This window comes from Caloenas nicobarica, chromosome 12 (assembly GCF_036013445.1).
Source record: "Caloenas nicobarica isolate bCalNic1 chromosome 12, bCalNic1.hap1, whole genome shotgun sequence".
Classification (NCBI taxonomy): Eukaryota; Metazoa; Chordata; class Aves; order Columbiformes; family Columbidae; genus Caloenas; species Caloenas nicobarica.
The window spans coordinates 20,942,468-21,013,043 of record NC_088256.1 but is presented as its reverse complement, the minus strand read 5'-3'; the positions used below and the strand labels follow the sequence as shown (position 1 = coordinate 21,013,043).

At 45.5% G+C, this 70,576-nt stretch overlaps 1 protein-coding gene across 3 annotated transcripts; it reads left to right on the top strand.

Annotated features, from left to right (window-relative positions):
* Positions 1–14,120: 14,120 nt before the first annotated feature.
* AMOT (angiomotin) lies at positions 14,121–65,637 on the top strand. 3 transcript variants are annotated; one of them, XM_065643339.1, is made up of 13 exons: positions 14,121–14,162; positions 29,185–29,346; positions 30,741–31,659; positions 38,046–38,499; positions 40,312–40,456; positions 41,848–41,940; positions 44,566–44,711; positions 54,940–55,089; positions 56,122–56,312; positions 58,543–58,665; positions 59,337–59,569; positions 60,398–60,622; positions 61,655–65,637. In XM_065643339.1, the coding sequence occupies exons 3-13, from the start codon at positions 30,788–30,790 to the stop codon at positions 61,753–61,755; spliced, it is 2,733 nt and encodes a 910-aa protein (XP_065499411.1). In that variant the 5' UTR covers positions 14,121–14,162; positions 29,185–29,346; positions 30,741–30,787; the 3' UTR covers positions 61,756–65,637. The 3 variants fall into 3 exon arrangements, with proteins under 3 accessions (XP_065499411.1, XP_065499409.1, XP_065499410.1); XM_065643337.1 differs by lacking the exon at positions 14,121–14,162 and having other exon boundaries at positions 29,172–29,346; XM_065643338.1 differs by lacking the exons at positions 14,121–14,162; positions 29,185–29,346 and adding an exon at positions 30,087–30,161.
* Positions 65,638–70,576: the final 4,939 nt, after the last annotated feature.

Genomic DNA, 70,576 nt, shown 5'->3' with positions numbered 1-70,576 from the left:
CAACACAGAGTATGCTTCTAAGTTAATTTGTATGTATGTGCATAAGATTACCAAAACAAAATGAAAGCATGTGTCATAAACAGACAGCCTATTTGCCAAATTTTACTTGGTCACGGTGGGATGCGAATTAAAACCCAGTAAAGTGTGTATAAAGCTGTGCATGGAATATATACTCATTACGTTTTTAAAGCTAAAAGTGACTATTGCAAAGAAAAGAAACAAGAAATAATGCAAATGACTGCAGTGCTGTGGTTTTCTCGTTCTCTTCCCCTCCTTTGTAAATCTCCCAAGCATTGTCTGATTACGCATGAATGATGGAGATTTTTGCTAGGATTGCTTTCTCATGTTTTCCAGGCAGGGGTGCAGACCTCCGACAGCTGCAGTAACGAGGCAAAGAAAGGAGTGAGCTTGTCGGCCACAAAGAGACTATGGATTTTGGAAATCCAGTGCTACAAAAACAAACATTCCACCGTGTTTTGTAAGAGGTTGTTCTTGTCTGGCTCTGGCACACATGGCATCGTGACAGCACAGCCCATTTTAGTGTCACTCTCGTGCTCCTGTGTTGCTGGATTCCCATGGAGCAGTAACAGACTTTCCCTCCGCAGCTCCTTGGTGCTCAGAGTGAGGTTGGTGTGTGGCCACCACCTCTGCTGGTTCTTTTTCCCCTTTCCATCAAAAGCAACAAAACAAAGCTATCTGTAATCAAATCTGGCAAGGGGGAGAAATGCCCTACAAACACAGATGTCTGCACTTAAAAGCATTTTTCCACCTCACTTTGGATGCTTGCTACTCACATCTCTGAAACGTCCTTTTGTTTCTGCATGGCCCGTTTTAACTAACGCGGTGTGCGGGTCTGTGTGCTCAACATCGCAAACCTTGCACAGCAAGGCCAGAGAGAGACTGTTTAATGGGTTGTACAGAAAAATGGATGAAACATCTCAACATGAGATGGCAGGAGCTGTATACTTGATGGCCAGCAGCTGATTATTTGAGTGTAAGAGTTTCCAGATATGTTTTCTAAGCTTTGCCTATTAATATTTTTAGCACCTGGCTATTGCAGTGATAAAATATTCTTAAGGCACCCAGAGGTTCCTTCTCTCGCTAGATTTTACGTCTCTGGGATCACACTGGTCTTCCTAGATTATTTTTGCGTGCGTTCTGACAACTTTTCCAGACATGAATCTTGGACAGTTCTGCTTTTATATTTGTATTGCTTTTGTGGAGAGTGTTTTTGGGGCAAGGAGATAGAAACATTGTGAAAGAAACATTAGAAGACAAAGCTGTTGCAGAAAGCTCGTGATGTGACGAAGATAATAGATTTAGCACGTAAGTGAGCTGATAATAAGAGGTAACATAAGTGAAGAGCTTAAATCCTCATGGCTGAGATTATTAAAAAAACCTGAAACTTTAAATTTGTTGTCAAGCAAAGAAAATGGAAATATGCGAGCTCTCATACTGGTGTCTCCTTCCATAATTTACAATCTACTGTTAATTACAGGAGGTGGAGAAAGCGTTTCTGTGTTGTAAAAAACTTGCGGAAGTTCCCCTAGTAAGGAAGGCAGTCCCGCTGTAGCACTGGTGACCTGGTGTTGCAGGAGGGGCTCAGGCCATCCTCAATATTCGCAGCTCTGGGCAGCCAGGAGGCCGAGCTGTGGCACATGTACCTCCGGAACCATTAAAACATTAAAACTTTTTGCTGTGGCTCTGCCTTTCCCAGGAGGGGCCTCCTGTGGGCAGCAGCCATTTTGTGAGCGAGGCATTGACATGGGGAAGGCAGCAGCCTCTCTCGGAGTGAAGGCCGAACATCTTTATCCCTTCTTTTTCTGTGCGTTCCCCTTGACGCCTGCCTTCTTGGTTGTGCCTCGCAGCCCAGACAGTTTTTCATGGAGAACTTTTGTGCCTTTAGCCGCCAGCTCCCTGTGTGTCCCGGGCCTGTTAGAGAGGAGCCGCGCCATGGAGAACACAGCTCGGCCAACTCCCCTCCATCGGCCGAGACGTGGAGCCCCGAAGGGGCCCCCGGAGGCAGCCCCGGCCCGCCCCGGGGCCGCGTTCCCGCCCGGCAGCGGGCGCTGGGGCCGGGCGGGCCGGCGGGACTACACTTCCCGGCCGCCTTTGCAGGCGCCGGCCCGGCGGGGGCTGCCGGGTGCCGTAGTTGCAGCCGCCTGGTGAAAGTTAATAACTGAATCTGGGGTAGGCGCTTCCCAGAGCTCCTCGGTGTGTCTCATTGCCATGCCGGCTTTGTCACCTCGCAGGGAAGAGGCGCAAGATGGATGAGCGGGCGGCCGCCGGGGCAGGCGCCCGCGGGGTAAGGAGCGGGTGTGGAGCGGGGGGAGGCTCCGGCCGGCGGGGCGAGGGGAGCGGGGCCGGCTGCTGTCCCGCCGGCTCCCCGCGACCAGGAGGCGGCCGCGGCCGGGATGCCGGGCTCGGGGGCAGGTGCAGCGGGGAGCGGCGCTGGGGTTCCCCCGCCGGAGGGGCTGCTGGGGCGGCGGCTCCCGCCTAACGGCCGCGGGGGGCCCGGCCCCCTCCTCTCGGCGCCCCCCGCTCCCAGGCGGAGGTGAACGCCGGCCTACCCCGCGCTGCCCCCTCCTCACACCCCGCGAGGGGGCGGCGGGGGTTCCCCGCACAGCCCGGGGAAGGGGCTCCCGTGTCTCTCCTCACCGAGACCGCCCCGGGCGAGGGGCGCGGGTGTGGGGCGGTTCTGGGGCTCCGCCCGCAGCCCCCGGGACGGTGTCCGGTGTTCGGGGGCCGCAGCTCCGGGGCTCTCGGGAAAGTCTCGTCGCGGGCAGGCGGTGGGGTGAGGAGAGGCTGTGAGGGCTTGTGATGGAGACTGTTCGGTGAGCGTGGCGGTGCGGACAGGGGTCGGGGCGGAGCAGAGAGCAGAGCTGCCCCGGCCCTTCCCAGGCCCGTTTCCAAGTGCAGGTGATCCAAGGGGGTGTTCTGCTCCCCGCAGGTCCAGAGCCTCTGCCACAGCTGCCAGAGACGGTGGCCTCCCCTTCCCTCCTGTCCCTGCCGGCACCAAACACCCACAGGAGCTGAGCCGCCTCCACACGAACTCTGAATTAAGCAGAAGTGTCTCCAAATCCTCCTGCTTTGATCTCCAAAAGAACAAAATGCCAGTCTGAGGGTGATAATCCCCAAAGGGTTAGAGGCTTTCCGTTTGCATCCTTGCCTGGCCGAGAGTGGAGATCTCGCCAGGCCCTTGAGGTTCTGGGTTTAGCCGTCCCCACTGCTATTTCACGGTCTGCCATCAGATCGAAAGATCGTGCCTTTCATTACCAGGCTGATTCAGGTAGGCCCATAAATATTCACTGTGAGATTTACCACATGGTCGAAGCACAAGCGCTGTCTGTCTCAGTTCCAGGATACTTTTTGAGGAAGGTGAGGGCTGGAAGGCCGGATCTTTAGCATGGAGGAGCTGTGGTGGATGCAGGAACCCGGGTGACCCTAAACACCTTTTGCTTGATGCTGTAAATAGCCAAGAACTGGCCGAATTGCCAGCATACGGTAGGATAGTCCAGCACTTCCATCGTGCAGGCTCCTGTGGCTGTTCTGACTTCTCACAACATTCATGCTCTGGCCCTTGGCATCCTTGCCTGGAATCTTGCATTGTGAGACGCGTAATGAAGATCCCCATACAGTTTTCAGTTAAAATTTGCAGTGTGTCACCTCTGATAAATGATCCTCAGTTCAGCCCTAGTGCAATATAAAATAGCAAATTCCATTTCAGTTCACTTTTCTTTTTTATTCCACTATTTAATGATAATTTTTCATTAAGCATCTAATCCTGTCCTAGCACTTCTCATTAGTAAGGCTCAAGGTGCTTTACAAAAGAGGTGAAAATGTTATTCCAATTATCCTTTTTAAGGCCTAGGTTTTCAGCAGCTTCTGCAGATAATATAGGTTATAAATAATTAAGAGTACAATCTAATTAGAACTGATTCCCAGTCGTAAACCAAAGTGCCACACTGAAGAAGCCGGTCTTCAAAGGCACGGCCTTGTAACCTCGGCTCCCTGATCGGAACAGTATCCTGTTAACCCACGAATCTTCCTTCTCCTGACGTGTCTGCCCCACAGGACCCAAGGCAGGGAGAGGGTCGGGAAGTTTCAGTGGTCAAAAGCAGCCTGGAGAGTGTTCTCCTATGAAAGTCCCTTATCTTTGTTGCTTGAACGAAGGTCTTGTGTTCAGAGGCTTACCAAAATGTACAGCCCAAACTGAGCAAGGTTGGGTGTAGAACTAATTTAGTTTTTTAGCAGAAATGGTTGTTGGAAATTCGAAGCATTGCTCAAACTGCAGTCTGGAAGGTAGAAAGAAGGTTGTGGCCTGGATCCAGTTCATACATGACCCTAAACAGAATTCCGACCCCAAAACTTGCTCTGAACACCTTGTCAAATTTCATCAAAGTTGGGCATGGACTTTCATGTTTGGGAGTTTAGGCTCTAGATTGTTAGTGCTGAGCAGGGTCTGTGTATCCTGACACCTGCACGTCCTCACTGGAAGCCGACTATCTCAGGACTGCTGTTTATCTGAGTAATTCAGCAGCAGGGCTACGTGGATGAAATCCTTGTTCTCATTCCAAATACCTGCTGTCACATATTACTTATTCTGTGGGAATGTTTTTGCTCCGATTTGTGGTTATGCAGTGTTCAGCAGTGACCTAATTGCAACGCTCTCATTAGGCAGAGAAATTTCTGAGTTTGGCTTTATAGTTTACCTTCTCAGTAAGTAAATCGTTGCTCTGTAACACCATCTACCATCAGTACTCTTGCTTTAGCCCAGTGTTTTATGAGGGATCATAAGGCCAATGAAGGCACTTTGAAGCGTGTCTATCTACAACAGCTTCTCACTTTACCATTGCAATGTCTAACTTAGAGCAGGTGTAGATCTTCTTGTCGATGGAAACCCCTGAATCTGATGAACTATAGCAGCTTTCTTACCGCTGAAGAAACTGCACCTGTGTTGGGTAATTTCCTTGAAGCTGGCGGTCTATGAGCAACTACAAATAAAGCTGAAAACTGTCTCGTGATGAGGCTTAATTTTGGCCAGGGAATGCTGGTGTAATTTTGAAATGTAACTCAAAGGGATGTTGATTCCAAGTTACACTAAAATGAGTCCCCTAGGGTCTTGGAGAGACCTATATCTTGGTCTATCTGTGCTGTAATTTCTTCATTTGTATTGTGTTAAACTGTAATTCAGTCTCATATGCTGGAGGCTTTGACTAGTAAGGCATGGCTGGAGCTCCGAGTAATGCTGGTGGTACTGGAAATGTGCTACAAATGACAGAAGGGAACCTGCAGAAATGAGGAAGGAGGGAGTGCAGACATTTTGAGCAGCAGAAAGAAGGAGGGTGAGAACAGAAGAAAGAGGAGAGGGACAAAGGAAAATATAAAGAAAAAGCAGAAAGAAAACGAACCCACCACCGTTATAGGTGACCATCGGTGTGGTGTGGATGAGGCTTTTGCAATTGAACTAAGTTTCCCTAAGAACATTATCTTGTGCTGCTTATGGGAGGGAGAAGAAGGGAAGAGGGTTCCTGGAGAAGTGCATATTCACACAATAAAGCGTTTGGTTTCGTCCCTTGCACATTTGTAGAATGCTCACGTCTTCCCCCTACCCCAGGAGACATTCTCATTTCCTTTCATTTCCCCGTGTTTGGAAAGCGGAAGGAGATGAGGCACTGTTTGGTTCCCTTATTAACTTAATCTGTGGGAAGCCCTACATAAATCATTGAATTTCCTTGTCTTGATAGAGCGAGATATTTGTACAGTGAAGTCAAGCACAATCCGGAGGTTCCTGCACAGGGAGGCTGTGACGCTGCTCCAGTCCTGTGCCTGTGACTCTTACGCCTGCCTTTCTTTGAAGTCTGAAGCTTAGGAGTCTGCATTAATGATCAAGGGACAGGGCTGAATACAGAATTCGTATGGTATGAAGGTAAAGGTGTGGGTATGAATGTGGGAAGAGAATATTTAAGAACAGTCTGGCATGTATAGTTAATAATTTTTTTTTTTTTAAAGTAATCATGTAATTTCCTCTAGTTACTCAAGTTCTCAAGGCTTTTAGCATCTTGTCAGTCCTTGTAGATCGGTAATCCCTTGTCCGAAATATTAACTTCCTTGAAAAGTGGAAAACTTCAGGTTTGAAACCTTTGGTCCTTTCGTACAATGGGAAACTTGCTCTGATTCCTTAGGCACGAATCTCTGTTCCCCATGCAGTGGTTTAGAGCCCCCTGCTTGACATCGGGCTGGCGCTCTGTCCCACGCAGCCGAGTGTTGGTGATCTCTGAATGCTGACAAAGTTCCTTGGGACTCTGCAGATGTGAAGCTCCTCTGAAGTTGTGGTTTCTCAGGAGCAGAACGCATTGGAACACTTATTTCTGACGTTGACTTACAACTATGTTAAAACTCACTTATTTTTACTGCTCTGTTTGTTCCTTTTAGGGCTCCCAACTGTTTCTCTAATTCAGGAGCTGTTCTTCCCATTTTTTACTTCATGAAGCAAAATAGTCAAAGTAAAATGCTATGAATCTCACCATGCTTAATATATAGATATCTGCTGACTGGAACAGTGAAATAGACCCTGTGTTTCAATTTACTTGCCCCGCATTTTAACTGCATTTTCCAGAACTCCACTCTAATTACTGCTTTTTCTCGATTGAGCAGCAAATCAGTTCCCCTCTAAGCCCCAGGATTTCCAAAGATCAGACTTTTCTGGAGAAGCGAAGGTTGGATTTTCAAGACATGGCTTATATGTAGGGATCTTATGAAGCAGATCCTAAGGTGGTGTTTTTGTCCTACCAGATATGGTGCTGCTTTCAAAATACTGGCTGTCGGCACCAGGAGGTTTGCGGTCTTGCTCTGGCTGTCTCTCATGTGATGAAGGGGTATAGAAATCTCATGTATCTCATATATATATTTTTTTAAAACATTGGATTTCTTTATGTATTTAATACCATAGTGTAAATGAATATTTATGAAGGTGTCCTAGGTCTTTGGATCAGATATGTCATATAAAGCTCTGATCCAAAGCCCTACTATAGCCCAGCAGAAAAACTCCATCTCTGACATTGTTCTTCCCTCTTACCCCCAGGGAATTAAAATGATAAATTATTTTAAACAGTTCAATGTGTACTGAGCTTTAGTTCATTAGCTAAGAAAGAGTAGAATGCTTTTCCAGGACTATGTTCAAAACTAAGGAACAAAAAGCTACCTTGAAAAATGGCCATCGGGAAGCAGACCGGCAAAAGCCAAGAAACTTGAGCCCTTTGCTAATGAATACTCTGTCCTTAACTCACATTGTCTCTTTTGTTTCCCACACTTTCATGAGCTGCACATGGATTCAATTTGCCAGTCTTTAACCCTTCTTACTGATTCCTGGTCTGTGCACAGTTTGGAAACTGGGACAGTTGTCACTTAGGTACTTGGCTTTGGGTTTATTTTTTGCCCCGATCCATTTCTCCCTGTGCAGTTTCTGGCTCCGATGCGGTAAAGTAAAACAGGAGGGGTGCGGACAAGACTTGGGTCCGTGCTGGGGACAGCGACTCAAAGAAGCTTTTCCAGCTTCTTGGCAAAGGGTGGAGCAGAGACAGGGCTGGAAGCAGATCGGCTTTGTTTAAAACATAGGAGCATTTCCACTGTAACTGCCGGAGGGAAAGATGTTGGTGCTATACAAGGACTTTTTTGGGAAGAGCGTTTTTCTTGGCATAGCTCTAAAATTCATGGAAAGTCAGGGTGGAGCCAAGGGATTTGGCACCATGGGCACTCACACCAGCTTGTCCTTGTGCTGCAGCCCAGCAGAAGTGCTTTCTGCAGAGCGCAGCATTTAACATCAAATGTCTATTTGGACAGGGAAATTTATTCCAGTGAATGATTGCCCATAATAAATACACTTCTTAGTAATGACTGTATTGTTTGCAAAAACATAACTGAGTCCTAGAGTTGCTGTTTGCTAAATTGGTAGGGATCTAATTAATCATCCATTTGAAACAAAAATGGCATTCCATATCAAAAACATAATGCGTTTTCATTCCTCATTTTTCCTCTGGATAACTGTTGAACACAGATCACCAGCAGAGAGTGCTGGTGCTCTTCAAGAATGTGACAGCACCTTCTGAAATTGATTGTAAAATCTAATCAGACTTTGTTCTGTAATTCTATTTTTAGTTTTTCATGTCTGTGAAAATGAACCAATTATTTGCAACTTGATATCTTGCTGTCTCTAATTATCAATCTTTGTGTAGCTTACTACAGGAGAAAGATTGTTTTTCGGAGCACAACCATGTGCTGAGAAAAATTATAATTGCCACTTTTTGAACCAATTATTTAGCAGGATTTAATATATTTTGTTCCAATGCATTTGACCTTTTCTGTACATAACATTATTTCTCTTCTTTAATTTCACGTTCATAATAATGTATTTACTATTCAGTACAGCTTCCGTGTAGCGGGGGTAGGTGGCCCTGCTCCTACAATTAGTAGAGCTCTAGCATCGATATGGCGCTCGTTGTTTCACTGAGACCATACTTGTAACCTTCCCAGGCAATGGAAGGTTGCTTCCAGCCAAAGGTTGCTTTTGGTTGGGCCTCTTTAATTTCTGACGTCAAAAAAAAAAGGAGTTGCAAAAGCTTTAAATCAAAAAGCCACCCCTCCCTCCATCCCCATGGTATTTATCAATACCGTTGCACCATTATAAGTCCTGGAGACTTTGAAGAGCTCAGGCTTTTTCATTTCGAATCAGCTATGGTTTTCTCCTCTTAATCTTTATGGTCATTGAAATAATCAGGATTATAAAATCTGGTTTTTGCTGCAGAACCTGCTGTACATCTTGCCATCTTGTGATTTCTTACATTCTTTAGTCACTGAGAGCAAACGAAGACTGTTGAAGTGCAGAGCTGCTGTGCCTCGTTCTTAGGATTTACTCTGATCCAAAGCCGTTGGAAGCTGAGGGAATTTTTTAATTCATTTCAGCAGATTTTGAAAGGACATCTTTTTTTATTTAAAGAGGCATGAGAGGCAAGAGTGCAGAGAAACAAGGGAGATGGTCAGCTTTTGTACATCAAGGTTGTTAACATACAACAGACATCAGTTAAAGGCTTACAGGTCCTTCTTTGGGAGAAGAACGGTGTCTTCTAAGAAAGTCCCTTTGTCCAGACTAACCCGGCTGTCTTTATTTTGCCAAAACTACATTTAAGTCTAAGGGACTGGGGAGTGAATGCGTTTAGAATAAAGGTGAAACATTTAATTTGTTTTTCCATAATTGGCAGTTGTTTGTCACTCTTATGGTTACGCAGCTTTCCTCTGAAATTCTGCATAAAAAGGGGCCACGGTTCAGCAGTTGGAATAATTCTCTTTACAGGTGGTACCTGATCAATCAGCTCACGGGTGACGTGTCACTGCTGACCTCTACATTGCATTTCAGTGTGGTAAGCTGTTGCTTTTCTCTCTTCTTCACCCAAGGAACCACACTGAACTTGAGTTACACTCCATTAGAGGTACCACCCAGACTGACATACTTTTAAAAATCTCCACATGCAATAGCATACAAAACCTTAGATGAGCAGGAGTCGTGTTACAGGGTAAATCACAGTATAGACAAGGCATTAAGTTGGCTGTGCAAAACTCTTTGTATCAATTACTTCCAGGAGTTACGTGGTCGTTAAAGTATGGAATTGGTAGAATAATAAACTTGTGCAGGAAGACACCACAATTACTTAGTGAAGGACAGAGGAATACATAGTGCGTAACTATTCCTGCTGTTGTGTTTTGAAAAGTAGAATTTTTCCAGCGATTCTGCATATGTCAAGTTTCATGGTAGTAATTTATGATGTTGTTGGTCTGTGAATACCTGTCATTCCCATCTGTTGGTGAATGATAACTGGTTTCACATATAATTCATGTCTCATTCTCATGTCTGTCAGATCGATTTTTATTTCTGGTCACCAGCCCTACCCAGTGGCAGGACCTGAGGGAGGTTCATTACAGCTCGGGGCTGGGTATATTACAGCAGGAACATGAAATCCTCTAAATACAACTCAAAAATGGCCGTAGCCACCCTGAAGGGCCTGGGTGCCATCCCACCCCAGTGGTAAAACGGCAGCAGAAGCTGTGGTGCTGTATGTCCAGGTTCATGGTAGCTGCAGGCAGCAAGGCAGGTCCTGTGACCGAGACTCCGCAAGTCTTGACTGAGCTCCCAGCATCACTTTGGACAAACCACTTAACTCTCCTGTACCTCAGTGCCTTCTCCACACAATTCTTGTGATTCTTACATGGGTTTGAGATCTTCTCATCTTGTTTTGATTTGTATCTCCTACTGTATTTGTTTGTTTACTTCCTTTTCTTCAATGAGTATATCTGTCAAACGATTTGGCTTCTCTGGCAAGAAACAGAAAGTAATCTCCCTTCTCAGAGTTACCTGTTCCTTGCTTCTGCACCCCTAGTAAACTTGGCCTCATCTTCTCCTCCGTGTCTTTTTTTACTATCGCTTGCATTGCTGTTTGTTTACTGTAGGGCCATTATTTCCCCCAATGGTGTATTTACAGACTAGACGGAGAGCTCCCGGGTTTGGTGGTGGTGAGGGGGTGCTGTCTGGTCCCAAGAGCTAAATGGCACTTCTGAGCACCACTAACAGTTTATGTGCAAGAAGAAAAGCTCTGTTAAACTGGCTGGAGATCAGAGATCCACAGAAATTAATTTACACTCCTCTCAGCTGCACTGAATGGACATGGGACTGAGCAGTGATTTCTCTGTACACAAGGGATAATATCAGCAGCTTCCTGAGCTCCAGCTGCTGTGGACAAAGGATGGCAGAGTTGCAGCGATTCCTGGAGGGAGGAACTTTAAGATGGAGGAATTTGAAAGAATGTGAAGGACAACCTCTTAAAAAAAATGTAGGTGGAGCAATTCCAGGTCATCCAAACACTTCATCAGCCCAAGATTTATTTTCCTACTTTGAACTAGTTGCCGTTGTGGCATTTATCTTTTGTGCTTTTTAACACATCTTCTGTGACCTTCGTATGATTGCATAAATTGGCCAGGGTACGCGTGGAGCAGTTATTAGGAACCCCTTTCTCGTGTTGTTTCCTGAATTCCCACATTGTGGCGTGATGTGTGTATGGAAACTGCTGCTTCCTCCGCTGGCGGCCGTTCAGCTGTGCTGGAGCTCCTGAGCGCTGGGCCGGAGCTGGGGAAGGGAACGTGCACGGGGAGAATGTTTTAGGGAAGAGAATGTGGATTTCATGCGTCTTTGTTCTTTTCCAGTTCCGATAAAGCTGTTATCTCCAATTGTGTGTGTTAAGCCAGCTCTGTAGGATAAACAGCAGCAGATGAGTTGAGGTGAATACGCCTCAGGCAAGGCTAGCTGCTTTGCAGTGTCTGCATTAAGTGACATTCTGACTTTCCTGGTGATACCTTCTCTCTTTATTCCCCACTATTTCCTTTTAGCGTGTGGGAGGGAGACAGGATGTGTGATTGAAGCATAGTTTATAACTCTCCAGCTCACTGTAGCTTTATATTTTCCTTACAACTCCACCGCACAGCATCTAGCAAATATTTGCTTCCATTAGCCTGTTCTGCATTGTCTTTTTTTTTTTTTTGCATTTGCAAACTGTAAGGTTATGGGATGTTAACAAACCGTTTACGTATATTTCTACATTTGTTCCACTGAAACGTTCCAATGAATGAATGGCAGTTATGAGGGAAAAAAATATATGTTAATATATGCTGCATTTGGGATTTCTAGAATTTGACTTCCTGAATTTTTTTCCAGATCTTTCTTTTCAATGTTAAGAGTTGGGAATGTTGGAAAGGCTTCATTTGCTTAGAGCAATTAAAAGGTAAATGGCTGAATCATGTTATCTCTTCTCACCTGAAGGGCCCTCAGGAACTCCAGCAGGCCAAGTTTCACAGTGCAAAGATTTAACATGTGCCCAGTTTTTGCACATTTAATACTTTTGGAAACCGGAGTCATGGCCAAACGTTACCAAACTGGGACTACTTAATGGGTTCATATTTGCGTGGTCAGGCCTTAGTGTATTAAGTCAGCTATGGACACACTGTGGCAGCTTCTCTCATTTTTTGTTTTGCTCTTTCTTGAAATCACAAGCTGGTGGTTGGGAGCTAGGAGACGAGTAGAAGCTGTGGCTCAGAGATGGTCCTCGGGAGTTCATGGCCAGGAGTGACCTCCCTGGGGACCAGCGCAATTCCAGTGCATTGTATGCACAAGTTAGAGGAGGAGGTGTGTTGTGAGAAAGGCAAGGTACCATTGTTTGTACACAAATACCTCCCTCTGAAGGACCATTTGTTATCTTGGGCCTTGTTTAGACTGGGAATTTTCCCTGATTACAGGCATCAGGCTGGGAGAAGTTAAAAATGTTTACCCCATTGCAGAACAAGAGCTTTGCCTCTCTGATACAGAGGTTGGTACCACTGCAGAGGTGACACTGTTATCGCCATCACCAAGTGCTGTTAGGTCTCCCAAAACAGGGAGAGTGGCTTAAGCCTTTCTTTTTTTCAACATTTTGCTGTCCTTTTACTGGCCTTCTTTGAATGCGGAGACATGCACAAAGGTGGCATGTTCATACTTTTCTGTAAAAGTTGTTACATGTTTAAAGCCAAACTATTTTTCTGTTGAAATTTTACAGTGTGATTCCAGGCGCTAAAGCCTTCAACAAGAAACACCTCTGAATGTGGCTGCCATCTTTTATCATGTGGTAAAATGATGAAACACAGCAAAATCGTGGTTACATTTGGGGAAAATACTGAAGTCTTTCCCATCTCCTCTTTAGATGCAGCTGTGGCAGAGCAGTAGAGGTGTTGGATGTTTGCTGTTTCCATAGATTGAGCCTTGGAAGGCTATGGGATGTGTATTTTAGTTTTAAGCGGAACAATATATACAGGGAACACCTTTAATATCCTGCTTATCCGCAGTTACGATTGCTTCTTGCCACACTTCCAATTACTTTCAGCATTTGGCCAGCAAAAAGTGGGTGAGTCAAATCCTTGGCTGCTGTACACTGGTGTAAATCCATGTAACTCCAGTGACTTACTGGGACAGGTCTGAGACCTCGGGGCTGACTCCTGTGAATGCAGGTGGCCAAGTGACTGGTCATACAAAGTCCCCCCGGCCCCTCTGTGCTGAGCTGCGGGCTCCTGCAGGGCTGAGCAGGGCAGACCGGGATGCGCTCCCCGTCTCGGCCAGCCCGGAGCTCCGCCGCTTCCCGAGCCCGTCTGCTGCGCGCAGTGGCTGCCCGGAGCTCGGAGTGGCGGGGGCAAAATTACAGAATGTCAGGGATTGGAAGGGACCTTGAAAGCTCATCCAGCCCAATCCCCCTGCCGGAGCAGGAACACCCAGATGAGGTTACACAGAAGGTGTCCAGGCGGGTTGGAATGTCTGCAGAGAAGGAGACTCCACAACCTCCCTGGGCAGCCTGGGCCAGGCTCTGCCACCCTCACTGGGAAGAAGTTTCTTCTCATATTTAGGTGGAACCTCCTGTGTTCCAGTTTGAGCCCATTGCCCCTTGTACTATCACTGGTTGTCACCCAGAAGAGCCTGGCTCCATCCTCCTGACACCCTTTCCATATTGATCACCATGAATGAGGTCACCCCTCAGTCTCCTCTTCTCCAGCTCCAGAGCCCCAGCTCCTCAGCCTTTCCTCACACGGGAGATGCTCCACTCCCTCCAGCATCTCCGTGGCTGCGCTGGACTCTCTCCAGCAGTTCCCTGTCCTTCTGGAGCTGAGGGGCCCACAACTGGACACAATATTCCAGATGTGGCCTCACCAGGGCAGAGCAGAGGGGCAGGAGAACCTCTCTGACCTACTGACCACCCCCGTTCTAATCCCCCCCAGGTCCCATTGGCCTTCCTGGCCACAAGGGCCCGGTGCTGGCTCATGCTCACCCTGCTGTCCCCCAGCTCCCTTTCCCCTACGCTGCTGTCCAACAGGCTGGCACCTCCGGCCGCCGCTCAGCGGAGGCGCCGAGCGCTGCCCCCCCGGGACGGCACCGGCTTCCCCGCGCACAATAGCGGCCGGGGCGGCCCCGCGGAGCAACGGGCGGGGCGGGGCCGGCGGGCGGGGCCGGGGCGGTGTTTCCTGCCCGCCCTGGCCGGCCCGCGGGGCGGCAGCCGGAGAGCCAGGCGGAAGGAGGCGGAGGAGGGTGCGGAGCTGCGCGGGTGAGGCTGCTGCTGCTGCGGGGGGGAGTGCGTGCCGGGGACGCCGCCGCTACAGCCCCGCGTCCGGCCCTGCGGCTCCTCCGTGCTCGCCCCGCTGCGCACAGGTAACCGCGGAGAAGGAGGCGCGGAGCAGCGCGGAGCAGCCTCCCCGGCCGCGATGCTGCGGGCCGCCCGTCCCTGCCGGGGCCGCGGGCGCTGCTGCCACTGACAGCGGAGCCTGCGCCGGCCACCGCCACCGGGACGCAGACTTGCCTTCTTTTTTTAACGTTTGTTCTGCCATTCTTGAGATACCGCTATCCTCCTTCCACGGACTGCAGGCAGGTCCTGGCAGACTCTCTTGGATTTTTACCCCTCTATCTTGATTTTCTGTCTGAAAGTATGTTTATTTTTAATAAATGAAAAAAGAATTGAGCCACAAATCCAGTTGATATCGCGTTCCCCTTCCTGTGGAGTTAAAAAAAGTTTACTTCCTCCCCTCCCGTTTTATTGACACTGAGGATGAAGGAGGATTTGCAAGTGAAAGCGCCTTGAAATACAACATCTTTTGGAGGGAGCTCTGCAGTTTGCCTGTTGAGTCTCGAATTCCACCCTTTGCCCCTGCTGAATCCTCTGCTCTGCCCTTTACTCTCTGGGGTAAAAAACCAAACAACAACAACAAAAACCCGAGGGGAAAAAAATACCTTTGGCAGCAGGGAAGCTTTGTGTGGCTGACCCAACGAGCTACAAGTGTCCAGTTTCTGAAAAGAAGAAAACCCTTTTGTCTTCAGCAGATCAGTAGGTAAGAGACATGCTCATGGGGCAGGGGCATTCATTCCTGCAGCCTGAACCTGGGACTTGGCCTGGCTCTCTGTCAGCTTTTGCCCATCGCTTCTCTCTTCTGTAAAAGTTACTCTTCATGTTGCAGAATTCTTGCAGAAGAACACACTTGTCCACCCATTTCACCATTAGCAGTAAACAGCCAAAATTAATAGTGATGTACTTGTGTGTAATTGGATAAAGTAAAACACGGTGGAAGTCGGTGAAGTGGGTTTGTGTCAGGCTGTGTTTGAAAGCAGCCGCGTTTCTTGTGGTGCTCTTTTCAGAGAATAATCACGGTCATTGTGCTTGTAATCCACGTGTCAAGATTGTCTTTGCTCGTCATGCTTCACAGAGAAGCACGTATGTGCATTTATATATGCACGTGTGCAAACAGGGCTTCCACAATCACTGGAGATTTCTTGTTTCACCCTGGAATTTGTTTTACATTAAGTGCTTTACTACTGTGTCACAAGGTGTAAGTGTTGAACCCGTAATTAACACGCCTTACCAGATTATTGAACATGGCGAGGCACATGCTTGGCACTGTACAGAGTGAGTGTGAGGATATGTTTTCTTTGTTTGGAGGTTTTTTTTAAAGACTGAAAACGCAGCAGGGACATGTGCATGTAATAACTGGACGGAGGCCCAGTCTCTGTGCAGGGAAGCATATTTTGTAGCATACTCCGTTCTCTGGGGTCCAAGTGCTGGATGTGTGCTGGTTTGCAAGTGATAATACCGCTGCAAATTTCTGATTTTCCTTCTCCCCCAGCTCTGTACTCACTTCCCACGCCCAGAGTTTCATTGCTACCAGCCTTTTGTGCAAGGGAAGGACCTGTGGGATTGGTGTGGCTGGTAGACTCCTCTTTGCAGGGAGGATTATATTGTTCCCTGTGGAAACACACAGCATCCCCCAGCAGGAGGATGGGGCAGTTTATGTGCTGAAACCAGCCTTGACATCACGCTCTTTCCCACTGCGTGGGTTCTTCTGTAGATGATACAGGAAATGCTAAATGTTGGTCTGCTCTGGTCTCTGTGCCTCTTTTTTTCTTTCTTTTTCTTTTTTTTTTTTTTACCCTCTCTCCCTTCCTCTCCACTGGAGGGATTTCTATGGGAGGAGAAAAAAAAAGACAAGACAGGTGACTGACCAGGATCCACCTTGGGGCACAGGACATGGCACAGGTTTTGGCTGCTTTCTCATTTTTTTCTGCTCCCCTTGGCTTTTTCTGGGGGCTGAACCTTTCTGCCAAATCAGGGTGGGAACACAAGAGCCATCCTCTTGAGCTTGTGCTGCTCCTGTGTGAGTTACAGCGTTACATTGGTTTTTCAGCCCTGATACAAAACGTGAACCCTACCCTGTTAAATCTTTGGGTCAGGCTTTAATCAGGGTTACCTCAGTGCCTGCTCCTCCTAGGAGCAGGGCAATAAGCTGACGCTGGAAAAATTTGTCCCATAGTTGAAGCTGCATGTTCATCTGGGGCACTTGGTCTCCCTCTTTTTCTCCAGGACGTTTATTTGCAACATAACCCCTGTCCTTAAAACATTCCTGGGAGCCACAAACACAACCCAGGATGATCAGTTTCTGCTCTAGTGCTTTCTCGAGGACAGGGTAGGATTTCCAGGAGGAGGGCAAGGGGCACCTGGTCTTCGCCCAAGCTCCTTGTCTGATTCTGGAGATGTTTTGCAGCCAGTGCTGCCTGTCCTGGGCGGGGGGCCGGAGGCAGACAGGGAGCTGGGCCGTGCAGGGGGACGGGGAATTGCACTGGTGCTGGCATCTTGTGATTTTGGTATTGTTTGGCACGACACATATTTAAATTGTAATGGCATGTTAATATACTGCTAGTGTGATTCATCATCCTACCAGTTTATGGTGACACCAAGGCTGTGCTGTAAACACGGGAGAATCAAAGTATTGCTTTTTCAGCGACTTTGGACTAAAGTGCGCTTTGGAGTGCAGAATGCCACAGCTGGGCTGCAAGGTTTTCATATGCCCGCAATACAAATGATTAAAAATTCTCTGTAGTCTGTAATACAGCTCAAAGGGCAGCTGATTTAGACGTGCTTGAGTGTTAAGGTCAGGAGATCACATTCCATAGGTTAGCAGATGAAAGTGCCTGAAGAGGGTATAGCATAAATATTTGATTCATATAGAAAGGATTGGAGCAAATCCTTGTGTCCCTTCTCCAAAGATGTTCTGTAGGCAGTGCACCGTTCGGAGAAAAAAACCCAGACAACAGAAACTTGTAACTTCTTTGTGCTCGAGGAAGTAGGATGGTAAAATAGTGTATTAGTGTTGAATTCCACTAAAATTCTTCTCATGGGGTACACCATCTTCAAGAACAGCTAAGAGAACTAATGTTTTTAAATGTGAAATGACTCATAATGCATGGGCTCTTGAAGTTGGGTTTAACATTGTATGCAAACATTGCCAGCTGGTGGGGATCTTTCTAGATAAATAAGAACTATATTTGTACAAGAAGGCTTGAATGATGCATTTCAGATGCATCCTGATTAGCATAAGCCATTCACTTTGCAAAAGAATAGCAAGAATCCCAGACGTGGAGATAATTTAATAGTTCTCTTGTTCTCTTTATCCTGCCTATCATCAGCAGACTGACCAATCTTTTCGTTTATTTAGACATAAAATTGCATTACTTTCCTGCCACGTTTTCCTAACCATGACAGTGAAACTGAGAGTTTGCAACCCCCAAGTTTTCAAAATATAAACTCTTCTCCCTCTTCTGTCCCTTCTTTTGTCTCCAGTTGAGTGTAATGTGATTTTTTTGGGGGGGTGGTGGTGATGGTGCTGGTGGTGGGGTGTTTTTGATGGAACAACTTGCGCCATTTCACTGTCTATAGCACCCAGCACAACGACGTCTTGGTCCCTGGCAAGGGCTCACTGTTACTACAGTGAATGAACAGCTGAAGTAAAATTTCAACTTGTTAAAGGCTTTATTTTCTTAACATGGAGCAAAATCCGATGTTGGTTTAGGCTGTTGCTGTATTAATGTATATACAGAGATAAGTCTCTAATTCTAGAATTATCAACAGTCCAAGTGTGTGTTAATGTATAAATACTTTTAGCTGTGAATGAATTCATCTGTTCATGCCTCTCTTGGGGCAGAAAGCCCTTTTGCAGTTCTTGCTTCATTCTTACTGACAGCTTTTAAAGAGCTGCAGAACTGTAACCCGACAGAAAGACAAAGCCCAATATAAGAAAGTTCCTACATAGTAAGAGTTTCTATTAAACTGAAACCTGGCTCCTAACACCTGTAAATTACGAAATTCTCTGCTCAATGCAGAATATAGTGTGTGTCAGGTTCAGTTCTGAATTAAAAAGAAAACTGTGGCCTTGTTCTTGGATAATTGGATGTTCCTGGTTTGGAGTGAAGTGTAAATGCTTTCAGAATAAAGTAAGATGTCTGCTTTCTCCCATCTCGCTGTTGTTGCACATTTCCATATTTCAAGGTATTTTCAGACACTCACTTTGGAAGAAGTCTTCTCAAAGTTTTCCTAATTGGAACAGCCTTTTAAATTTTTTTACTATTATTATTATTTGTTTCTTCTTCGCTATTGTGGACGATATAGTGGGAGTGGAATGTTCTTGGTTGCCAATGTTTGCTGCTAGGTATCCCCCTTCCATGGAGACCAAATGTTTATAATAGTGTGAGAACAGCCATTCTTGGGGATTGGCAATAAGGTTGGAGCCTCTCTTTCTCCTCTTCTGTCCACGGAAACACACGAGAGGACTTAGATCTCTTGGTTCTTCATAGAAGTGTTCCAAATTGCCTATTGCTAGGGTTATAAAGTTTCAGGAAGCACTGGAGGATTTCTCAAAAAGATTTAGTCCATTGTGTTGAATCTGGGCCACGACTGCTTTCTGTAAGCTCATTTTCTGCTCTCAGGAATTCTTTGCTTGTCTTACTTTTTGATGAGTAGTTACTTTCTAGATTGCACTTTCATCTGCCTTTTTGCCCCATCTCTCCGTATGTGCCCCATATGTGGCATCATCACATTGTGGGTTTTAAATCGCTGTCTTTCGGAAGGAGCCAGGCACAGTGAGTCCGGTTTGGCTGCAAGAGCTTCTCAGTTGTTAAACCCTTGAGACCCGGGGAGCGCGTATTCCCAAACAGCTCTGGAATGCAGAATCGCACGCTGCAGCCCCCACGCCACAGCCGTACCTTCAGCTTCTGCAAAAGGATTTGGTTCACGCTTTGGCCAGATCTGATGCTGAAATTGCATCCCCCTGAAAATACTGTGATGAGAGAGAGAACTCTCACGTCAGCGATGTCCAAATCTTGCGCATCACTTGGCTCTCCAGGTTAACCTTGAAATGTAATCTTCAAGACAGGAGGAAAAAACCTCAATAAGTTCGGGTAATAATGTAAAGGAGCTCCTAGGAGCAATTCATTTTCAAATATGCGATATAATATTTGTCTCACTTGCCTACTATGCTTGTAAGTGAAGGGAGTTTTTCAGGATTGATGAAATTTGTGTTTACCTAGGCACTTGGATATAATTTTTGAAGTAAGAATATATTTGAAACTTACCTATGTATAAATGGCCATTCAGGGCAAACCAGACATTTGATGTAAGTGAGAGATTAGTGAATGAGGAATGAACAGGTGAGAACGGGTAAGAACAGGTGAATGAATAGGACCAGACAAGAAAAAGTTGTGAACAAACCAAAAAAATGAGAACAAAATAAAAAGGCCTGTGGAAACAGAGTTCTCAAAGCCTTAAAATCTTGTCCTAGTAGAGTAGTGGTTATGTGAGGTGCTTATTTTAAGTGAAGGAAGAAGGTGTGCTGGAGCCTCCCGTGGCACCTGGGGGTGGTCGGTGGTGGTTGTGGGGTGGGTCGTGCTTTGCCGTGAGCAGCTCCCCTGTTCCGAGGTTGGCACTGGAGACCTGAGTTCTCCCTCCTGTTTCTGAGAGCTGAGTCGTCTCACATTTTGCTGGCACGCAGGCTGCATTCTTGGTTCCGAGACAAATGCTGCCATTCATACTTGTTGCTTTTTTACTTGCTCATCTACTCTCAGAATGACTGTTGTCTGGTTTGGTTGTGTCTAAGCTGAAAATAACCTTTTATTTTTTTAAATACTAAAATTTGAAGATCTTTCGGCGTTTTGAGAGGTCTTTGGTCGTTGTTCTCGATATCTGTTGGACTTTATATAATGTTCTTCAGTATTGGTTAGAATTCAGAACCAAGACTTTGTTTAAACCGTAAAAAAGTTCACTGATCTATGAAAATTGGGTTTTAAAGGCCTTGCTGTTATTTGTATTAGGAAAGCGGTGTCTAATTGTAGACCAAGATGTTGTTGAGTAGTTCTCTTATATGAATCTCTACAAATTAAGCCAATTTAAGTTTTTGTTTAATGAATTAATTAGCATTTGTAAGACATCGTCTAATGGTTGTATCACAGTAATGTTTGTTTGCTTTAAAATGCTTTTGTGTCTCTACACAACTTGTTTTTTAAAAGAATTACTTAATCTCTTAGGATTGTTTACTGTAGCCCTCAAGGAAAGTAATTCCACATTTCAGTGACTTGGTTCACTTCAGGGTTTGGTGGACTTTTCCTGCGGTTCTAATTTGGGTGATTCTGTGTCCAGCTGAAACAAATTTTATTGCTTCATGCTAGGCCTAGCCTGTCTTGTGAGGCTTGGGAAAAACAGGGTGGGAAAACATATCTTGCTAGTTTTCCCATTGTCTTTTTGAAAAGAGACAAAGCCGAAACCTCCTCCATATTTCGTGAGACACGGAACATCAAAGCAGTGTCAGTCTGCGGAGGTGCATGAGGAATTGGTCATCTCTAGTTTACCAAAATCGTCACAACTGAATGCTGATATTCGTCTTAGGTAAAAACAAATTTGAAACACTTTTTGCTGCAGAGTGATAGAGGTTGAAGAGACCAAGAGCAGTGATGTGTTTATTTCACCCTTCTTTGGGTAAGATCAGGGAATGGTAGAGAGCAGGTGGAAAAGAGCATCCCAAAGTTACGTGAAAAAACCAGCTTTTGCTGTTGCCGATTTGAGATCAGGCGTGGAGCACTCGGATCTTGTTGAAAAAAAGAAAAAGTAATTCAACAAAATCTTAGCAGCCGTGGAGGGCAGAGTGGTGGAAGGCCAGGGCGATTCTGATTTGGGAAGGGGGAATGGCAGGAGAAAATGTGGATGGGAGGGATGGCAGGAGAAAATGTGGATGGGAGGGAGGGATGGCAGGAGAAAATGTGCATGGGAGGGAGGGATGGCAAGAGAAAATGTGCATGGGAGGGAGGGATGGCAGGAGAAAATGTGGATGGGAGGGAGGGATGGCAGGAGAAAATGTGCACGGGAAGGATGGCAGGAGAAAATGTGCATGGGAGGGAGGGATGGCAGGAGAAAATGTGGATGGGAGGGAGGGATGGCAGGAGAAAATGTGCACGGGAAGGATGGCAGGAGAACATGTGCACGGGAGGGAGGGATGGCAGGAGAACATGTGCATGGGAGGGAGGGATGGCAGGAGAAAATGTGCATGGGAGGGAGGGATGGCAGGAGAAAATGTGCATGGGAGGGAGGGATGGCAGGAGAAAATGTGGATGGGAGGGAGGGATGGCAAGAGAAAATGTGCATGGGAGGGAGGGATGGCAGGAGAAAATGTGGATGGGAGGGAGGGATGGCAGGAGAAAATGTGCACGGGAAGGATGGCAGGAGAACATGTGCACGGGAAGGATGGCAGGAGAACATGTGCACGGGAGGGAGGGATGGCAGGAGAACATGTGCATGGGAGGGAGGGATGGCAGGAGAAAATGTGCACGGGAGGGCACTGGCCCCATCCTGGGCTGCTCCGGTGGCTCATGGAAGGGCTGTTTCCATGGGGCAATCTCAAAAGGCTGAGATGGCCACCAGGGCCCAAGACTGACACTTGCACCATCAAAACCCAAACGTGCAGATTTCCTTCATTAGGGGAATATTGTGTAGCTTGTAACTTGTTTCTGCAGCTTGCAGGGATAACTTGGAGAAGTATCTTCTCCAGCTGTAAAAAATATTTCAAAAGTTCCCCAGGCTTCTGCTTGCCTGGGTTCTGGGATACCCACATCCTCGATTGAAACCACCGAGGCAGGATCTATGCTGAAAATTTTTGCTGCTTCAATTATCATGGTAAATCTTCCTAGTAGTTTATATTATTATAGCAAGGAAGAAGTTTTGCTGGTATGGTTTACACAAGGTAACATACCTAAAACCAATTATTTCCTAGTGTAACTGCATCTGCTTTAGAGTGGTTGCTGGAATAGTTACATTGAAAGAAATCAGTTCCCTGAGTGACATAGTTGTGGCAACAAAAATGTAAATGTAAGGCAGGACTTAGCCAATCAATGCTGCGCTAAAACAAATGTAGTTATGTCTTTCTCCCAGTGCGGTGGTGAGGCTTAATTAATCATCTTACAAGTAATTAAAGGTTTTTACAAAGTGCCAATGAAAAACCCAGGTGGTTATGATAAAAGTGGTTTTGGTGTTGTTTTCTTATAACATCCATGCTTTCTAAAAATTTGGTGGTCTGGATCTTATGTTGGGTTTTACTTTAAAAAAATGCACATCTGGCTTTTTAAGCCGCACTGCCCACTGGGATCACAAACGGGTTTGCTTCGAGATATTGGGGTGTCCCAGCTGCACGTTGGGTTTATTGCCTTCCTCGAGCCGTCTCACAATGAGCATCGCCGACTGCCAGACTGGATGACAGCTGATAAGTTAGCTGTATGTTAACTGCTGCTTTTTATGAAGGAAAAAAAAAATGCAGCCCTTTGGAAAAAGGAGGGCTCATGCCTGCTTGCTTTCTGTATTCTGTGACTATTCTCATTGAATTTTGTAAAACTGCTTTGTGAAATAAGAAGAGTTCCTCCATATGGGGGCTTAAAATGGTTTAAATTGTGGTAAAGCTAGAAAAAGCCAGAAAATTCCATGCTGAAGTTAGGCCCCAGTGATTGTTTTCCTTCTCTACACCCTTCTTCACTGGTAGTTTTTATTTCTGTCGACTTATGACACAAATTTTCAGGATGTCACAACTGACATATGAGGAAAAACTACCTGAAGGTAGCATAAAATGGATATATTTGTTTGGGGAGCGTATTCCCATTGTTTTCAGGGCTTAAGCTTTTAGGTTTGAATTCTGACTTTATTTTTGGTGTAGATGCTGATTCTAATCTTTTTTTTTATCTCGCCAGCAATTAAAACAACCTGATCCTATCAGTAGGGACAAATGATGCACTGTCAACGTTTTGCTCCCTTCTGATAATGCACATGAAACCGGTTTGCGTGTTTGAAGATTACATTTTACTCTCACATGGTTTTCATTATCTGAGGGCCCCGAGGAGAGGCCTGGACTAAATCAGGGAAGGAACGGAGAAACCACACAATGCAATGAAAATGGTGCTGAGGCATTCTTGGGATAGTTGTGGGCCAGGGGCTGCTGACGACAGAGCCAGGGCGCTGCCGGAGTGCCAGCAGCCCCAAGAACCGGAGCATTCTTCAAAGACAAAACCAAACTTGATGTCGACTTAAAACTGCAGCTTGGCTTTCCAGCAATTCCCCAGTTCTACAGGGATAATTGCTGGAAATCTGTGAAGTTCGAAGCAGATGAATCTTGCCGGGCGTGCGCTGGGAGGCAGTCCTCTGAAATGAGACCTGGGGGGACTAAACCTGTGTGAGCTTGACCTGGTTTTACCGAGAAGACATCTCTAAGGTGAGATCTCGGCCTTTGTGAAGTTAGTAGCAGAGCTCCCGTTGCCTCTGCTGGAATTAGTGTTTCATTAATGTGCAGAAATGGCAGCACATGCTGGGTTGTCCCTCTGCAGGTGTGTGGGTAGCACTTGGTAGTGCTGCGTAACAGCTTAGGTAACTGAACGGTGTGATGTATTCCTGTAGAAATATTCCAAATAAGTAACTGAACGGTGTGATGTATTCCTGTAGAAATATTCCAAATAAGTAACTGAATGGTGTGATGTATTCCTGTAGAAATATTCCAAATAGGTAACTGAACGGTGTGATGTATTCCTGTAGAAATATTCCAAATAAGTAACTGAACGGTGTGATGTATTCCTGTAGAAATATTCCAAATAAAAACAGCTGGATGAGTATACCTAGACTGGTTTGACTGTTAGACCGGTATATTCAGAATAAATCCTCCTGCTCCGCTGACCTTTGAGATTTTATGGAGGAACTTGAAATTCCATAGCATTCTTATCAAAATGCTTAAAAACCGTGAAGCATTCCTATTTGTACTAGGCTCTGTAAGTGTTTATTCTTCTCTTTTTTTTTTTCCTTTCCTTTGTAACATAAAACCTAAATTATGTTGGTGAAGATTATAGGTACTTCCCTGTGAAAAAAATGATACTTTATAGTGAGGGAGGATTCAAAGGTCAAGTAAGGTCTTTTTGGTGTGGGTTTTTTTTTCCTTACAGATGTTATTTAGAGGTCGTCTTCCTATGTTGATGTCTTGACTTATTTATCTCAAGGCAGACCAAGTGACTAGCTGTTTTTTCTTCGGGCCTGCCGGGCTTACTTGTGCTGTTCTGTGCCCAAATTCCAATACGTGAGCGTTTGAGAACAGTTTTGAGAACATTTGAGCAGTCCGCTCCTTGCTGAACGTGGACTCGGCTTGGCCGGGAGAGTTGTTAGAACCGGGACCAATCTTTGGATCTTCTGGTGGCCTCTCGCTATAATTGCCCGGTGATCTAATAGGATGGGTATGAGTATTATTTGCACCCCTCCAGGTGACTTTGTTCTTGTTTTTAGTTAAAAGAAGGAAGTTTTTCTTGTTTGCCGGGTGACTGTGTCCCTCAGGTATGCGGGTGAGTAACGTTGGCGCCGCTCCGTGCACCTGCTCGGTGCCACCCCTGAGCTCACCTGAGCCGCGGGCGGCAGATCCGGGCACGCAGGGCCGGGGCGGCTCGGCGGAATCTGGGCAAGTGTTTATGGCTGGAGCCTGAAACCCACTTCAGGGTGGGAGCAGGTGCTAAAACACCGTCACAGCCCTGGGGTTCACTGCCTGCTGCTGTGCAGGTTTGGGGGTTGGCGCCCGATGTTGGGAATCTTTATTCTGCAGGACTGTCCTAGTGTGTGTTCTCCATTCCTCCTCCTTGGGTAGGGCTGAAATGAAACAAAGAGCATTCAGTGATAACTTGCACTAATTCATTGAATAATTTTGGACCTTGGCCCTGTGAGTCTGGTGCTTCTAGCCACCTCCAAGTGAGTGTGTGTGCAGAACAGCCGTGTTTCCGGTGGTTTTACAGACACGTTAACGAATGTTGCAGGATCGGGCAGTCAGCCTGCTGGGTTTTGCACAAGCCATGTGGCAAAGGCCTGTTTCTGTCAAACGGTGGGTGACTCAGCCTGTGAGCCGGTCTCTGCGGTTGCCCAGGGACTTCACAGCCAGTCCTTCCTATGCCATCGCTGGTTTGCGTTCCCCTCCTCTTTTACAGCATGCAGGTATGTCTGAAGATAACTGCACCTAAAAAAACAATCCAAGACTCCCTCTAACTGATAGCATCTCAGCACCTGTTGCCGGCCAGGATAAGCAGTATCACATGCACATCTTTTAAGAAAAACATAGAATTACTTAGCAAAATTTACTGCTGGTGTTTGAAGCCTGTCACAGTCACTGGATTGTTTTGCTTATGAGTGACACAAAAATTTAGTAGTAAAACTGAAAGTGCTTAACTGTCCTCCAGCCCTTTTGAGGTGGTGAACCTGCTCCCATCCCACCTGATGCGTAAGCTAATTAGCTTCTTGGTGAAGCAGTAATTCTGGGCAAGTATGTACAGGCTGTCCTCACAGGGACTCTTGCATTCCTCTTCGTTTCACAAGCTAAAGATGCTTCTCTTCGCTTGTGAGCTTATTATTGCTCCATGCTCTAGCATTGTAGCCACTCATCAAGCTGGGGTGAGTAGCTCACTTGTCTAAGCTTGTTTATTTTTATAATGCTGAAAAATATTTGCATGCTGTACAGAAATGTGCTGTTTTGGTTCCTTATAGCCTGGCAGTATTATCATTTTAAATTCTTTGTTAATCTTTCTTCCTCACGAGGTACTGGCAAGGTTCCTGTGCATAATTACATGACGTTTAAGACAGAAGCCTCAGCTACCGAGTTTTTACACAATGCCCTGCAAACATGGGTCTTTTCTTCCTTAAATAGCGCCTGCACTACCTGCCCTTGATCTCGACATGGTTACGTGCAACACTATTTGCAGTTCCTGTGTTGGTTCTACCAGTTCTAGACTCTGCTATTTCACTCAAGAACATACAGCTATAAAGTTACCATGAATAGTTTCAGACTGGAAGTTAGAATAAGATGGTAAGATGACAGAGCTGTGATGCTCAGGAACAAACTGCAAAATCGGTTCAGCCTGGGAAATCTCTCTCTCACTGGTTCCTTGGAACAAAATGGGTCTAAAACTGAATTTTCCACTTGAAAAGGAAGGCGTTTCTGGCTTTGTGCTTGTGAAGAGTGCATCATCCAGACCGTAAACCCGTGCAGGTTTGCAGAGTTGTTGGCAGTCTGAATTCAGCCCTATCCATCGTAATACATTTAGGCTAAATCCCCCAATGTGTCTGTTTAAAATGTCTACAGGACTTATTCCAATTTCCTTCCAGGTCTATCATAACAACTTTTCCAGGTTACCTCACTGATTTCCATCTTTGGCACACCGAAAACTGAAAATGCTGGAAGAGCCAAACACAAATAGAGTTTGGTGTCCAAATAAATAACACATGGGCTCCAGTACCAATTGTACTGTTCATTTTTGTGTTTCATTGCATAAAAAAAGTTTAATCGCTGGTTCTGCTGTGAGTTTCCAGCTCGCTCAGAAAGCAGATTCCAGGAACGCTGCCACCCAAGTTAGTTGCACAAGATTTTCTTTGTTAATTAAAAATAATGGGATAAAACTGGAAAAAATAGGCTTAATGCTAACAGTTGGTATTTACAGAATGTGGATTTGTTGGCCAGAATATCTTCATGTTGTGTCTCAGTCCACCTTTTGGGTTGGATTTCCAGGCTGATTCCTGGTTTACATCCACACTAAAATTAGTGGGATTCAGTCCCAGCAAATACTTTCAGCGTGAACTGTGCCCGCTCTTCATCAGATCAGCAGAATAAGCCTGCAGTGCCGGGACGTGAAACTCTGTGTGTGAGATGGTTGCGCACAGAATGCCTTCCTTGGATGCCTGAAGGAGTTAAACACGCACAGATTGCATTTGTCTGTCGGGAAAATCTTTAAGGCAGAGAGAGGCAGAATCTAAAGCTGGGTTATATCTTTGTATTAAAAAAAGTAAACATCCCCCCTCCTTAGATTTTTCCAGTGGAGACAAAAGAAATCTTTGGGTGGAAAGGCAGCATCATATTGCATAATAAAAGCCTTTTTATGCTCTAATAAAAAGGGTTGCTTAGGGCAACTTTGTTTAAAAAAGTCAGTGGTGATACTGGTATGAGGGGGAAAAGGAATCCGTAACTTCTGTTGTGCAACACTGGGGAAAGAGGCTAGAAATTGCTCTAGTTATCTGCTATCTTAATGCCTGGTTTAAAGGTTCTTTACTGCATATTTGCTGGCAGCTGTTTTCAATATATCCCTCTTGAGCTAAGTCACCAGTTAAGAATTTCATATTAGATGGGTTGGTTTTTTTTTTTTTTCAACCACCATCTTGAAGCCCCACACCACACAACACAGCCTTGTTCTCTCGCTAGATATTGTTCATGTGCCTTGAAATTGCTGTTGACACCTCAAGTATTTAACTTGCAGATCTGAGATAATTTTTGGTGGGTGTGGATGTGTGCCGTAATAAGACCGAGACAGAAGCATCCATGTCTGCATTCCTTCACTACATCTGGTCGCTTTATTTTTCGCAACGTTCCAGGAAATCGGGTTAAATTTTACATCTCGGTGAATATTTTTAATCTCACCAGTTCAGTTTTAATTGCCTGTCCTTAAAGTATAAGCACACCGAGTGTACAAGGGTTTTCCACTTCTTTTGCGTTGTTTGCCTTTTTCTTTAGGATACCTTTGGTAGTAGATCTAACTGCTTCTTGAATAACATTGAAACGCAGAAATAAACTTAACAGCAGAGTCAATTCTACTGTTAAGCGGCATTCTTTATTTTATCAGTGCTGGGGAGCTCTGGGGATCATCCTCTGTCAGTGCTCCCGAGACTGGATGCTCTTGCGTTGCTTATATTCACATAATTATTACATATGCATTGCAATTTTTGAAAATTTTGACATACAATACATCTATACTAAGAAATAATTGATGATGTTAGTTATAATTATTTAGTTTCTCACTTACATCTACTAATTATTAGTTAAATAGAAACTAAGCACTCTGCTTCTGAATAATGTGTCACTTCGTATTCTGTCTCCTTCTTGTCATGCAGAAGGATCTAAAACTTGAAAAATATCCCCTCATTTTGCAGGTGGTCAGAAAGCATTGATCATGTCGATTGGTTGATGATGGGCACGTCTTTTATAACTTAATCGCAGTATACATTAATTTGGCAGCTTCTCTTCAACATGCCTAAATACACATTTTTCCATGTTCTCCTGATTCTCCCCTCAATGGTTAAAGTTTCTTTAGTGCTTTATGTTCTGAAAGAGGAAAGTAATGTAATTAAAGAATGTTTTGGGAATTAGAGCTGTGCTCTGCAATATACTCCTGGCATATACTTTGTCAGTGTCCTTTTCTTCCCCTTACTTTCCCAGTCTGTAAAATAAAGCTAATATTCATATGCTGATCATTCTCACAGTCATTTCTGAGGCATAATCTGTTGAAGTTTGTAAAGCATTCAACCATATCACCTTTCATCAAAGGATTTCTGCTGATCTAGTTTGAAATATCCAGCCCCACTGGAAAAGGAGCCGTAAGCGCAGGGTATCATCATCTGTGCTCCAGCTTGCCTTCTTAGCAAAAAATAAAACAATGGAGTTAAAGAATTAGCGGGTTTTAATCACCGTTTCACTTGGAGGCACAGATGGGACGGAGCATGCTTGGCAACATTTAATCTTGGAGCAGAAATTGTCATGATTAAAGCAGCAGCTGGAGTAGATTGTTAGGGATGGGGGGGCTCATTCGTCCTAAAGGGATCAAAATTGTTGGACTCCGGGAGAAAACAAGAAGCTACAAAAGAAAAATCTGAAATGCGGGCCAAGGTTTATTATTCCTAGGGTCTCATCTGCTGATTAAAATGTTTTCAATGCTTTCCTCAGAATTATTTTGGAAGCGAGGAGAGTATCAAGTGATCTGGCGTACTGAAGAGGAGACTGAAGCCGTCCCTGAGTGGCGATTTTGGACTTACACGAGGAAGGCCGGGGGGTGTCCCCATGTGGCACATCTGCTCCGCACCAAGGCAGTCCCAGTGAAGGAAATAGGTACGTGCCACGTCAACTCGCATGTCAGAAGAACCACGTGCCAGGCCACTTAACAAGCCCCGAATTCCTCGTTTGGTGAGGCGACCTGGAATGAGGTGGATTTTAAGTTTCTTTTCATTAACGTTTGCAGCAGGGTGCTGTGCGCCTGGTGCGTGGAGGGGGCAGAGCCCTCGGTAGGCTGGCCCAAGGGGGGAAACTGGGTGGTTGTGGAGACACGGAGCAAAGCAGAGCCCTCAGGGCTCCTGACTCCTGCTTCTGCCATGGAACAAGCTGGTGGGAGCAAGTTACCTCTTGCTAAGGGACAGTGTGATACAGAAAAAATAAAATGCTAGAATACCAAGGTGCTGTCAGGGCAGAGCCGCAGCTTAGCCAACAAGTAAAGCATACTCTCTATTCTGAACTGTTCCAGCTCAAAAGTCGCTCTGCTTTTAGTTAAATGTCTCAAAGGTACCATTAATTCTGGATATTTCAACTCATGCAAGGCCAATGGGCTTGAGTTTCCATGACAAATTCCTGACTCCACTGGGAGACTGAGTGAAATGTAATCACTTTTGGTCACTGACTTAATCTGTACTTAGGATGTGCTTGACATTGGCTCTTTGTGTTTCTCTCCTTGGTACACAGTGTTTTTTCCTGCCATTTAGAGGTCTTTTTCTGTCCCTTAGATCAGACAACTCTTTTTCTTCCTCTTGCATTTGCATGCATTCAGCTGAGGATATTTAGATGTGTGAGGATTTGGTTGCCTTTGTACGGCAGGAAGTTGCAGAGTCCTCGCTCGCAGCAGTCCGGGGTGTTGTCTGCAGCAGGGAGACCAGGTGCTGATCTCACTCCGAGTATTTCATAACTCTAAAAACCTGCTGGCTAACGAGGTATTCATTAATTGCTTTAAGAGATCTAAGCCAAGAGATTTCTTTGCTTCCTTTGAACCATATACTATCTTAATGGGCCTTTTTTTTTTCTTTTTTTCTTAAAACTGACAAATTGCTGATTTCACCCTTTAATCCTTGTCTGACTGCAAATATGAGAAATGCATTTCACTGTTGGTAGCCCTAAGTGTAAAGCAAACAGGTTTTAGGCATTTTTACCATCATCCTGTGAATTATAGGTCTCCTTTCTGCCTGAAAGCAGCCTTGCTGTTTGAGGTATTCGGCATGCATCTCTACATTTTGCAGTCCATTGATATTCCTATAAACTTGCAAGTCACCTTTCATCACCTTTCCAGGCTTTGCCCCCTGGCATGCAAGTCCTTCTTAGGTCAAGAGCCTTAATGACCCCCATTGTTATGGGAACCTTTGGTAATCTAACCTGCTTTTTTGCTGTATTTCAAGCCATTGCTCTTAAATGTCTCTTGCTTGATCCACTCAGGCACTAATAACCATGTCTCCTTTCCTTAGGTCAAGGGCAGCTTTTACATTCCACCCAAAAGGCACCGCAGTTTGAGATGAGGAATTCAGAAGAGCAAGCAGCTACGACAGTTTTACAGCGCCTGCTGCAGGAGCAGCTCCGATACGGAAACCCAAATGACAACCGTAACCTTCTTGCCTTACACCAGCAAGCCACAGGCAATGCCCCCCCTTTCAACAGCACTGGGAGTCCAGCATCTCAGAACGAAGGGCTGAGCTCCCAGGACCACCAGCTTGTGACTCATGCTGCCCGTCAGGAGCCCCAGGGCCAGGAGATACAGGTGGACAACAGCATCATGGAGAAGCAGCTCTCCCCGCGACTTCAGAACAGCGAGGATCTCCCGACCTACGAGGAAGCCAAAGTCCAGTCGCAGTATTTCAGGGGCCAGCCGCATGCTAGCGTCGGGGCGGCGTTTTATGTAACGGGGGTCACCAACCAAAAGATGAGGACTGAAGGGCGGCCCACGGTCCAGAGGGTGAGCCCAGGGAAGGTCCACCAGGATGAAGGACTTAAGGACCTCAAGCAAGGGCACGTCCGCTCCTTGAGCGAGAGGCTGATGCAGCTGTCCTTGGCCACCAGTGGTGTGAAGGCCCACGCGCCTGTCACGAGCGCGCCGCTCTCCCCCCTCTCTCCGCTTTCTCCTCAGCAGTCCAGCGACCCTTATAAAAATTCTGGCTCCAATGAGTTCTACAAGAACTCAGTGCAGCCCCCTTCCCAGCCCAACATGAAAGGAATGGAGCAGCGGGGTCCTCCTCCCGAGTATCCTTACAAAAATGTGTCCACCCCGTCTATGAACTGCAAACCTCAGGACTCGGGACATTTCTATGGTGACCATCGCATGAGCCAGCAGGGAAGATCTGATGGGCCTATGATGAGGTATCAGCATCCCCCTGAGTATGGGTCAGTCAGGTAAGCACGATCTTAAACGCCGTGACAGCCACGTAAGGAAAGATAGTATAAAACCCAGTCCATTGCCCTCACTCCTGAGGCAGGTTTTCTTTCAGCAAAGATTCCATCTTTAATAGAGATGACATGTTGTGTTCAGCTACAGATTGTGTCTGGAAGTCTGGAAGGACTGTAACCTGTTTCAGTAGCTTACCTGGAGAAGCCTGACTCTTTTTAAAAAATAACCCACAAGTGACAAAAAAAAAGCCAGCTTGATTTTATGGCATGGGGAAGTTAATGCTGAGGCTCCAGAGCGTTACAAAAGGTTTGCTACAAAGCCAAAGTTATGATGTGATTCACTGTAGAAACTTGCAGTTAACTTATTGCAAGACTTAAGCTGTTGTTTGATTTCATCTGCCAACACGAAAGAATTTTTTAGGTTTAAACTGCATCTAAATGCTTTGTAGGAAAGGAGAAAGTGAATGAAAGTAGTAATGGCGAAGGTAACAAAAATCACCTGAGCTGCCTATAGAGTTTTTCAAATTTTCTTTTCAATGGACCGAAGTGTAAGAGTGGGAAATGGAGAGTGCTTTGTGCCTCATCCACACTGGCTTGTTCAGCTTCTGCTGATTGTCCTTGCATCATTTGAAATCTCAGTCTGTTGTGGTTTCCTCTAGAATAAGGAGCTGGATTTGGCTTGAGCCAAACACTGATGTCTCTCTGAGTGAAGATTAAGTTTTATTCAGGTGGGCTAAAAATTGGGCTTTACCTGTTTCCTTACCGTCTCCTCTCTGTCCAAGATCAGGTGAGATTGGGTATAATGATTTTAGCCTCATTTTGAAGCTGAAAGGATAATACAAAGGAGCAACAGGAGGGCATTGCTAAGTAAATGCTGAGGTCTCTGGGCATTTGCGTTTGCACATGTTGTGTTGTGTTTTGAGGGGAGCATGAAGAAGAAACCAGCCTGGATTTGGGAACAGAGTCGGAGTTCTGGGGAACCTGAATCTGCTCGGAACCTTCCTAGTCCTACGGGGAGCTATTTTCAGAGTTTGTCCACCATTGTTTGTGATCTGAAATGACTTCAGCAGCATACAAGCTTGATGAAAAGGCCCTTTGATCTGACTAAATAAATAATAAAGAGGCCAGGAAAAGGAGAAGTAAAGGGTTTAGGGGGGGTAATGGTTATAGAAGCTCGTTGCAAATGTTTTTGAAAATTCAAAGGTCTCAGATCTCTGTGCACACAGGAAAAGGAAACAGATCCTTGAGGGTTATGCCGCATCAGAAATACTCATAATATTGTATATAGTGAATGTGAGATGTAGCCTGCTTGCTGTTTAAGGGAGAGGTATTTGAAAACACGCCAACAGTCAGCTCCTCTAGACAGGGTGATTTTTGTCTCTGTTGGATGGATCCTGGCCGCTGTGAAAGAACATGGGGGGGAAGGGGGGAGGAGAAAGGTTCAGCTGGCAAGGTTTCCAGTAGGGGAAGCAACTGAAATTTGTCTTCAAAGCTTTGGGAATCTAATGAGGTTACTTTTTAACCTAAATAGCTGCACAGAGGAGACGTTTCCTTTGCAAGCAAGTGCTGGAGCAGTAGAACAATTGCAAGACTAATCCATAAATTACAGAGCAGCATAGCAAAGGAAGGGAGCGAGTCCTCTATTCCCCTCCCTCTCCTGCACACTTTGAGAAAAACTGCCATTTAGACAAGAAACCTTCTGTGTTCCTAAAGGTGCAGCTGGGTGATGGTGCGAGGATTTTAAAGGCGTGGGATTTTCGGGAGTGCATTTGCCTCGCACCAGAGCGTCTTTGCAGCCTCTCTGGAATGACGAAGTCTTTTCAGGGACTCTGGTTTCCCTGCGCGGCAGCTCGGTGTTCCTGGGGTTACTCTGGCTTGGTAAATGTGTGCATTTTTTGAACTGTGCGTCAAGGAAACAAAGCCCCTTCTCTCTGCCCGTGAAGCCACACCCTTTTCTGCGGGTTTTTCCCCTCATTGTTCCGGGGAATTTGAGGGTGACCTAACGATGCGGTTAAATAAAACTCGTTGAGCAGGATAAACATTGGGGAATTCATAGCATTCTCATGCTTCACCCTCCCCAGTCTGGGAAAGGAATGGGCTGTGTGGTAAGTTTAAACCAGTTTGCAAACAGTTTGCCTCACCTGCTCTTGGGCGCTGTAAGTTTGGGAACACGTATATGTTCATAATGATGTTGGTTTAATGTAGATACTGGGCATGCCAGAGGCATCTGTGCTGTTATTTGGAAGTTTTAAAGAAAGTTCAGAAGAGGGCTGGCTGCATGCGACGTTCCAAAATCCTGTTCTCTCCCTAATACCTCAGCTGCACTTTCACATTGGTGATGAAATCAAACCCCGAGGTCCAAGAGAAGAAGCCGTGTGCCTTGGGATCAGTGTCCTGGGGGGCTGCAGGGTCTCCTGTGGCAGAACAGCTGGGGAAGGGGGGGTGTTGCTGTAATTTTGGGTGCAAAGGAACCTCGCTGTCTCTCCCATTCAAGCGCCATCCTCTTTTTGGGGCCCAAATGGCTGAGCTCCTGCTGTGGTGATTAATCCCATTGACTTCACAGAAGCTTTTTTGAGAAGGAGGTCTGCAGAATTTGTCCCATAATTAGTAAATCACTTCTGTGCACTGCGTTCCCCTGGCAGCATCAAAGTGGAGGATAATCAGGTATGACTAGGGAACAGAACAAAAATGCATCAGTTTGATTTCAGCTGTCTACTGGAGCGCAGTCTGCTCCCTCCTGCCGACAGCGTTCCCCGGTTTGAGCAGGAGGGCTGTGGAACAGCGGAGAGCTGGAGCTTCTTGAACATGAAACAGGCAGGAGAAACAGGGAAGGGAGAAAAAAATTTAACAAGCCGGAGACCTTTCCTGATCTCTTCATTCTTCTGCCCTCCCCATGTGGTTGCTCGACCCGCAGGTCTCCCGCGTGACGCGGGGTTTGCAGTCCTGGCAGCCTCAGGACTCCCGATGGGCAGTTTTGCTTGCGGAGCTGCCCTTACTGCGTATCTCTGGCTTCATGACTTAAAAGCTAACGTGACCCTTGTTGCAGAACCATAAATCCAGGTTTGCACTTAGCCCGTGTGGTGTGTTTCTCTGCTTCGCGCCAGGGACGCGTAAGGGAGGCAGGAATTCTTCTGTGATACAGTCTTCAAAATGAAGTGACCCTTAAAGTTATGCTTTTAAACTTAAACACTTGTGGGAGTTATTGCTCTGAGGTTTTTTCCTGCATTTGGAATTTTCAGGTCTTTACGACACTGAGGCAAATGGAAGGAGATTGCTTAATTCTGTTTTCCATGTATTTTTTGCATGAAGCGGTTAGTTGGGATATAATTTTGATTGCTACTGCAGGGTTACCCGACAACTGGTTCTCTCATGGGGGGAAGTTTCTACTACCATTCTATCTACAATTCCGTTATTTGACCCCAATAGTGATTTGTACCTTAACATTTTGCAGTCTGGCTTAAGAATCTTGAAAAATCCAGTTGTGTTCGTTTACCTTTCTGAATGTCTCAGTCCAAAATTTCTTTACCAGAGAAATAAATTCTGCAATTCTCATGTTAATCTGAGGCATGTCACAGCCACATATTTTCAACCCACAAAAAACACCTATATAAGACAAAATTGAAAGCAGCAGGGATGCTAAAAAGTTCTTTGAACATGTATGTGAAAGTTTGCACATAAGATCTTAAAAGGTCTAGTTGTCACTGTGAGGTTACGAGGATTTTAATTTTTTTTTAAGATAGGATGTATTAGCCCAGTTGCATTGTCTCATTTTGCTGGGATTATAAACGCACTTGTGACATGTTGGAAACTCTAATGCTGTTCATAATGCAACAGAACTGGAGGTTCCCAGCTCTCATGTTTTAGCTTGAACCCTCAAGATTGATGTTATTTCAAGGTTATGAGAGGCTTTAGATGCAAGTGCCAAGATGCTGGAAATCTTGGAAATGTATCCTGTTTAGAAATCTTGAGCCATGATTTCCTAGAGTTGTTCTTTACAGTAGGTTTTTTAAAAAAGTCATTACCATGCATGTCAGTACAAAGCCTGTCCCTCCAGAATTTAGCTGCTGCTGTTGTTTTTCTTTGACCATCTTTGTGTTCCTTCCATCAGTTCTCAGGTCCTGCAGAAATGGCAAGGTTCAGCCTGTGGCAGAATAACGAGATGCTTTTAGCTCAGATTGTTAACATTGGCATTGAAATAGTCCTCGTTAGGCTTATAATATTAACACACCAGGATCAGTGGAGTCAGTGAGTAACTGCTTCGGGTTGTTTTCAGACTGGAAGAGGATAGTTTGTAGGTTAAAAATTGGAAAAGTGGTTTTTTTTCCATGAGGCAGACTGGCAACCTGTCTCTTTTGATCCAACCTCTATAGGTCATCGTAGATTAAGTGCCACAGCAAGGTTATTCCCTAACAGATTATAACATCAAAACAGAGATGTGTGATGTCAGGTAAAGAATGAGCTCAAGGAGATGAGTGGTTTCTGAAGATGCAGAGTTTTGATTCTGCACATAACTGAGCTCAGAAAGGAGCTGGAAACCACCTGAGACAAACCAGACGACCTTGAGCATGGCAATGTGACAGCTTGGCCTCGTTCTTCGTTATGAGAACTGGCAAATAAAGGTAACGAAATAAATGCATTGATAAGTAGAGCTGGCCTCCCAGGAGAGAAGAACCAAATTGCTGCTACTAAACTGAGCATTCCTGAGGAGATTAATCGCACATCTCTCTTCTGCATGACCCTTGAGATCTTCATGCTGCATATGATCACATCTGGGGAAATACAGCTCCTGCAATGGTGTTGCTGGCAGGGACCACAGTCGCCTGAGTGTGAGAAAGAGAGAAACAGTTACTAGAGCAGTAATTATTTGTTTTTTCCTAAGTGACAAAGGCCAGATTTGTTTCCCCATAAGGAATCTGAGCATCATCTTAGAGGTTTCTAGGCACCTATTCTTCTGGAAAGCAGGGAAAATGAGACATAAGATGCGTGATATTAAAATAGTGAACCCTGTGCTGGGCTGAGAACGTATAAACTCCTACACGCGCTGCCAGCCAGATGTGAGTAATGCAGACGTTTCCTCTTTGGATGAGTATGAAGCGTTGGTGAATTCTTTCTGCAGAGAACAGGAAGGATGATGCTGAGTGTTTGCACATCGGCTGAGAAGCCCGTTGTGTAACCCTTTAGTTCCCAGTTCAGCTTCACGCTTGCTGTTGCCAGCAGTGCTGCTGTGGTGCTGGGAGGGCTGTGCTGCGACACCTCCAGCACCTCCTGCGCTCAGCACAGCGGGCGCGCGGGGTCCCTCCTGTGAGCACAGCCAGCCACGGGGGATTTTCGAGCAGCGATGGCTAGGGGGAACAGCACCATGAGCTTTTCCAACTGTGGGGTTGAACTGCATCCCAAAGGGTGGGAAGTTTTCTCAGGAACGGGGTTGTTTCAGAACACGTTGAACTGCCACGCTGGGTCTGCACCAGGCTGAGGGCTGCAGCGTGGAGAGGGAATGACTTCAACTGCTGCAATAAAGAGCATCCAGAGAAGCTAAAGGTTGAATGTCTTTGGAGGAGGAAGCAAAGCCTGCTTTCCGAGCTCATCTGAGCACATTAAATCCACGCTGTCTCCTAAGAGAGCTTTCTTACTTGGCTAATACAGCAGAAGTTGAGCTGGGGATCTCCAGCATCTGGGCAATATGAGCTGGTGTAGCTTGGAGTTAGTTCTGTGATAGACTCAAGCATGTTACAGACTGCTAGGGCTGTCTTTGATCTCCTGTAGAGGTTATTGTTAGGAGCAGTAAACACACCTACTGCATAAGACTGGGGCTGGTTCTGTACCAAAAGGCTGCTTCTGATTCTTAGGTTGGTGTTCAAATCCTTTAACTGCCTTCTTTGACCAGGCTGCAGCTTGTCAGTTGATATTTCAGAAAGCTCAAATCAGTGCTGCTGGCACGCTAACAGAAAACTTAGCCAATCCCTTTAATTTGGTATCCTGAATTGCAGAAGAAAATTGTTTTCTTCATGAGAGGTGGCATGTTTCAGGACAGAACAGAAGAGCCCATTCCTAACAGTCCTCAGTTTAGGTGTTTTATCCACAAAGTGTGAAGAATAGTTATAAAAATAATTTTGGTCAGTAGTTGTTGATGGAGTTTCTCCTAGTGTTTCTGTACAAAGTAGACTCAAGAGGAAAGAACTTTGTGCACTTACAATATATTGTCCGATAATGATTTGGTTTTGAAGCGTATTTATTTGAAAACAAACTTATAAAAATGAGGAAAGCCTCACATGAGTCTTTAGTGTGGGAAGACCTGTGTGTGGGAGCGACACAGGTCACCCCCCGCCTTGTCACTGGGCCTGTGCACTGTCGTCTGCGTGACTTTGACGGAGCTCCTGCTCTCTGTTTTCCAGGCAGAACCCAGATGTGCAGCTGCAGTTACAACAGAGACCACCTCACCACCACAGCCCAACTTCTTCCTTGACTTCCCTGGGATCTTTGACTTTGCTTCAGTCTCCGCCACCATCCAGGCTGTCCCCTTCCCAGCATCAGCCACCTCTGACTCCGAGCCAGGGAGATCCCGGTGTTCTGCCACGGACCCAGCAGCCGTTCCTGTCAAACCAAGTCCATCAGGGAGATCTGTACCGACTATGCCAGCCCTTCCTAGGCCCGCAGCAGCAGCAGGGCGATTCCTATTCAGTGATGTCTCGGGCTCAGCAGATACCTTCCCCGTATCAGCAGATGCAAGTAGATCCTTTTGCCATAGTTTCCAGGGCCCAGCAGATGGTGGAAATCCTGTCAGAAGAGAACCGGTCACTACGACAGGAGCTGGATGGGTGTTATGAGAAGGTAGCCCGGCTACAGAAGGTGGGTGGTTTTGGATATCAAGCACCCTCCTGTGTCTGGTATCATCCATAACTGAATCATCTAATCTGCAACTGTTACATTCCTTGCTTAAGGGACTGATTATCTGCTTTAGAGTCTTTTAGGTGCAGATTGATTAGGCTGTATCCTGCCCTTTTGAGCAGCAGCTTAACTTTCTCAGAAGACAGAATCAAAGCCTTCAGTTTTATTCTAACAGTTTATTGACCATACGCAAAAGAGCATCCGTATCAGCTGTGAAGAGGCTGACTGCTTGGCTTGCTTGGTCAAATTGAAGCTGCTGTTCTTATGTCCAGGATAGCAGCAGGCTTCATTTTGCCATCAGTCTAAAAGACTTTAGAGATTGCAGGAAGGGCCTGTTTGGAATGACATGAGACCAGGGTCACTCAAGGAGACAACAGGAGACGTTGCTATAAAGCTGGTTGGCAGGATGTTGTGCAAGACTAGTGCTGCTGCTATGGCTACATTAAAGACATTTGGACTGCAGGACTGAAACTAACACTTCTTTTGTCACTCCCTCCGTACCCCACAACTTCCATGAAAACTTAGTATCTTGTTTTGCATAGAGCTATTTGCCGCATTTGGTTTTATGAAACGAGTAAGCGATACTAAGACATTTAAAAAAATACCCCAGTGAGACCCATCATTAACATGCATGTGTAGAGGAATTTTCATTGCAGCCTCACAGAAATAACTTCTTGATGACCGATGGTTTAACGCTGTGCAGCAGGTCAGCTTTGCTTTGGCCTTGCAGCTGTGAAAAGGCTGATGGTACCTGCGGTTTAGGACTTTGCGGGCCTTGCTGTGCTCTTTGCACTCAGCAGTCTCCAGGGCCATAAAAGCGTGTGGCTGCTTGAAACACTTCTTTGAGTTCAGGTGACCAGTGTGGCTTTCCACACTCATTATTCCCTGTATTACCTCTTTCCAGGGACATATATTTGGTTTTTTGTATTTTTCTGGAAGGTTCCTGGCCAGGAAATGCTTTAGAGCTTGACAGCTTCCTGATAATGAAAGAAGGATAAAAAGTCACTTCCCTCCACCCTACTGTTGGTCACTGGCTGTAGATGATGCTGATGGGGTTTGCTGTTGTGTGGACCTGTATTTCCACAGCCATGCAAACCCGTGCCTGGTAAGGAGAGCCAGAAGTGAATTTCCTTCTGCTCTGGGTGATCAGAGAGGCTTTACGCTGAAGGCCAGATGGAAGGATAAAACATATTTTACTGCAAATGTTTCCCTTCCCCCATTTAGTAAACTGAATATTTAAAAGCACAACAAAGTTGTTGAAGTGTAAACACAGAACATCAGGAGGTTTTATTATGGATTTTGGACCATAACAATTACAGATCTGCAGAGTTTGTCAGTCATGCAAGATCTGCTGCTAGCATTTTTTAGCATAGTTTTGTCTGTTTTTCTTGTTTTATTTTATTTACTCGACTTGATATCACATTAGCTATTTATATAAATGCTTTTTGCCCAAACTAACAGTAGTGCCAAACTGCTCCAGTCTTAGAAAAAAAATAGATTACGTTTGCACTTCTTCAATTTGCTATATCTGTGCTCTGATCTTATTGGGGAAACAGAGCTGGAGTCTGGAAGGAAGAGTCCAGATCTTCGTTTCAGCCATTGGTATTCTTTATACAGAAGGGTCCATCACAAACCCGAGACTATCATTTTACTTAATGTATAAATGTAGGTTTCTGTCAGTAAAGGAAGCTTGAGAGAAAGTAATCTCTTTTCTGAGACTAAACGAATTGTTAGTGATAAAATAGTAAATGCTCGTTTTCACTTCCGCTGCAGCTGGAAACAGAAATTCAGCAAGTTTCAGAGGCGTACAAAAACCTGGAGAAATCGTCCTCTAAGCGGGATGCCCTGGAAAAGGCCATGAGAAACAAGCTGGAAGGAGAAATTCGGAGGCTGCATGATTTCAACAGGGATCTAAGAGGTGAATGGAGTAAAACTTCTGTTGTTTGATTTTTTTCATTTGTTTTTTATTGTTGTACTTATTTGGCAGGACAGTGTTTTACTGCGGAAATCACTGTGTCTGTTGACCCAACTGGGATGTGACAGGACACTCAGGTACCTTCAGTAGTCTGAGGTTTTAAGCACTTGCTGGGAGTGCAGAAAAGGCAGGTTCAGGAGAGTGCTGCAGCCTGTTTCTCATTGAGAAGAAACATGTGATAAGCCAAACACTATAAACCAGATACAAGCCTGGAATTCCCTCTTGTCTTATATCCTAGACACAATTTGTACAATTTGTTCAGTTTATACAAATGGAAAGACGTTTTGCTGACTGCCTAATCCCACACCAGGCATGTTCACTTTATTTCCTGTCCAGTGACCCTTTCGCACTGACATACAAACTGCAGGCCCTCTGTTCTTCCTGAAGGTCGTGTCATTCCTTATCGATGTAGGCATCTGGTTTTTTGGATCTCCCTTCGTTTTCCAGAGTGAGATGTTATTAGTGTCTGGTTCTTGCTAAGAGGCTGAGGCACAATGACGGCAGGCAGTGCAGAGTGATGGTGACTGGTATTTGACCTTAACGTGGGTCAAAGTTTATGCATTAGTTTGAAAGGCAAAAAACGTGCAATTTGAGATGTTCAGAGGTGTACAATTAGGCTTTTAAACTCTTAGTTTAATTTTTAATGAAATCCTTCTGATTGTCCTATGTGTCATCTGCTCTCCCTGCCCCATGTCTCTTACTAAGACTGTGTGCCCAGACATTGTTTTCCATCCAGGAGTAAGGCTGTACAGTGCCCAGTGCTATTGAGAGGGATGGTACACAAAGGCCCGCATTAAATAATCTTATTCATAATAAAGCACAGCATGAAGATTTCATTCTTATTTTCATACACTCGTATGAATTTCTAACAACTGCAGCAGCAGAACTGTTGAACTGTCCTTAGGGCTTTACACTTTTCCCTAAAGTCAGATAATTGGACAGCAGTGATTTAACCTTCTAACTAGTAAGATTTAGTGGAGAATTATAAGGGAAGCTTTTAATTGCATGGTGAGGTTTATTTGAGTGGAAAAAATAAGATGTCTTAACATTTGTAAAAATTGAAAAGATAAACTTCATATGTGTTATAATTGTTTAAAGTAATTTCTTTGGAATTTTATTTAATCTATTTTGTCTCATTGAGGATATTTTCTCAAGGACTTAATTAGAAATATTTCAGAAGTGAGTGCCAGCTTCTTATAGGCTTTTTACTTTTGGCTGTGTAGAATCAGGAGATCCTTTCCCCTTCCTTGCCTTAGAAATGTCCTAAGCAGACGTGACTTAATGCTTGTTAGCTTCTAATTATTTAATGTTCCTTTCGTTGAAAAATTTTGCAGAACGTATGGAGACAGCCAACAAGCAGCTTGCGGAGAAGGAATTTGAGGGCTCTGAAGACAACCGGAAAACCATCTCTCAACTCTTTGCACAAAGTGAGTTATGCAATAATTTGAGTCGCTAGAAGTGCTCCGGTCATCTTGGGAAGGGTAACAGCACAGCGGGTTAGCGTAGTTCAGACCTGTTGGTTTTCTACCGGGACAGAAATCAGGGCAGTGACAGTCCAAACCTGGCAGTGGAGAAAGGAGGAGAGATTCAAGAATTCCTTTTGTCAGTATGTAAAGTCTATCCGATGGCATTTATTAGAGATTTTGAAGCAAATGTGGTTTGCAGTTGAACTGTAAAATTAGGGTTTACCCCATGATGTACAGGATAATTTATCTACCTATTTTGTCCCCTGAAAGCTTTGGAATTAAACCTTTCCAAGCTGACAAGGGTCTCGGCATGGTTTAAGGCCAGGGGGACTGGGACCTGGTAGGTCTCCTATCTCTTTCCTCTTTAATTTGCCACTGCCCTCTGCAGTTCAGCAAAACTAAAGGGGTTGAACACTGCCTGGTATGCTGGGCTGGGTGAGGGAACTCTGCCCACAGCAGTGGATTTATCACAAGGCAAAACAATGATGGATGTGAAATGCTGCTTTTCCTCTGTACTTGGAATGTCTTGAGGCCAATGGTGGCGAGCCAACTTTTCTCTCATCCCATAGCGTACTCCACCCTTCTGACAATGCTCACTTTTCTCCAATTGTTATATAAAAAGGTAACGCAATAAAATTGCAAAATAGAGATTTTCTGTGGTGTAACACACACTGCTTCTACTCTGACAAATGCTGGTATCCCTCTCTTGTGTTGTGCTTAGCTTATTCCTTGTGGCTTATGTTGCAAGCAGGCGACTTCGGGGTGTGAATTCAGAACTCCTGGGGGTAGTGGAAAGTCTGAGTTTACTCCCGCATTCAACTGGTTGGGTGGACTTTGAGGTTCGTAGGTTCACCCAGAGAGGTGGGAAGGTCCAAGCTGTGAGGCCTTACGTTCCATTTCTCCTTTTGTATGAACACGGAAATCACAGTGCTGCATTTTGTCGTTCCCAGCGTTTCTAGGGGTGCTGTAGGCACTTGTCAACTGAAGCAGTACCCATCTGGGGAAAAGTCTGGAACAAAACCTCCAAAAGCCTCGCTGTGAACACTTGCAGATTAACAAACAGACTGCTGGCACTGCCTGATACCTGCTGGCGTAAGGCCACCCTGTCTCGTCTCATTTTCTGCAATACATTTTAGCATGATCACACCGTCAGCAACTCATTTCCAGGGTGGAGGAGACACACTGGGATGGGAGAGATGGGGAAAAGAATAAGGCAATGGTGACATTAGCCTTTGTGCTTGTGTCTTATGTCACAGGCTCGCTCTGAGCTGCAGTCAGGGTTTGCTCTGCAGAGTTGTGGCTGCTGTTGGTGGACAGGTTTGTTTTGCAACCTATGTGTGGGCTGTGTTGATCCTGTAGACAAAGGGAATCTTGAGCTACTCCGTGTTGCTGAAGCTTTGCTCCTGGCTCTCTCCTGGCAAAAGAAAGGGAATAATTGTGGTCCTGTAAATATAGTTATGCACATGCTTGCACAAACGGGCCTGTGTACTCCATATGCAGTCTGTCCTAACACCCAGGATCTCGTTCCTGTTTTTCAAGCCTTCCACTCCTTGTCCTCATTCCTTCATCGTGGGATGTTGGTTTCTGGAATGCAGTTTCTCTGGTGTCATCAGTGCTGGGTGTAGATTACTCCAGGGAGTATTCTGTGGTTGTGTATCCAGTGAGTGTGTTAATGTTATCATTGTAGCTGGTTGGCTTCTGCTGGGAATGACAACTTCTACAAGGGACACCAGCTCTGTGTTGTGGGTTTGCTTTACACCTATTTGGGTTTTTTTATGAGGACGGTTGCCCTGTTCCTGAAACACACAGCATAGCTGCTCCCCCTAGGCCCAGCTCTTTCAGGGGAGCAGCAGCAAAGAACCAGCTGCTGTGCTTGGGGTGGCTTTAAGGCATTAGACATGAACCTCCAGCGCTGTGCGAAAGGCTTTCTTGACCTGCAGGTCTGCTTTGAGCACTGACAGAACAGATACACGTGCTTCAGATCTGGCCAAGGGGGTCATTTTTAAGGGCAGTAGAGGAAGACTGAGGAGCTCTCATTGCTCACGTGTTTTCTGACTGCTCTGATGGTGCCGCCAGCGAAGTGGGACAACGGGGTGTTACTTTGAGAAGGAGGACAGCTGCCTCAAGCAGAACAGCCTTCCTGTTTGTGGGGTCAGAGTGAGAAAAAGGAGCACAAGTTTTTCAGGCACAGAAGTCTGCCCTCTCCTCTTCCCAGCTGGGGATATTAAAATCACCCAGTTTGTTTTCCACTGCTGAAAGCTCAGAAGTAAAGAGGTGCCAAGTTTCACTAACCATCTGCATAATCAGAGCAAATTCCCTAACTGTGCTGAGTGATGAATGTTCTATTCCTTCTCGCTAGCATTGGGGCATATTGTTGCTTGAAGGTGCCATGGTTGTTTTTCATGGTTACAAGTCCTCCTCTTCCTTGAAAGCCATGTGCTTTCCCCCCTCACGCACACCTTAGTACTAGATTTGCATTCTCTCTCTTGTGTGAAGTTCCAGTACAATCTTTCCTTTGCCTTTGGAGTGAAAGACCCCTGAAAACTAGAGGACTCTCTATTGATAACTCTCACTTTGTTTTGATAGACAAGGAAACACAGCGGGAAAAAGAGAAACTGGAAATAGAACTGGCTGCTGCGCGCTCTACCAACGAGGACCAACGAAGACACATCGAGATCCGAGACCAGGCCTTGAACAATGCTCAGGCCAAGGTGGTGAAACTGGAGGAGGAGGTGAGGATGCTGGGAGAGAGAAATCAGGGTGGCGTGGGTTCCAGTAAAAGTGAGTGTGGCAATGAGCTTGTCTTGGGCAAGTTATAAGGAAATGTGCTTGCTTCAAAGCTATTTATGTCGACTTAGCTTTGTGTTGGTTAGCTAAACCACTGAACTGTGCACAAATCTGTGTTTCCTTGGAAGTGGTTTTGTCTAAGCAGCCATGTTTCGTTTTCTTTTTGTTTCAACTGATAAAAGTGGCTGGAGCTGAAATCCCAGCCCTGGCAACCTCCTGAACTTGGCAGAAATTCAGATCTGGATGGACTTTTAACTAATATCAAATGAATGCAACTTGTCTCCTTGCCAGGTGTTCCACTTACACCAGTGTATCGTGGTGCACAGTGCAGATCACAGTATGTGCCCAGCATTTGTAATAAGCTGGCCATGACCTTGGTTGTTTTCTCTCCTTTTCCTCCCCTCCGAGAGGGGATAATACATTTGAGCTGCTTAGCTGGGCAGCTTTCACAGCAGTTTCTTTTGTAGCCGTGTCCCTGCCACTCACACATGGTTCTCACCTCGCTGCCCTTCTGCGTCATAGTGTCCGTCCTCTTTCCTCCCGCCTACTCCTTTCCTCTCCAAGGCTCCATTTCCTGCTCCCAGCCTCTGCTTCCTTTACTCCTACTCTTCCTCCATAGAGAGCCTCTGGAGGAAATCTCGTGACCCAGCACACTTCCTCCACTGCACGTTTGTTCTCTGCTCCTTGGATTCTGCCATCTTCCTGCCCACTAGCGCTGGCCATCCCCCTGGGCTGAGCACAGTGCCTGTATCCGCCTGCATCTTGCTGTCTCCCGAGACATTCTTCAAACCCTCCCCTTGTCTGCTTCTGCTCCTCCCTCTGTTCAGGATCCCGTTGTGCCAAGAGAGGAGGAATGATCAAACACAAAGTGAACACCCTGCCATCTTATCTTGCCTGCCTTCTTCCTCTCACAGGTACAGATGTTACTGCCTTCTTAATTTTAGCCTGCTCTTCTCTGAGCTCTGTATTTGCTCAGGCCCTTCCCCTGAACCTTCGTTTCCTTCCCTGGTGTCCTTAATTTTTGGCCCTTGCAGTACCTTTCTTTTAATCTCTTCAGCTTCGTGGAAGCCCTCCCTCAGCCTCTCTCCCTCCCGGATCTGCTCTGCTCATTCAGGATGTCGTTGCAGGGTTACCTGTCCTCGTACCTTATTAGCCTTTCTCCCTAGTGCTCCACCTCGCTTGTATTTCTCCACCACATCAAATTCAGGCAGTTCCTCTTTGGTTTCCAGGCCCATCACGGTTTACCCAACCCCGTTTCTCTTCTCCCCTTGTTGCTGAGAGGATGTCTTCCACCTTTGTCCTTCTCCATTTCCAACCACCCCTTCCTCCACACCCCAAACAAGCACTTTGGTGCCTTCTGCCAGCCTGTCCTCACCTTCACTGCAAACACGGGCAAGGCCACTTAGAAGTGTCCCTTGCAGGGGTGCTCACGACACGGCTGGCGGGGGCCAAGCCACACTTCATGCTACCCCAGAGACGTCTCCTCGGCCTGCCCTGCCTGCGTGTTTCTGCCTGTTGTCTCCAGGGTCAGGCTGTGAGCTTTGAGGGCAAGGAGCTCTCATTTGTACAGCACTCAGCATCGCCAGGCTGGGGGCCAGCACTGGGGAACCAGGTTCTGTGCAATACGAATTATAAATAAAGAACAGAGTCAGAGAAATGCTTAAATATCACTGACCACATTCAGCCTTGCGCACAGTTGACAAGTCCGTTGATTTCACTGAAACTGCAGCCTCTCCTGGCAAAGCTGACTCGCACCGTTGTTGCTCAGGGGCACAGGGATCATTAGGTTATAGGGTAATTTAAACGTGACCTGATTCTCTTTGGCTCTAATGCTACTGTGTCACTCAGTCCTGCAATGTAGAGGAGCTCTTTGGCTTCCATTCACATTTCAGTACCTTATTACGCTAAAAGTCTGATGTTTGACTAAGTGCACAGGGCATCCTTTTGGCATCCCTGGAACTATTCACATGCTTGGAGTCAACGCGTACGGTGGTGCTGTGATGAGCCAAGGCCGGCACACGCCGCACCTGGCCAGGTTGGACCTCTGTGTGGGCACTAAGATTGGCTTCCTCACAGTCCAGTTCAAGTCTTTGAAGGTAATAATAACCGTATGTTGTCTTTTCAAAAGACCTCTATTGTTTTACTGGAAGAGTTTGGTTCAGCGCTATTGCAAAGTATTTCTGCCTAGGCAGAATAGTAAAATAGGTAAGTTACTCCGGGCCATATTGCATGATAGCTTAAAAACCACGCGTATGTTGATACAGAGTGAAATGCCCTGGCCTCGACTGCATGAGGGCTTGTGGTCATCGGCATCCAACCTTTGCTCGGATCCCAGGGTGTGCAGGAAGTGCCACCCTTCCTGTTGTAGATAAATATGGAAGCATCTGAGTGAGGGAGCAGGAATTAACTCTGCTTTTTCCTAGAGGTGAGGGGGAATAAGGGGAAACAGAAGGGCTAAAAAGTCACTTTTGCAGGTTTCCCAAATCACTTTTTAATGACATACTTAGGCTTATGAAGCATTTGTTGCCTCATTAGTATTAAATTGTGGGAACTTCTCAAATCCCCAAGCTGTTTAGTAACTTAGCGAAAGACAGCCAAGCAAACTGTTCGGTGCTCAGGGCGCCATTCAGAAGGGACTGTAAATGTCAGCCTGAGTTAGTGACGTTCATTGGCCAAGATATATGAACAATTTGTCAATTATTTCTTTTATTCCTGCCAGCTTAATCTGAGTTACTAGTCCCTGTAATTGTCAGGAATTTCCAAACTAGTCCTGCAGAAGAGGGTGGAGTTTCTTCTGCTGAGGTTTGGCAGCCACTCTGGCTCAGGGCCTGAGGGAGCTGTGCATATTTCAGTTGTTGCATCCTGTAATGTAAGTTTTCAGCTTTTTTCCCCCCCCCTTCTGTTTTGACTTCCTATTAAGTAGAGTTACCCTGCCTTATATTCACCATATCCTTTATAAAAATAATATTTCCGTTCTAATGAGACCCATAAGCCATATATCACTATAGCTGAATTTAAATATTGCATTTGAATGGGAACTTCCAGATTCTTTTTAAAATCCTGAATTGCTAGTTAGGGCAAAACCACCCGTCTGTAAAATGTAGACACTTGTCTACTCCTGTGGAGCTTTGAGAACTTTTATGTATATTGCGCTTTATCATCCAAGTTAGAGGAAAGGAGGAGATAAAGGGATGCTGAATGTGATGGAGAAAGGAACAGAAGCAAAAGTAGATGTTCGCAGGAGTGAAATGACTCTTCAAATTTAGACCAAGCTGTAATAAAAGTTTCAGATAGTGTGGAGTTTGTTGCTGCAAAGTGCTAAAAAGGGTGTGATAATGGGTATTTCAAACAAATATGTCTACGAACAGATTTGATAAGTATGTGTCTGTTTTATATGTGATATTTAAACTTTACTACGTCTCTACTATACATAAAGATAACCAGTAATTAACCTGTATTTTCACTTCTCCATTTTCATTCTTCCCTTTAGCTGATGCTCCATGGTTATGCATATGTCAGTAGCTTATTAAAATTGTTTCTAGCAAAGTATTAGTCTGGTTTTTAAACTTCAGATTATTTTCATTACGTGCAATAAGCAAGAAATTTGAGATAAATCAAATACATTTGAGGCGAAACACATGTTGGCTTAAAAACATATATCACAGTCAGAAATCGTTAGCGATAATATGTTCAGGTAAAGCAATGAATGATTCTCCTTTTGGAGCAAGGATTGCCGTGATGGTCTCGGTTTTGATGCAAACTCTGGATGGCTGCAGCATGCAGCGGATGGGCAGCTGGTGGATGGTCACAGATGGCCCATATGTGTGAGCTTTTAAAATAGCCGCGTTACCACCAACATCTGCCAGCGCACACCTCGAGAGCCTTTAGCAAACAGAGCAGACGGTTAAACTTTGCTTTGCTCTGGGCCAAGGGCAGAATTGCTGAGTTTATAGAAAGGAACATCCTGAGCAGGCTGAGGCTCTGGGTAAAGCCTTGTAATACTGCAGGAGAGAGTTTCATGCCAAATACTTCATCTAACCACAACTGCTGGATGTAGAGGGTACAATTACTGCTGCTTTTACACTTTTAAAGAAAAAAAAAAAAATCCAGAACTTGGTCATTTCAGCTTACGCTGGTTAATTCATACCGTAGAATGCCACGCTTCAACTTAAAAAGTGTTTGTGGGGTTTTTATATAGTAGTGTAACTTGTGCTCCTTTGCTCCAGCAGTGTACAAGCCACTGTTTAAATGAGTGCCTTAAGGAGGCAGCTGTGAAAAACAGTGAATAGCACTCAGAAGGTATAAGTATCTCCTTTTTGCCCTCCTCATGCGCACACCTTGCAATGGGAGGAGAAGCCAGACATCCTCTACATGGGTGCAAGCTGGGGGCTGGGGGAAGGGAAGAAGTTTGAATGAAATATCTTTTAGAAAAGTGGCTTGCATTTAGGAGCTGTAAGATCTTTCAGCCATCAAAATTCAACATAGACCAGATTCCACAGCTAAGACGACGTATTAATTTCTCACTCAGCTATTGTGGAGAGAAATGGCACACTATTTCCAATAACACTGAGGGTTCTGGCTGTGAGAAAATGTAGAAACGTTCATTTCCAAATGACGTCTATTGTACTTTATATACTGTATCTGAGATACTTTCAGAACAGAGCTCTGGCTTGTAGGGAAGAGACCCAAAGGAGCGTTTGTGTGCGTGAAGGCTTGTCTGTTTTATTCCACTCACTTCTCTGGCTCTGTAAAGAAATATTCCTAGTCTCCACAGCTTTCTCTCACTTAAATGCTTAGACTGTCAGAGCCACATAACTACTCCTTTCAGGACAGAGTTGCTTTTAGAGAGGACACTTTTTGGATTCCTTATCATTCATGGATGCGTAGGGTGGGGAGGAGAGGAAACTCCCTCCTGTAACTACTGTGTGTCTTTAATGACCTGCGTTCTTGGAGCAACAGAGAACGGGCTTTTTATTGCTGTGTCGCTGCCTGTCGTATTCTGCCTGTTAGCAATTTTCCAGAGGTGGCTTTGAGAATTATAACTTATTTTAACACAGAGAAACAACATTATGATGTTCCCATGCAACAAACACTGTTCCCTAGCAAGAGGATAGTGTTACCAAATTGCTTCAGCATGAGTTCTTGCTGAGGGCAGTGGCGCCTTGTTGGGCCTGAATTCAAACAAATTGAGGGTTCAAAGGCGTCCTAGAGGAATATATTCCAACTGCAAGAGGGAGAGGTGATTTAAACGTGCTTGCTTTCTTTTATTTTTCACTACATTTCTGCCATAGCAGGCAGATTCTTGTGGGGAAACACATTTTCAGCTGCATCTGAAGGAATTCAGCTTTAGGATAAACCCCAAATGTAATGAGAACACCCTGAATATATTAAACAAAGGACTTTGAAGACATCAGAAATAGTGGGTGTGAGAGAAGCAGATGCTGACGAGTGTTCCCAGTTTGCTGAAATAGGAGCTGTCCAAGATGAAGAGGGGAATGGCTGGTTTGTCAAAACGCCTGGGAGGGTTTCTGAATCACTGCTGGCCGGGCAGGAAGTCTTGTCTTCTTCCCCAGAAAAGCTCTTTGCTGAGTAACGCATCTGGAAGCGATGAATCTCTTTACAAAAGAAGATCCTTCCTTCCTCCTCACCCGCTGTGTCCAGGACTGTGTTTGTCCTGCAGAGGCAGCTCCAGCCCAGCTTCTGCCTCCCTCGCATCTGGTGACCTGCCAGGGAAGATGCCCCGTTCCCGTGTGCTCCTGCTGGCCGTGCTGTGTGCGCGAGCCCCCCGTGCCCGCTCCACAGCCTTTCTTCTGCAAGGACCTGACACCTTGGAATGAGGTTGCGTGCTTTGTCAAGGGCTTTGCTGAGAAGCCCAAATCAAATGAAGGAGCAGGATTTGTTTGGCTTTTAAAGTGTTAATCCCTTTTCTGCTGGGCAGTTGTAGTGCTAACCAAGTGTCCCTACTTCTGACAGGAACCTGTTGTCCTTGGACATTGATTGTAGACCATGCAAACGTGCTCTGTAGCAGAGAAGCCTGCAGGTTGCCTGCTGCCAGGCGTTGTGTTGTCTTAGGACATCTTTTCTTCTGTGAAAAGATCCTGAGGACTAGTTTCAGTTTCCTAGGTTTAGTGAATTTGTTTAATAATTTCATTCCTACATGTTTGAAGTGGTGGATTCATTTTCCATAGCTGGAAGCCCTGCACTTGAGGGATATTGGTGTGCAGGCATTTTCAGGCAGTAAATCTTTCTGAATAACTTGGAAACAATTGCTCTTCATGTCAGCCAGACCCTTGTGAGCAATGAAGCCTCTGAATCCCAAACGCATCCTCCTTCTCCCAGCTGGCTCTCAACTGCAGAAAGCAATTTTGACAAGGGATAGAGGAAATAAAATGAAGACAGAAATACTTGATTGGGAGGCCAGGAAATCTTTCAGGGGTATTCCCTGCATGAATTAGCACTTTTGTGTGCTAGATTTCTGCAGAGTCCCAAGCCTGTCGTTGCCTTCTTTATTGTTCTTATCCTCAGTCCTGTTGCAGAATTTGTGTAAATGTCATAGTGGATGTGGACTGGAGAGTGACTGCTCTTGTTTAAAATGGTTTCGTTAGAAAATCTGGTTGTGAGAGCCAAAGCCTGACCTCCGGTACCTGGGTAGGACATTTTCCAAGGCAGTCAGGGATTGACCTGGAGAAGATACGCACGTGATTGACGTTGTGCCGTGTCCTGTAGGGAATGCCAGGAAGGGACACGGCCGCGCTGAAGCGCTGCGCGGTGCTTTCGGATGTGCGCTGAGGTTATTTGAGATCTCACCGCCTTCAAGTGGTGTTATAGTAAAGATATTATTATTTCAGAGCACCCTTCAAGGCAAAAGAGTTACAATACGTTATATGAGCATGAGCTTGCTTCTTAGTTAAATGCAGTACCATCAAAAGGAAAATAACTATCTTGTCAAATGGATTTAAAGTGATATACCGAAGGGCGTGACCGCATCCTTGTGAAGCGTCAGGAATGAGCTCTTATCTAGAGCACGTGTTCAGGGCAAGGCCTGTTGCAGAGAATACCAGTGTCCTTTGATGCCATCTCCCGCGTGGTAGATGTCACTGTGGCCTTTGGCACTGAGCAGCCAGTTTTTGTTCTTTGCTGGGAGAGAGAGAGAGTGGGGAATCCATGGCAAATGACCAAGAACAAGCCTCAGCACGCTGCCTTTTTTTCTTCCTCCCATCTCACTTATGTCTGCAGCACCCTGGCAATACTCAGGAAGCTGTTTCCAATTCCTGTCTTAGGAAAACACGATCGTACTCTCGATTTATGGTAATGAAATCCCTCTGTGCTCGGAGGAATTATTCCTGATCCTCTTCACGTTCAGAGGACAGATCGAGTCAGAAAGACTTAAAAAAAAAAATAGGCTACCAGTCCTGGAGAATCCTGGTTCACAGAAAGGTGAGTTTTTCCTCACAAATACTGGAAATTAATGACACTGTCACAATATGCAGTGGGTTGACTGAGTGCAGGGAGTGCGTGAAATGAAACAGCCTTATATATAAATGATAATTGTGTCAAAAGACACATGAGGAAAGCTGAGTTGTCTGGAGCACAGACATGCCTTTAAAGCTTACTGAACATCTGTGTTCCAAAAAAACCGAACGTGATCTGAGGGATTCCTGAATTAATTCTGGTTTTAAGCCACTAAAAAAAAAAAAATACACACGCAAATCCCGAATTTTCTAACATTCCTAGTTCTTCCTGATGCTGGAAGATGAAGTTTATTTTGTGAAGGGGAAAAAAAAGGATGGTTGTGAAAAGCCACCGAACAAGCCGTGCGGGTGGCGTGGGTCTGGTGCATGTGCAGGCAGCGCTGGCGAGTTGGGCAACGGCTTGTGTTGCAACATCTCACCTGCAGCTTCAGCTGACGGGAGCACTTTCAAAGTGAATGTTTCAGTGGAATTTCTGTGTCCTTAATTATTTTTTTGGCTGGGCTCTTGGTATTCTTTGAATGCAGGCCAAAAAGTTAATCCGCGCATACGCATATTCAAGTTTGCTAATTATGAAACTAGAAAAATGTTGTCGGTGGCTGCGTTTTGCAAGGAGAGCTTTCCCTGTGTGTTGAAAAGCTTTTCAGAAGTTTGCATGCTTCGTGGTAGGTAATAAGAGACAAAATGTCTGTCCTTCCTTTCTTAACTTTTTATATAGAAGAGTGGAGGAGGAGAGCAGATTTTCAAGAGATTATTATTCAGTTCAATGCATATTTCACTATGAGCGAATTTATTAGGTTGTTCCTTACTCTTGTCCAGGTCGGTAAGCTCATATGCAAAACTAAGGTGCTGGGTGCTCTCCATTTCTAGGTTCTGCTGCTGACTCATAGTTTATCATTTTTGGCTCATTACAGAACTACTATGAGCTGCTGTTAATATAAGTGTAAAACTGGCGCATTAATATACACTTTGTTAGCACCTGAGAAAGCTTAAATAAGTGTTATTAGGCACTATGATCTGGGATAAAAAGATCTATTAAGTATAACGCAGTGGAATATTAAGTCGTATTAAAATGTTCTCGTCCCTCCCATTCCAAACAAGCTTGAAATTTTGAGCAATCAAAGAATAAAAATACCCTTCTGCTGTACATGTGCTGGTGGGAAGGCCTGTGGCTGGATTACTTATTATTTATTGTAACTTTTATTATAAAATAAAAATAAATACCTCTAGGGCAGCAACATTCATGCTGTGAGATTAGATGCCTGCTGACTTTACAAAGAGAAGAAAAGGATACCATATCTGGGATTAATAGTGTCTGGGGACTTTTTTTTCTCTTTGCTGTTCACATTGTAGTCTCTGGATTGCCTCAAGGAACGGGAGTGTGAAAAGGGAAAATTTTGAAGAAACACATGATAAGGCCCTTTTGGAAGGAAGGTGCGATGTGGGAACGGCTCGTGTTGTTCAGATCAAAGCCCAGCAAGCCCCGTGTCCTGTCCCTGCCGAAACCTACAGCAGATTCCTAGGGAACGCTATCAGAATGGGGCCAAGAAATGGCAGTACTTTGCCAGAATACTTTCCGCTTCCAAGAAGGACTTCCTGAGCCAAAAGTGGTGTCTTTTGTCTTTAATATGCCTCAGTGGACTTTTCTTCCATGAAGCTGGAGAGCAGCTCTTTGAACTCACATAAGGGAGTCTGTGTTTTGCATTGTGGTGTTTCTCTAGACTTTGGCTCTGGCTGTTAGGAAAAGTTTCCTTCTTCCTGTGCTTTTCGTATTTCAGGGTTCCTGACAATCAGCTCAAAAAGCAATGCCCCAGCTTTGCTGCAGAAGGCCAGCGTATTGTGATTGCTAGTGTTTTCCTTAACAAAAAATTATGTCCATAGGTGTGCAGTATTCTTTATATTAGAATAGAGTTGAGCCCTGGGGGTGTTCTGGTTTTTAATTCATATTTTAGTTTGGTTTTCTGCGGGTTAACCTTGCTAAGACACTTGTTGGAGGTCTCAGCGTTTTCGTTGCTCATCGTGAGGCAGGACGGCAGCTGGGTTTGCAGGGTGAGCGATGGAGGATGACGGAAGGGTCGGGGCAAGGGATGGAGCAGGACCTCTGGGTCACACTGGGCCGAGATGACCGTGAGGAATGTCCCGACTGCTCAAATAAACCTGACTGCAGCGCGGAGAGAGCACAGGCCACGTCCAGGGTGTGCTTTGAGCCTAGTCATTATTTTATTGTTATGAGACTGGAGTAGGATCCTGCAAGTTCTGATTCAGTTTCTGCTTAATCTCATAAAAACCCTGCCAGCAATTTTCAATATTGCACTGGGAAGCATTCCCTCCTTGTGGACCAGCTCTACACGATGTTTTTGCTACAGTTACCTTGGTAACGTGTCGAGTCACTGAAACACTCTGTGTTATGAACCCAGATGCCCCTTCTAGCCCGTTGCTGCTCTCAGTCATTTGCAACAGATAATTACCTCAGTTTCCCCATCATTACTATGGGGTCAGTGAGTACAGAAAGAACAAATATACCTAACGGGGAGGGGAAAAACCTGTAATATCCTGAGTGTCGAGTCCCAGGCAGGACCTGAGGCTCACTGACAGCAGCCGCCTGGACATGGCTGGCGTTTCTGTGCTCTGCGATGTGTACAAAGCCAGAGGGTCGCTCATTCTCCTCATTTAACTTATTTTGCATTTTCTTCTTTTGTTTCAGCTCAAGAAGAAGCAGGTCTATGTTGAGAAGGTGGAGAAGATGCAGCAGGCCTTGGTGCAGCTGCAGGCAGCGTGTGAGAAACGGGAGCAGCTGGAGCACCGGCTGCGGACCCGGCTGGAGAGGGAGCTGGAGTCTCTCCGCATGCAGCAGGTACCCGCCGTTTCCCCGGGCCACGCTGGGTTTCTTATAGGATCGTACACTGTACCCTACACCACACATAAAAAAAGAAGAGCAGGGGGTTTTTTTTCCACCTGGTAAAATTACTCATTTTTTCTTCTGGTAGGTAGAATCATGGATTTGCTCGCCATTGTATTGTTTTTACTTGATGTAATTCTGCCATTCCAACCAGAATATTTAGATAAGAGAGCAAGAGGGGATCTATCACTTGGCAAGATTCCGATGTAGCCATGTAGATAGATGGTGTTCTATCTTTAAGTAACCTGGTTCTATTTACTTCTAAATTATTTTTTAAAATATTGTTCACAGTTTGAGGTTTTATATAAAATTAATTAACAACTGGCCTGAAAAGAGACCCTTAAAGAAACTTTGGCATTTTAAAAACCAAACCAGCAAAACCAATCCTATAAATGCAGTTGATGGAAACAAATGGGAGCTTCACATAGAGTATATTCTTATGATTGTAACATGAGTCTTTTTCAGTGAAAAGAATGAATGAGAAGTAGATTGTGCATGGTGTTCAGAACTGGATGTGACGTTTTAGATTTATTTCGACCTATGTCAAACATAGGTGAACTATTAGGTTTGTAGATTTTACTGGAAATGGGATGCAGGCCTGTGTTTTAAATCACATTTAGTTTCAGGTTATGTTTATCCCCCGAGTTCCACCTCTGGATATTTAAATCTTACTTGTATTTTTGTATTGGTTTTAGTAGGAGTTATAGTAATTTGATGAACTTGTCTGTGTTACCTTTGGAAGATTAGGTACTCTGAACTCCACAGTTTTTGACATTGGGCCTGAGTCAAGACAAAAAAATAGCTTTCTTGTCATGGTTAAGAATTCTGAACTGAACATAAAATAGCCTGTCTGCCCAATGTATTTTCTTTTAAACTTTTTTTTTTTTTTAATTTATAAGTCAAATGTCCTGCCGACCCCAGGTGAGACTTCCATACAAAACTGTGCATTTTTTTTTTTTTTCTTCTTTTCCTGCTTTTGGAAATCAGCGCCAGGGGACATCTCAGACTGCCAATGTCTCGGAGTACAATGCCACGGCGCTTATGGAACTCCTGCGTGAGAAGGAAGAAAGGATTCTTGCTCTGGAAGCTGACATGACCAAGTGGGAACAGAAATACCTGGAGGAGAGTGTGATGAGGCAGTTTGCTTTGGATGCAGCTGCAACCGTGGCCGCTCAGAGGTAAATGACACTTTTCATAGTACAGGGATTATTTTCTTTTTCCAGCTGAGTGTCGTATTTCCCCCCAAGGAATGTTGTCGTACCACCCTCCCGTGGTACCTTGTCTTGTGGTCTGAATGGCTTCTCAGACTTCTGGATGCAAGTGGAGCCGTGCAATTGCCAGCAATTCGAAACTTTTTTCCAGGAGAAGATTCCTGCACACGCAGGAGCCATATTCAAGACTAGAATTGTCCTGAGCCATTTCTAGAAGCTGTTGATTGAAGAATAGGGGTCTGAGAAGGGGTTTTTAAAATTTTTTTTAACAGGAATCAGTCCTCACTGAAGTCATGTGAGACGGGGTGAGCTTGATGATTCACATCATTCACCCTGAATGGTTTACTTGTTCTCCAGAATGTTTTTGCAAATTACTTTGTGGTATTGTCCTCAACATGGCTACTAACCAGAAACATCTACTAGGAAATTCTGCTCAAAACATTCTGCTGTGTATGGAGTGCACTGCTCGAGGGGGTGGAAAGGGGAGAGTGTCTGAAATTTGGTAACAAGCTCACATTCCAACACAACGGTACAGAAACACTTATTGTGGCTGTAAATAGGCCCAAGTGCTTCAGCGGGTTGGTAAACAAGAGCTGTTATTGGAATGCAGCTCTTTAGCTTAAGATGTTGCTTACATATCATTTCATTGCTCACTAGTTTCTGGTTCTTGGCGGCAGGTTTTATTTTAGATTGTTTCATGAACCAGATTAAATAGGGATGTTATCGCAACTGACTTCCTAGCTCGTAAGATCATGCTAGAATCACAGGGTGAAACTGCAGTTCTGCTGTGTTAGTATTTAAAGACTTATCTTATCTTGCTCCAGAAGCAGGCTGTTATTTTAGGGGATTGATGCTTCTTGTGCACTGTTTTCCACCTCCCCAGAGACTCTTTAAAGACTCTTGCTACTGCTTGTCCATGGAGGCCACAGTATATTTTCAGCGTGCGCTGATAAGTAGGGGTCTGGTCTATTGTTTATCATGGAATGAGAGCGGATTTGTTAGGCCTGTTCAGGTTTTGTTAAATGAACATGAGTGCCTTCCAGTCAGAAAAGAGCCAACCTTTGTTTTTCCATTTCCTTCTAGCTGCTTCTCGCCTAAAACAGAGTGTTCCATTAGTGTCAATACTTCTGCAAGTTATATGCAGTTGGCACCTACAGTGTCTCCTTCAAAAATACAGATTGTGAGGGATTTCACTGATTTCAGTGGCAACCTCATCTATACTATGCACAAATTTCTTTCCCTTTTCTTTGGTAGTGGAACGTAGCATCCCTTAGGAAGCTGAGGTTGCAGGAAAGGTGGTTTACAGCGCAGACAGGAACGGGGTCAGGTTGGCTTCCTTTGCTGAATGACCTTCTTATGCCCTTCACATTGGTGCTTTGCTGTTCCTGATCCCAACTTTTGCAGAGTTAAAGGTGCATTTTCCAGACAGTTCTTAGACCTGCTGGGCCTGGGAGAACAGATTTCTTATGACAATGAATTGGGAACTCCACATTTTTTGTGTGATTGTTTTCTAATTATGTTAATGCATAGCTATGTCAGTAAAATGCTCTTAATGTTATGAGTCATGCAGTGATACAGAGTGCAGCACAGTGACTTTTTTCTGACTGAACAGTAACAAGTAGAATGAAATATTTGTTATGTTTTGGTTAGTGGACTGAACAACTATCACAGTCTTAATATCAGGCACTATATGGAATCAGTCTAAAACTGTTCCCAGCCCACTCCAGGTTTTTTGGACCAAGCTGCTTAGGGTTGCTTAAGAAACTTCCCTGCCCAGTTCCCTTCGATACTCAGATTCCCCATAGGGAGCTGTTGGAAGGGGAAGGGAAAAAGCTTTATATCTGAAGCGAAGTTTGTGCTGTTTCAGTCGAAGAAAAGTGCCGAGTGCTGTATACCATCCTTCTCCCTCCCCACGTCCTTGGATTTGCCTCATCGATCAGTTTACCATAGTACAGCGAATCAGTCAGATTATAGACTGGCCTGAGATGGACAGCAGATTGACTATTGTTATAATGACGTGCATATTTTTTTAAACCTTCTTTCTTTAAGACTGGAAGTTGGATTTTTGGAAGACACTGAGCAAGCTAAAACTCTAAAAAGTGGATATTCTTGTTACTTTTGAGCAATAATTTTGTGCTGCTGGGAGGAAAGCAGCAAACTAAGCTGGTCCTTCATCTGCTCTACTGCTCGTTCCCAGGGACACGACAGTGATCAGCCACTCGCCCAACCCCAGCTACGACACCTCGCTGGAAGCTCGCATTCAGAAGGAGGAGGAAGAGATCCTGCTTGCTAACAGGAGGTGTCTCGACATGGAGGGAAGGTAAAATGCAATTTGGTCCTATCTGGCTTCTTTAGGACAGGGATTTTAAATTAATTGTTTGGGTAGACGCCTCAGAACCAGAAATTCTTGTGTCTTCAGCAGTAGCAATGACATATACGCTCGTTTAGCCAAGGAAGTATCTACATAACACTCAAAACCTGTCTTGATACTGAGGGCTAACGCAGAAAAGTCTTGTCTTAGATTTTTTGCATCTAGCTTGTTCCTCTTCTCTCTTCAGGGCATCCTCATCAGACCCCAGGCTCCAGCCACCTTGACAGTCCCACAGAGCTGTTTTCCCTGGGGTTAGGCCCAGTGCAGGCTCCCCAAAGTGTGTTAATACTCATCTTTTTGTTGGTCTCATGTCCTGCATATAACTCTCAGCTTTGTCTCAAAGCCCCTTCTGTGGCTGTTTGGGGCAGCTTCCAGTAGCCAAGGGTGGGTGGGTATCTCAGTGCCGCTCTCTCATGCATGTGTACAGAAAATCTCATGCGTGATCTGCTCTAGCGGGCTAGTGAGCACCCGGCGTTCGGGGCAGTAAGCTCCACGGCATCCTGTCTGTGCCTCCCCAAATGCCCAAGGGAGTCCTAGTCGCAGCCGTGGGGGCACTGAGAACCTCAGCCCAAGGAGACAGGAGTACAGGTACATTGTTTTTCTTTGCACTTTTCAAAAAGGATCAAGACTCTGCACGCTCAGATCATTGAGAAGGATGCCATGATCAAAGTCCTGCAGCAGCGCTCCCGCAAGGAGCCCGGTAAGACAGACCAGCTCTCCTCAATGAGACCCGCCAAGTCGCTGATGTCGATATCGAACGCCGGCTCGGGCTTGCTGTCCCACTCGTCCACGCTGAGCAGCACTCCCATCCTGGAGGAGAAGAGGGAAGACAAGAGCTGGAAAGGCAGCCTAGGTAATTTTTAAATAACAGTGGCAATTCAGATACACGAGTTGGAGGGGAGGCAGGAGCAGCAGAAGGCAGGTGATGTCTTGGACAAACAGATGAGCTGGCCTGGCGTGCAGTAAAGCTGACCACAAGCAAGATGGGACCCATTCGGAACAACTACTTGTTTTAATCATTTGCGAAATAGTGACTTCTGATGTCCAGGTTCTGTCATTAAAATATGTAAGCCTTTATTCCCAATTTGGTACCTGATGTCAAGGATAATTGAGATCTAGTTTTCAGAGTTCCTAAGCACTTGCCTTCACTGGGTTGTTACAGCTGTCTGGAGGTGTAAAGTCTCCTTGAATAGGAGCAGAGATACTAATTGCTATCCTGTAGTGTTGTGCCTGCACTAACATGACTTCTGTCTGGAATGGCTCAACGCCATTGTTGAGAGAAAATGGCTTGTAACGAAGCAAATCTTAGATGATTTTTTTTTTCTGGGGGGAGGTTAGGCCCCAAGGTCCTCCCTATGAAACTAAAAGACCCTGAAATGTAACAGAGTCTGTTGCGGCTGATTTCAGAGTGTGCGGATTTACCCTGCCATAGATGCGTCACTGCATAGAGACAGGGAAGAAAGGTGTTAGTGCCTGCTTGTGTGTCTTTGCATGTGGGAACATGAGGATAGTGCTATTCACTGGGTACTTCAGCACCCAGTGGTAAAAGGTGCTATAGGAAGGTAAATCAGTGCTGCCTGCTGAAGCATGGAGCGCTTTCCACCTCCTGGAGCAGGGGGTGCAGGACTGCTGCCAGTTAGTTTTCTGGGATTGTGAAATTTCTTTCCCTTTTTCCACAAAGGCGTTCTGCTGGGAACAGAATATCGCTCCGAATCCATTCCCTCCACCCCGTCTCCTGTCCTTCCTTCCACACCGTTGCTTTCAGCCCACTCCAAAACAGGCAGCAGAGACTGCAGCACCCAGACTGACCGGGGGAACGAACAGAGCAAAGCTGCGCCTTCCGCCGCAGCTCCCACCCCGGGACGGTTCCCCAGCACCAGCCTGGCCTACGGTGCGGACAAACCAGGTAACAGAGCTCAGCTGCTCGCCCACAGGAGCCCCTGCCACTGACTTGCCGTCAGTTCTGCTCTGCTCAGTTCTGCCGTCCCTTTTTCCAGGAAAACTGGGGCTAGTTTTTGTGAGGACAGGTGGGTTTCAGAGGTTTGACAGTGTCCCGAGGGGTCTCAAATGCTCTGAAGGAAGAAAACCCTTAAGGGTGGTAGCATAAGCGTGGACACACTGGGTAGAGAGGTACGGCAAGATTTACGAATTGGAGCAGGTATACACAAATCCCAGGGTAGCCTCTGAGTCGGTGTCTACTCTTAAGTAAATCGCGAGTAGCATACAGGGTTTAAAAGGCATATGAGCACCGGCTGTAGAAACCAGCCATTGCATTTTAGTGGGTATTCAAAGCAAAATGGACTCAGATAGGGGAGAGGGAGAAGAAGGAAAGGGAACTGCCAGGATAAAGCTGTCTCATTATTGTACTGTCCCGGTCGCGGGCCCAACTTCAGCGCTGGCTTAAGTAGATCCAGTTGACAGTGACTGTCGCAGAAGCTGAATTTGCTTCCCACAGAGCTCCGAGCTGGCAGCAGCTGCTCATTTTCCAGCCCACTCTGCCAAATCAATGCAGATTACACAACCTTGCCTCTGCTACTTACAGACACATTACAATTATGTTGTTCTTTACGGAAGAGTATTTGGCTGGTATGCTGTGCATCTTGCCCCATGCTATGCTATTTAATGGGTATCGGGGGAGACAGGGGAACAGGTTTTTGTGGTGAAAGTCTACACTGACTACATTGATTTAAATGCAGTCACTCCAGTTTTGAATACCATTGTGTATCAATGGGAGATACCCGAAGGGAACTGGATAAAATAGCTTTATTTGTCTGGCTGCATACACGAAGAGTTGGATTTTTTTAAAAGGAAATAAGGAGTTGTTAGCTGTCTTTTGACCAATGGTAGAAGATTACTTTTAAAATGTTAACATCATTTTTCTAACCTCGTTGAAGTTACAGCTTTGGTTGTCTGTCTCTTGTTTTTCCTCATCACGTAGATGGGCCGCTCTTCCACTCCAGCACTCTTGAAAGAAAAGCCCCTGTTCAGACCATGGGGCAGGACCTCCCAGATGGAGAGATGGTAGAATACCTCATCTGAAAAGCTGTACCAGGATCTGAGCTGGGATACAGTAGCAAGAAATTTGTAAAAGACATTTTTATTGGGAAAAAATTGTAGTACCTGAGTAATAAAAGAACACTTAGCTGTTTGCTCTTGTATATTATGTCTCAAAAGTATGGACAGGTTAATTTATAATTTGTTCTAAATTATAAAAAACCCATAACACTTGTTCTTTGAAAGTTTCCCCTTTTATTTTTTAAATACTGGATCTGGTAATGTCTGGAGAAAAAAACAAGAACTTAGGTGCACTACATCTGATATTTCAGTATTTTTAAAGTCTCTTAGACAGAAGTACCTACTCTCACAGCTGTTGTTTGAATGTCTGGCTTGGACCAGTAAGACGGGCATAATGGCCTTGTAAAGACCAGGACTAGGGACTTAGTTGTGAGCATCACTTGGTGGTTTCAGAATGCAGGTATTCTGAGAAGCTTTTATAAATGGGAGCTGTGATCAAAGGAGATTTCTCTTTACACTTTCTCTTTACCCTCAGTGTAGGAACTCAGGATAGGCATTTCACATTCATAGGCTGGAAAGATTTCCGTTTCCAGTGCGGTAACCTTCTTCCTTTTTCTCTTTTTACTTCCCAAATTGTGTTATTTCTTTATTAAAAAAAAAGACTCCGGTGATTTATGTCGCATTTCACATTTTTAGTTCCATTGAAAGATTTGCCACACTTTTATACTTAAGTACTTTTTCAATAATTTATACAGTGGATAGTAAATAATATATTGCAGTCATGTTTTACATAAATTAAAAAAGGGGCGCTTACAGGCTCAGTCCTGATCCGTTGGATCGGATTTCTGCCCTTGTAATTCCACTGGCTTTAGTGGACCTACTCCAAATTTACCATAGTGCAAGTGGCAAACCCTGTTGCTTTTCAGTGTTAGCAACTTAATCTGCTGCATCTGCAGAGATCTTTCTCTGTAGCAGATTTTTCTGTATTTCAAATACCCTTCTCCTTTTTATTGTCATTCCTTGGAGGTACTAGACCCTTTTTCATATAGTAAAGCCACAGAGGTAGAGCTTTAAAGAGGAGCTCTATGTAAAGTTTCAGGTAGTAAATTCTCTCCTTCCAAAACATTTTTTTTCTTCATCTAACTGGAGAGAGCAGCTTAAGGAAAGTCCCAGAGGCATTACAGAAGAAAGTTACACATTTAAGTCAGCAGGTTCACTTTCAGTTTCTTGGGAACTAGCACAGATGCATCAGTGCTTTGGCTGCAGATTCTATAGGGAGATATTAAGACCAATAGAAGTAATTGAGTGGTTTTTGTTACTGTCCTTGCATTTTATTAAAACGCTTCAATATTAATTTCCGTTAAAAACTACTTTTTTTAATGTGAATGTTAAAATATTTAATTAGCTCGTGATCACATGTTGGGAACCTGGCTAGTCTCAGCTTTCTGTGCAGCATTAGAGTAGCCAGATTTTCATTTCAGATCACTTCCCCCCAGAAATAAGAAAAATCAGCAATTAATCATCAAGCAGTTAGTGAATGTCCTCAGTTCGTACGTGGTTGACGCTGCTGATGTGGTGTCCGATTGAAGTGGCCTTACCAGTTCAGCAGATAAAACATGGATTTCGCGCTGGCGGGCTGGGAGGTGAGCGGAGGTGCCTTCTGTCTGCTGCACAGGTGACTCAGCAGTGCCTAAAATCGGCCGTGAGTTGGCTGATAATCGCTTAAAACCCAAGGAAAACACTGCCCATCATTTCGAGCAGATTTGCCGCTTGTTAGTGTTTTTCAGGCTATATTCCTAGACCCCCAGAAGTTAGAGATGGCAAAATACATATGGTAGGATACGAACTAAGCCTAAGTAGCCTGGCTTTACCACTGACGGCTCCAGCAGGCAGCACAAACTCCGATCGCCGCGACTTCAGAGCTGCACTTTAAGGCTTCGACTGTCTCTGCCACATGGGACAATGTCTTTCTGGACAGCGTGGTAGGTCTTCCCTAAGTCTGTTCTAATCATCTGTCTGGATTAGTTCTCCACCCTTTTCTAGACAAACCGCTCACAGCCTCTTCATTCCCAGCCCTGACAATGGCTTAACATTTATTGCTCTCTGCTTAATTCCACCCTGTTACGTGAAGTAATGCCCACTTTGGATGATCTGAAGTGATTTCCTCCTCCACAGTTGCTGGAAATGCAGGAGGAGCTTTTCTCGTTAGCTCAAGGTGTCCATTTTTCTGCCATTTCAGCATAATTTTTGATGTTATGTTCTGTGATTTGGCTTAGAATGAACAATAAGGGAGATCACACGCCACTGAGTGTCTGTGAGAGGGGGGAGAGATGTTTGAGTGCTTTTCTGTTCTTTTAAAGTCAGGAAAAATTCCGTTCCATCTTTACAATTACTTCTCAGCAGTAGGAAAGAAGTTTTGCAACTGTAGGGCTTAATTCACATTAATTCTAAAACATCTAGGAAAATTATGATCCTTTAGAGGCAAAATCTGGTTTAGAAAACTGATTTTCCGCAGTCGATATTAGCTGTTCAGCTGGACTAGGTAAAAGTAATTTGTTTATCCTCCTTGCAGCTCATTGTTTTCAAACGGAATGCCACCGTAATCTATTTTTACAAAGAAAAAAAAAGACACAGTAGCTTTCTGTGAATAAAATACAGGAACTGTCTCCTCCAAAAACTCTGACAGTCCAAGCCGTCGGGATTGCAGGAGCCTTAGCAGTTCTATGCCCGTGGAAGTAAATTTGGAAGAAGACGGTGCAGTTCTACGTTGTTTAGGGCAGGTTCTTTGCCCTTTTTTGTAGTCTTGATTTCTTCCAAAAGCAAAACCCCCAGAAGTTTTGACATGGAAGTTTAAGGTCATCTTCCTGTGCCGATGAACCAGGAGCCATCAGGAATGTATTTTCCCTCGAGCTTCCTCAGAGCCATCCTGATGTGAATGTAAAAGAGCTGCTTGCTTTGAGGAAGATGTGTACTATAGTCTTCAGTCTCTCTGTACAGATTTTTATTTTGTTTTTAAACAGAAACTGCTTTAAGGAGGCAAACTGCACACCTAGTTCCTTTTCCTTCTGTAGAGCTCATTTCTAGTAGAAAGCGATTTTTAACACAATGATTGCAATTACCTTCTTTGCAAACCAAAATTTTAGACTAAGAGTTTTTCTTAAACTCGGGTATTAGAAGCAGAATTGTAGCTTTTATAAAGAAAGCCACATATTCTTCTTTTGTAGAGCAAAGCAAGAAAATCAAGTTTAGTTATTTTTCCTCTTTTCTTTCACTGCTTACAGAATGGCCAAACTCACAAGTCCTTCCCTTGGGCAGTTCTGCTGGGGTTTGGTGGCTCAGGGACTTGCCTGAGATCTAGAGGCTTTTGTTCCCGTTATTAACTTCCAGTAGCTCCTGCCAGCAACTCCGGTGGGGTCGGAGCTGCAGTTTGGGCTCTGGGGACTCGAGTTGCTCCTCAGGGCTCTGCAAAGGGTGGCCAAGGTCAGCGAGTGCGCTCAGGGGCTGAAATTCTTCACGTCTGGTCTCTGCCTCTGTTGGCAAGTTTGTAGAGCAAGAGGCTGAAAACTGGCTCTGCTTCGTTTTTGAGGCTGCCCGAGTGAGGGACTTGCAGAGTTTTAGGCCAGAACCATTTCCAAGGACGCCTCCTGCTCCAGGAGCCCACGCTGATGACCAGCGGTGCGTGAGACGTGTGACAACCGTGTCCTGTGAGCCGTGACACCCCGACAGTGAATCCCGGCGACCGTGGCCGATGTGCTGCTTCCATTGCTTGCAAAACGGTGGAGAATAACCTCCGTGCAGTCAGGACAAGCAAACCCCGGGGGTAATTTGGCTTTCGTCCCCTCCCGATGCGGGCTGGCACAGGTTAGTCCGGGATTCACTGTCCTCCAGCTGCGGCCGATGGTTTTGCTCCGTGGTGGGGTGGGGGGCTGTGGGGAGGGGGGGTCTCTTTTCATGTATTTGTATAGGAACTCTTTTTTTTAAAAGCTAGCATTTTTATGTCTAGAAAGTAAAAAGACATTGTAAAATGTAATTGTACTGTATTTATGAAGAAAATACATTTCTTTTCAAAAAGATGTGATTCTAAGTTGCTTTTAGAGTCTGACTTCCGACAACGTCATCTCTCGGGCTTTCAGAAGCACCGGAACCCCTGTGGTTTGCTCTGTGCTGGCCAACTGTACCGGGAACCGGCTGCCCTGGTCCTTGGTGGCGCCGGGTTTGTCCCCAGGAGAGGGGACGCTCAGGACCCCTGTCCTGTCCTTCAGGTGGCCCATGGGGGCAAATGGCTTCAACTCCGTTTCCCTTCCAGCAGGGTTGTGGTCTCAAAGGTGAGAAATGGGCGACTGGTTAGCGGCTTCTCTTTAAGATCCACAATATCGAAGCATAAATTAAAATACTAAAAGTTCGGTATTTCACAACCCTAGAAAATGTGTCAAGAGAATGATCTTACCTATGTAAGTCTATATTGAAGTGAATCACGTGGATTGTTTTTTCCTCTTTATTTAAACCATCAGGTTTATTTTGCAATTTGTAACAGAGCTGTTTTGTAATTCAGCTGTTGAAACAGCCCTAAAGTCTTTGAAGATTACGGCAGTTTTAATTCTAGGAAAGAAAACAAAGAAGTGTAAATATGCACTAAAAGATCTTGCAAATGACTATCGGAATGTTTGTAGTTAGCTATAAAAATATTTCAGGTGTTTTTAAAGAATGCATCCTGTGTTTTCAATTTCTTTCCACTGGTTTGCTTGTTTTGCAGTAAATTTTCTTAGTATGAAAACCTTACTGATGGTGAAACAAACCCAACCTTCACCTTATCTGATCCTCACTGCCGCTTGGCCTCCATCTTTAAGTTCTCAGCTCCTAATTGGAAATTTCGCAGGATAAAATAGTTGTCATTCCAGTCTCTTCCCTTAAGCATCACTTTTTATCTTTTCCTCTGGCCCCTCCTGCAGCTGCACACAACCCAGCTCACTTTCACACCTTTTTAATAATCAGATTAGCAACCCTCCCTTACCGTAACTTTGAGCTGTGGTGGCAGTGCCGCTCATCTCTCCTTCGACGGCTGGACCGTTTTTCAGATGTCTGAGGGTAAGAGCACGTGAGTAACCTGCAGTCCTGTATTTTCTGCATCACAGCTTCCAATACACCAGCGTGCTTTTTGTTCATATATTGTCGGTGCATTTTGTTGCCTCCAATTTATCTTTCCTTTCTCGCCGCGCTCTCAGAGGGAAGCAGCAGGGATTACTGGGGAGCTGCTTGAAAGGGCTCAGCCTTGGTGCATTTTCGCTGTAGACGTTAAGGTAGTTGTCGCCTCCCCTGGTTGCCGGCGCTGTCATAAATACCAGCCAGCGGTCAGTTTAGCGCATAACATCCCTGACACTTTCAGGCCTTTTGATGTTGTTTCTGTATATCTGTCTGGCACGCCAGCGTAGAAACAAGAAGACTAAAAAAAGCCCAGCCAGACAAAAAAGAAGAGCTACAGAAGGTTGCTATCAGCTGCCTTATTGAAGAGCGGCTGTGGCCCACGTGCGGAGGGTGTGCGGGGCAGGACGGGCCGGGCAGCGCGGCCGCGGAACCCGCGGGAGAGGAGGCTGGAGCCGGGCACCCGAGAAAGCGGCTCCATGGAGAGCAGCGAGAAGCCACCCAGGGATAACTAAGGTTTTCGTGTCCCCTTACTGTTCTCGGAAGGTGTTGACCAGCCCGCTTGGACATCAGCATCTACCAGAGGCTGCTCCTCCCAGGTGGCTGGATGCAGCTTGGACATGTGCGTGGTAGAGACACCTCCTGCTGTCCCACCTCCTGTTCCTCAGTGCGCCGAGATGTGGGGCTTAAAAGGGGAGAAAAACATTAAAGGTTGGTTGTTTCGTTGTTTCTTTGTCTGTTTTTCCTCTCAATTGGCTCAGCCTTTAAATGAAAAAGCCCCTTTGCTCCCAAGCCTTACTAAGCGCAGCTTAAGTAGCGGGCAGTTCCCCGACAGTCTCGCTGCTGCCAGGGACGCTGGAAGGGAGTTCAAAGGTAACACAGCACATTGCAAATGTAGCTCAGTCCCGCGTGTTGCGCTGCCAGTTGCGTTATTTTATTGTAAACCGTTGCCTATCGTCGCTTTTAAACACCTCTGAAGAAAAGCAAAATTCCATAATGACACAGGACGTTTCTAGAGACAGCTCTCTGCCTCCCCTTCCTGCCCCGCAAGACAAACAAAATCTGAGCATTTTAAATGTTCTGGAACATTTAACTGAATGTTGTAAGAAAGAGTAATATAAATGGCAGCAAAAGACTGGCCTTGTAAAGGGGCCTTTAAAGTGATACTTAGATACGGTGACATGATTGAATGAGAGAATCTTCACTTTGTATTTTGGAGGTAAACTTTAGAGGAAAATTTTCATTTTTGCCAAGGAGAGTACTAACCTTTAAAATATAAGGCCTTTATGTATATATACTTATAAATACATATAATATATGAAAGCTGGCAATTTTGAGAACCTCATTGTACCAGATGGAGTTTCCCTTTCCTTCCTGCTCATTTTTAAACACAAATGGTCAGTTTGCAGCTTCATTATTTGTCTACCTTTCCGTTTTCCGTTGCTGCGTTTTAGAACTGGGAAATAAGGCAGCGCTCCAGTCTGCAGCGTTTCAGTTCTGTACTTCAGTGTTTGGGGGGTGCTTGAGTTGCTTTTCCCTCGCCGACGGGCCGAAGCACAAGAGGACGGGAGAGGGATTTGCGTGTGGTGACGGGGCGGTTGGCGCTGAGCACGACCCGGCTCCATGGTGGCTGAGCCGCGGCGCCCCGGGCCGGGGACCCGCAGCACGTGGCCGTTTGCCTCAGTAGGTTTCAGTGTTAACAGGACTCGCTTCGGCTGCTTTTTTGCTCTGCTTCAGGCCTCGCGCAGCACCGCTGCACGCGCCCGGCGCAGACTGGGGCTGCGCTACTTCCATTCGTTTCTCACGTTGGACGGCATCGCGTTCAGATCACGAGAGCTGGCATCATTTTTTTATTAAATTACCGTTTTCAGAGGTTGGCGGGAAGAAGCTGCGCGCTGGGGCCGCCCAGGGCTGAGCCAGAGCCCGGCCGGCTGGCAGCGGTGCTCCGCGGACCCAGCCCTGTGGGACCCAGCCCTTTCTTCACCTCCAAACATCACGGGCTTTTTTGTTTCCTTTGTTTGAAAGGGTTTGGGTGTTCTGTGAGCACCCCGCAGGGAGAAGCTGGTCCCAGTTTGGGGAGAGGAACGCTGCTGCCCATCTCCCTGCTTGCGAAAGCTCCCAGCGTGGCTCCCAGCAGCTCCGGAGCTGCGTTGCTGCTCGCTGCCCGCGGCCCAGCTCAGCCCCCAGCCCCAGAGCTGGCTGCAGCGCAAGGAAGAGGAAACCACAAGCGTTTTCTTCCTGGAGCCAACGAGCAGCAAAGGGGCAACCTCTGGCGAGGGCTGTGCGACCGCTGCGTCTGGCATCTGCTCCGGGAGCGCGTCCCTTCAGACCTCCTGCTCCGGGAAAGAAAGCCTGTGGAAATGTGGTAGGTCAGTTGATGGTTTTGTTTTTTCCAGATAAGCTTTCATCTTCATTCAGCTAATTCCCATCCCCTTGCCTTGCCCACACAGAGCTGAGAGCAGCACAGACCCTTTCATCATCGAGAGCTTTCCTAGAGGGAGATATTTACCCTCGCGATTCTGCTCTGTGATTAAATCCCAAATTGACGTGAAGACCACAGTGCTGAGCAAGCGGGAGGGAGCTGGTGGTCGAGTATCTCCGCTGCTTTCCAACCTGCAGCGTCGCGGCTGGGGGAGGCGGCCGCGTCTCCTTCCAGGCGGGATAATCAAGCAGCGAAACAGAACCTTCCCATCACAAGTCATTTACAAGGAGCAGGATTATGGTTTGCACAAGTGTTTTGGTTTTTTTTTTTTTTTAATGCCGAACAGTTTCAGGAATGTCACTTCTTGGGTGGGGTTGGAAGAGCGGTTTCTGCCCCACCGCAGGTCCCGCGTCCCCCGCAGGGAAAGCCCGCGCCGGGACAGCCGGCGGGGCACCAGGGGCTTGGAAAAAGAGAAAACAGAAGGGCTGGGAATTGCTTAATTAGAAACAGTTTTCTCCTTTAATGTTCTGCAATTACTTTGAGGTCAGTAGAATTATTAGTATTATTAATCACTGAATTTCCAGAGAACTAAAGTTAATAGTACCATAATTGGGGCATACCGTACAGCAGTAATTGCTACGTGCCAGCAGGCGCCTAATTAAGTCTTCCAGCCCTTCTCTCTAGGCAGATCTTATTTCTTCTAAGTCCGCACTGTGGATAACTGGGCCACAGGGGGTTAAAAATTGGGGTAAGCGCGGCAGGGGCTGCGTGGAGGCTTTCAAGGACTCTGCCCACATTTCCAACCCTGCCGATCACATCTCGGGCCACTTGCCTTCGGGTGGCTTTGGCGTGTGTCCCAAGGCGGGCAAGGAAAGGTCCCAGGCCAAGGTGCTGCGGGTTTGGTCCAGGCCAGGCTGGGAGAAAGCTCTTCTGTCCGGCTTTGTCGCTTCGTGAGGTTGTTATGGCTCTGCCTGCAGAGAGTGAAGTGGGTTTAGACGGTGAATTATTGCCCTGCTGCAGGCGAAAGGCGCCTTTCAGCGAGCGGGGTGAAGCACAGGGGCTTGCGGGATACCGAAGCGAGGGATCTCGCCATCCTTCCTTTGAAGAGAGGGTTCCTTCTGGGTTTGATAACCCTCAGCACGTCTCCCAGAAGCAGAGACCCTCAGCTCTAGCCCCTTACTCACATACCGGTACCAGCATCCACTGCAGATGCTGCAGCCCAGTCCACCCTGGTGCTGGGATGGGTGATCTCTTGGGGTGCTTCAGGGCAAAGAACCAAAAGAA

What these genes read in the sequence shown, in the direction of transcription:
- AMOT (XM_065643337.1), top strand. Translation starts at nt 29,172, where the DNA reads ATGCTTTCCTCAGAATTATTTTGGAAGCGAGGAGAGTATCAAGTGATC. An exon ending in AGTCTCTCCGCATGCAGCAG is followed by an intron (nt 55,090 to 56,121) that starts GTACCCGCCGTT and finishes TTTGGAAATCAG; the next exon opens with CGCCAGGGGACATCTCAGAC. An exon ending in CTACGGTGCGGACAAACCAG is followed by an intron (nt 60,623 to 61,654) that starts GTAACAGAGCTC and finishes CTCATCACGTAG; the next exon opens with ATGGGCCGCTCTTCCACTCC.